A 72,089-nucleotide genomic window follows, 5' to 3' on the forward strand; every position below is an offset into this window, starting at 1 on the left:
CCAGCAATGGCTGCTTCCTAGGGGAGGAAGAGGGAGAGAGGAGAGCCGGCTAGCCCTGGGAACCTGTTCCCGGAGAAACTGGCGACTGTTTCGCAGTGAGATGGCAGACATTAAAACCGCAGGCAAAAGGCTAGAAACTGATAAGGCAACATAAATGGGTACACCAGGTCTCGGTAATATATCATTATTATTACTAGATTAATAGCACACTGTTCCACTCTATCAAAACCTTTTGTACTAAAGGATCATATAAAAGGATCAATAAAACAACTCCTTAAAACAATAAAGCAAACATATTCCACATGTTTTAGAGGAAATGAAGAAAAAATTAGCTAAGATTTAAGCTTGTTTAGGTCTCTTTTGCCAGGTTAGATTAGTAAAAACTCAAAACAGAAGTAAACATTATTTTTCTAAAGGCTGGGAATTTAAAATCAAAGAAGGAGCTCAGGCAGTATGTACTGAAGATGGGGCAACTTTCTGGTTAATTTGTTTAATATGGAGAGCCTCCAAATTGTTTTCTTTTTTAACTTGTACTGTTAAAATTATCTTTGTCTAACATTAAGAATACACTGCCAAGTTTCCTCTTTGTGCTTTATGAATAACATAAGCATAGATATATAATTTAAGATTTTTCAGCAACATCTGTACCAATAAATTATGAAATATTGTACAAATATATATTAAATTCTGTATATACAAATAAGAGAAAAAAACTTAAAAATCTAAATCCTTTACATATACATATACATACATATAGGTAAGTTTTTATATATATACTTTATATATATATTTTTATATGTATAATTATCTATTGTTTACAAAAATCCCATACGGTAAATTTTATTATCATCCCTATCTGACAAGTAAGGACACAAAAGCCCCAAGATGAGAGTGAATTGCTCAAGATCACAGAGCCAGCAGCTTTGATTTGAATCTAAGCTGTCTGATGTTCCTGGTCTCTTAAGACTACATTGTGCAAAAAAAAAACCCAAAAAAGAAACCAAAAAAAACCCCACAAAAAACAAAAACAAAAAAAACACTGCTATGCAGCCATTAAACAAATGAGGAGGTCGACACACTTAGGAAATCACTGTCAAAAATATGAAAAGCTTGGCGTGAGAGCGAAGGCAGGCTTATCTCAGCGGACGGCGGGAGGAGGGCAGACCGAGGAAAGCCTTGCTTCCAAGATGAGCAGGGACCCTCTCAGGTGGGAAGACGGAGAGCGCTCTCTCGCAGAGATACAAACGCACGCGTGAGAGGGCAGCCTGCGTGTGGGGAGGGGAGGGTGACAAAAAGTTCATCCTCCCAAGTCCACGAAACTGGAGGATGTATATTCACTAGTTTATGTTTGCAAATCCACTGTAGACAAAATGACTTTTCAAGAAGCCAAATTTATCCTTTTTAATCTGAAGCCAAATCATGTATCCCCTTTGGCTGAAGTAGACTTTCATATTCACGTAGAGAGATTATATTGGTGGTACGCAGCAGGTATAAAATCGAGACAGCTAGAGTGACTAGCTGATCATTTTAAATCCCACACATCGTGACTTGACCAAAAAGCAAAATAGACAAAGTATTTGATTCAATTTAGTGGTCAGTCTAAACTGTATGGAGACAGAACATTAAAAAAATCAGGGTTTTGTGTTTTTTTTTTACATCCCATCTGTGAAATCCAGCTTCCCTGCCGAACACAGGTCTTTTTGTTTCCATTAAGCAGGTCTGTTTTTATAATCTGTTTTTAAATTATTTGAGCATTTTTAAAAAGAGCACAACACAGTCTATTTTCTAACAGAATCTTCCATGAAATAAGACGAGAAATGTCGGCGTCCATGCAATGAAGTAACTCCGTGTTACACAGGCAGGCTGGACTGCACAGCTCCCTGGGGGTCCCTCCCACCGGAAGGTGATTAGGGTCTCTTGTCTTCACTTGCAGATGTTGGATCGTATTCTCCCTGAAACAGGTTTCTTGAATGCTTTAAAACTTTCTCTAAGAAAAGAGTTAATGTTCAGTGTTCTGCTGCGTAACGGGTGTCCCAGATAAGCAGCAGTGGACGACCAGGTTTGAGGAGCCCCCGTCTGCCCCGCGCTGCCCGCGCACCCCAGCACCCCAGCACCCCACCCCGCAGGCTGCCCGCGGGACTTCTTTGACAGGCCCCTGAAGCGCCCGTGGGCCTTGGCCGCGGAACCCCGACCGCGCCTCTGGTTTCCTGCCCCCGCTCCCACCCCAGCGCCCTCAGCCCTTTGCCAGCCGTGATTTACTCACGGCTTCCTAGCGGATAGCACCCAGCACGGCCTTGTCAAGAACCGAAGCCCCTTGAAGAGCCAGCCGCTGCTCTTCCTCACGCCCACTGATAAGTTCGCAGGTATGGGCGCCAGGCAAGCCAGGGTCTCAATCGGGCTCCCCGGAGAGCCGGCAGCTTCTGCCACACTACACGTTCAGTCCCCCAACGTCCAAATGTTGGTTCCACAAGGCCCTCAGCTGACACGCTCTGTAGCGGAACACACAGTGATGATGAGAAAAACACAACAGCCTGCTTGATCTCCGGGGAAGACTGGGTTCTGGGGGTCCCCTCCTCCACTCTTCAGAGCGGCCCACAGGATTCAAGTGTCTCCCTACCTCCCCAGAACACCCCTGCCCCAGGCCGGCAGCAGCCACCGAGGGACTCCGGGACAGCCATCTTTCCAATGGGAGGGGACTCAATCAGAGCAAGGAACTGCCTATACAACTGACGGCAGGGCCCTAAGTTGCCACCATCCCCAAAGGGACCCTTCGATATTGCCTTTCCCAAGAAAAAAGAAGTCAGAAGGTTTGGTCCCTTCTAGACACCTGGAGAGCCTGAAAATAATCAACACCATGACAACTATGTTTTTAAACAGGGTGAGTGTTTCCGTGCATATACTCCAGTATAAAGCAGTACCATAGCTGGATGGTATTTTTTTTAGAATTATCTTGTATTTATTTCTGACCCTAAAGTCCAGGTTTCCCCTTCAGCCTCTTCTCTTGCATCAACTAGGGCCCCTCGTGTTTTTAGCATTGCCGTTAGAACATAAGTAAGAAGCTACAGCGCCCTCTCTTCGTTATACATTTATGTTTGCATAATACTCTTTAGTGAAATTAGACACACTCATGGGAGGACCCCACAAGGCCGATGACAAGAACAAAATCTAACAAATCCGATTTTCCCTTTCACTCATAGGACAATTAATTTTAAAAAATCAGATTATCTTGAAGAATTTCAAACAGAGGGCAATTTCCACCTCCTTTGAGAGGGAGAAATGATTACCTTGTGGCACATGCTACATTACATGAGCATTAACTGCAGGAATTTGTGTCGTTTCTGCACATGGGTAATAGACTCTTCCCCACTTTGTAAGAGTCACTTTACAAAGAAATCCGATGAAATTGCTTTAAGCTGTGCAATAAGGAATACCATACCTCTGAGTTTATGATAATTTAGCATGGGCTAAGTTATAGCCTTGTATGTTCTGTCAGAGCATACTCCATGTCTGTTTTATTTATTTTTCAAAATTTGCCTGGTCCCTAAACACCCAGGGACAGTGCCTTACACAACACTAAATACTGATGAATGAGTTAAAATAATTCATGTCCTTGAAAGGATTTGAGCTCAGTATGTTATATAACTTTGACTTCACCATTTCACAATTTATCTTCTTTGTAATTAGTCCAAATTCCCTGGAGTTTTTAACATATTTATATTTGAATTCTGTCTAACTATGGCATCATTAGCTGAGATAGAGTTCATTACTTGGGATTAATACCAGGAAATAGATTGGTAAATTCACTGTAATATGTTACTTTTATTTATGAATATCATCACACACAAAAAAATGTAAGTTTAAAGCAATTGAGAAAAACATATTGAAAAAAGGATAAACTGGAACAGACTCACCAGAAAATGTTAAACTATTTTGGTGGATTTTGGTTTTGTTAAATTCTTAAATATGTTTGGCCTAACACATTTCCCTTTAATTCCCTTAATATACTCTGTGGATTTCCACAGAAATGTGAACCGTATGTTTCTGATTCATTTATACTTAACTCATCAACATGTTTGGTAAAAACGATTTGAAGCACAGAGCCTTGTGAACAGCCTTTGTGGGCTCTTTTATTTTCGTTAGTAAACAACTGGAACCCGAACCCCGAAATCTTGGGGCTTCATTTAATACTCAAATTCCATAAAGAATGAGAGAGCTCTTAACTGGATCAGGCACACTCTGCCTTTGACTGCGCCTCGCTCCAAATCTCACAGCTGGGAGGAATTATTTGATAGTCCACTCTATTTCTTGTCACTTTTATTTTAGAGAATATAAGCCTTTGATGGCACAAAACATGCTGGAGACAGGACTCAGATGACAGCCCATCCGCTCTATCTGTTTACGCAGACCTCAGCAGGTGCGCCAACGGCCCCGTGGGTCCCGGGAGGCTGCCCGCCCAGGCATTTGGAGAGTAGGGCTTTCCCCTCCAGGAGGAAGTGAAGAAGATCCAGCACCCTCATTCCAGCGTCTCTCATGACCCGCCCACCCACTACACTTTGTTTATTTACAGAGAGAGAAATTTTTACCTGACTCTCTCCAGCATGTGAGTGGATGGACAAGTATAAAATTATCTATTTAATGACTATTTTCATCAACGTAATTATTCCTCGGTTTTCTGGTCTAACCCGGGCATCTGTCATGAAGCCCGGGGACAGATCATTCCCTTTCTCTCCCAACTGGGGAAAACAGACATTAAGGTTTGTTCCTGAGTAGGTAATGAAAGGCCTTTAGTCCCAACATAATGGCTAGTTTGCTCCCTGCCATTAGTTGATCATCCCGTGGGGTTTTATTGTTCTCATTAAAATGGCTGACATCTTGTCTTTTTGGAAATCGGCAACCACACCTCCCGTTCCTGCTCCTCCTTCAAGGGCATTCCTCCAACAGCCCTCAGATGCCGGGCTTCCCTGCGGTTTGCATTTATAAAGACCCCGAACACTCCGTAAAACGCTGGAGATAATCTGTTTATGCTGGTGCCTGCTTCTCCCTCCGCCACCCCCACCACGCGGAGCCCACGCCTTCCCTGGTACTTCCAAGGGCTCCTTTGGAAACCAGATCTTCGCTCTGCAGGCATTCCTTTCCTTCTGCTACTCACTGCAAATTAGAAATAAAAGCCCTCTGGCTTTCAGATATATGTAATTTCTGCAGAAGAAACTCGAAAACAGAGGATTAGCACACCGAAGTAAGAATAATCCAAAGGAAATTCCTAAAGAGAAAAACAGCTCTCTTTCATCAACTCTCTGTGGAATCAAAGAGAGATGAAACAGATATGTGTGGTATTTGTGGGGGAAAAGGGGTGCTTTTCAATACAGAGCATAAGGTCCACCTTCTGAGTTTCATAAACACAGGTCCTGCTTTTTCTTTTCTCAAACGAGAGTGGCGAAACTCATCAGAATAAAAAAGATTCAGTGAAAGAAATCTGCTGAAATGGGTCATGAGCCACTCACTTAATAAGTATCCCTGGACCAAGGTGTTGTGAAAAATAAGGCCTTAGGAATGGGAGTATGTTGCCTCTTATTTCTAATCATTAAGGACTTTCTATTTCCCTGTTTACATAAATCATTCCACCCTATTAAGATAAAAGTCTCACTGCAAAGTGGGGAGAGGAAAAAATTCCTAGGACTTCCATGTAGTATTTATTTTTAACCTCATCCTTTAATTTTTTTTTCTTTGTAGAAACAGACTGTATAATGTGAACGATACACCAGTGCCGTACATGCATACATCTGACAAATAAATACACAGATATTGGAAGAACAGACTCAAAACGCCCTTGGTGTTGCTTTGCTGTGTTTTACTAATATGGATGCACAATCCAAAGGGTGTTGGGAGCCCAGGGACCTATAAGCCGAACTCCGAGCTGATAATTCTGGATCTGAGGCCTGGTCGCTGGCCAGCTGCCGCTCAGCCGCTTGCCTCTGGATAACTCACTGAGGTCCCTGAATCTCCACTTCCAGTTCCAGCATTAAATTGAACACTGCCTGAGGTCTCTGTTCACAAAACGCCGGCTGTGTCTTGCACACATGCTTTTTAAAACCAGTAACTTGAAATTCAAGGGACTTGCCAGTGAACAGCCTAAGGGTGAGCAAGGGGGTCATCAAAGAGCGAGGACCCCAGTCCTAGCCTGCTGAATCCCTCATAGGTTAGTAAGCTCACTGAGAGATTCCAGGCATGCGAAGACTGGGAACCACTGACTAAGAGAAATACCAATGCCCCTCCTGGCTTAGTTTCCATTGAATAGCAGGAACACGAAGGATGGCTTCTGTTCTGAAATTCCTTAAGACCTAAAGATTCCCTTTGCTTCCAAGTTTGTTTTGTTTAGAATGCCATCTGAACCCCCAAGGCTGCCTATGGGCGGTAGTAAGGGTCACAGTATAGAGGTGCAGGGTTTGGGGGGAATTGAAAGTAGTCGCTAAAAATGGCTGTAATGTATTAAGTACTTAGGGCATGTTTTACATAGATTAATTTATTTCGCCTTCCTATTCACTCCTACGTATTAGGTTCTGTTATCAGGTCCATTTTGAAGACAAGAAAACTGAGGAACAGAAAAGGATACCTAACTTGCCCATGGCCGCTCCGTTGGTCAATGGTAGAGCCTGGGTCCGAGCCCAGGCAATGTGGGTCTAGAGACCACGCCCTTAGCCACTAGGCAGAGCTGTGAAGGACAAAGCTCTAAGGAATTCAGGGAAGAAGGAAGCCACAGCGCTGCGATCAAAAGAAGCCTTCTGAGAAGAAAACCAATGATGCGCTTGTGTCTGGGACTTATTAAAAGCCACTGTGATGATAGTGTTGGATAGTCTTTTCCTGAACAACAGTTGCTTAGTTGCTTTCAGACCTTCTACACCCTAGTCACAAATGTCATTCTTGGAGTTGGTGGCTTCGGTTGATCTTAGTGTGAGTTGTCATCAAGGGGACTTGGATTCTCAGTGTGTGGGGGCGGGTGGGGGGAGTCTAAGAGTTACGGGGAAGCCTAGACAAGGGAACAGATACCTAAGTGGCACTGAAGGTTCCAAATAGAGCGCAAATAAAAATGTAATTTCATGGGAACATAAGTTAATATAGTCTTCACTCTGAACATACTAGAAAACGGGCGCAAGGAACTGATTTCCCCTGATGCTGGCCCAGGCTATGTGAGACTTCTCAAAATGGAAACAGTATGGAAATACAGACACCAGACCAACGCACGCTCACCATCCTGAAGAGTGGTGGAGAATGCAGTTTCCAGGTGGTTGGGGAAAGTCACCCCCTTAGATGCAGGGTGACTGACCAGCTGGAGTGGGTGCTGGCAGGTCCTTAACGCTTTAGCTGTCTCTGAACGGGAAAGGCTAAGATGCAGACACTCATTTCTCCGATGAAGGCAGGCCAAGCCGGGCTGCCACACCCAACTGTCGCAGACAAGAGGGCTATGCTATCAACTATGCCTCCTGAGGCAGCTTCCTGAGGCGCTGATGGCTCTCGATAGCATACGAGGGCCTGGGAGCTCGGTCGTCAGGGGACAGGGCAGTTGAGAAGGGGTCGAAGGTAAGGATGACCCTGTGTCATGGAGCTGAACAAACACTTGGAGTCATCAAGCGTCCTCTGAGTGTCTGCCATATTCCAGGCACAAGGCCAGTCTCCAGTGGGAGGGGGTCCTGCAAGTCACATGGAAAAATATCTAACAGGGCAACAAGTAATGGCAATAAGGCAGATTCCCGTCACTGTAGCTGGTCAACAAACACAGAAAAGAACATCGAGTAGATCGTTCTTCCGAGGGATGGCCTTGAACACTGATTAACATCCCATGGTGAGATTTATTTTTTTAATAAATAAATAAAAGGAGTTTCTTGCCCTCAACAAGGTAGAGTGGTTTTTTTTTAAAGCAAATCCTCAACATAAAATTGACAGAGGGAAAAGGTCTTCCAAAAAAACTGCAGCAAAAAGTACCTCTCAGCATTTAAAGTTCAATATAACTTCCCACGTGTTTAAAATGAAATGGGAATTATTCGTTATCAAGAAAGTCCAAAGCCCTTCAACTGAATTTGTTTGACCTGTTTGGCAGCAAAATAAATCGGCTGGGTGGTCTGATTCAGGCACCTGTGCAAGTCCAGTCATATCACATTTTCATAGTATCAACATGTAAAGGCCTCATACCTGTCGCATCTATAACAGCACATGGGACTATCTCCTGAACACAAGGCAACCAAAACATTACACAAACAAGTTTGCCCATGAGCCAGACCCTGCAGTGTCCCAGCAAATGCAGACTCAGCAAACGCAGACTCAGCAAACGCAGAAGGGATTTGCATGTTACAACCCAGAGCTCTACCAGTTGAAATACATCACGCGAACTTGAGGAGTGAGGATTCATCTCATCAATAGCCAGTATACTTTGCAGAAGCTTGGACATCATTTTCCCAGCCCAAATGGCAAAGAGCCTAAAGTGCAAGTTTTCTTTTTTTATTTTCAAATTATAAGAGAAAGTTTAGTTAGAAAGTCGCAGAAGTGCAAGAAGTGAGCCCACTGGGCTGCACAGGCTCAGAAGACAAGTTACAGGAGCAAGAGGAGGGCCCTTGGGAGCTTAGCAGACGGAAGGGCGCAGGTAACACGCCCGGGGCAGGGGGAGCGGGGCAGGGGGCAGGGGGGGTGGAGAGCGGGCTAAAAATGCAAGTTTTCTGCCTTTTCAACCAGTATATTTTGAATTACACAGGATGCTTCTCAGTTCAGTTTTCCATATCCCTGAAGCCTGAATATCCACCAATTTCTTTTCTCTCTCCTTTAATACCTATGGTGTGGCCTACACATGAGACAACCCAGACTTGAGTGCACTAGTCTGCCTGCTACCTGTTAGCTCAACAAGCCGCCCAACTTCTCTCCAGTGCCTTTGTCTAGACTATAACTCTACTGGCTATAGTGACGGGCCTTAAAAATGGCTGTAGGAAGTCTTACAAATTATGAGTACCATGCAGTATTAATAACCATCATTGTCTTCCCGAGGTTAAGGATTATGTGCACACCAGTTCAACTCAAGTACCCTCTGTATAACAGTAATAATAACTGAACATTATTAAATGCAATGTGTCAGGCACGGTTCTAAATACTTGTGTAGATTGCTTTAATCTTTACCACAGGTCTTTGAGGAGTCGCTATTATCATGCTCGTTCTACATAGGAAACATTCGAGGCTCAAGGAAATAACGGAGTAACTGAGATTCCAGTCCCAGAAGCCACACTTCGTGACCCCTAAGGCGTCAGGCATGTGATATAATTAACAGCACTGGACCAGGGGCCAGCAAATCTTCGCTCTCTTTCCGGCTTAGGGACCTGCTGGCCAGGGCCTCCATCTCACGAAACACTTCCGGAGCCTACAACGGATTATCGTGTTCTCTCACCAGTCTCTGCATCCGGCCTCACCCACCTCCCTCCCTGATGCTGAGGCCCAATGAGAAAACGGCGGTGACGGGCAGCCTCTGTGAAGACAAAAATGACAGCCTTGAATAGGGAGCTGATCTGGTTTGCCGCGCTCTAGTCTAGTATGTGGTGAATTAGGCTTGTAGAACTTGCTGACTATGTTCCCATGGACAGAAGAACCAGGAGATTTCGGAAGCCGCCTGCAAGGCCAAGGGTCTCGCTGCGAGTTCATCCAATACATGTCCCGTGGAACATGCAGGTCCCCAGGGACGGCTCCAGTGCCAGATCACACGCCCTGTGCTGGGGCCTGAGGCTCCACGGTTTTGGCCGCGCCTCCCAGCAGGCCTGGCGGACAACGTTTAGGCCGGGAGATAATGCAAGTGTGCGGCATTCTCATTACCACTTGCAGTGGGTTGAATATTGTGCCCACCCCCTCCCCTCAAACTCAAGAACTTCAGAATGTTACTTTATTTCTAAATAGGGTCTTTGCAGATGTCATTAGCTAAGGATTTTTAGAGAAAATCATCCTGGATTTAGGGTGGGTAAATCCCATGGTTGGGGTCCTTACGAGAGAAAAGAGAGGGAAATTCGGGCACGGAGATACCCAGGCACTGAAGAGACAGGACATACAGGAAAGAACATCATGTGAAGACAGAGGCTGAGACTGGAGTGATACAGTACAAACCAAGAAAGACCAAGGATTGCCAGGAACCACCAAAAGCTGGAAGAATCAAGGAGGAATAGCTGCCTAGCAGCTCAGGACAGAGGGTGGCCCCGCCGACATTGTGCTTTCGGGCTTCAGCCCTTCAGAACTGGGAGAGAGTCCCCTGTGTCTCTTTCAGCAACCCAGCTTGTGCTCATTTATTACGCGGCCCTAGGGAGCCAGCACCCCACTCCTACTCCCCATTCTACGAAGAGTTAGAAAGAGCATTTCAATGACTGTAGAATTCACCGGAGAATCAGAGGTTCTAAATATAGAACTAAATTAAAAGTTCTGTAAATCACACTCGAGGTGGGGAAAAAATTCTGTTAATCACACTTCACATGGAGAAAACGCAAGTCATTACTGGCAATCTTTAGTTTCATTTTTGATGGTCTCATAATGAGAACAAAATCTACTTATAGTCGAGAGACTTTTTTGCCTCGCGTACATAGCATACTTCCACATAATTATAAAACAACATGCTCTTAAAAGACATGTTCCATAAAAATCAACTTAAAGGAAATATTTTAAAATAAAATGAATTCCAAAAAATATAATAAAATTCTGTCATATTTCTGCCATCGAACGACCATTTCGAGAAATATTTTTATTACTCTTCGTTACTACTGATCTAGCCCCGTTTTAAACCTATTACACAGTAAAGTTCATTTAAAATATTCACTAATCCACATTTTTCCACAACCTAAATAACTAGGGACCATCAAAATCATTTTTAAAAAACCTATTTTAGCTGGGCCCATGTATGCACTTTCGACTGTTTTGTCATGGATTACTGCCCAAAGGAAACTTAGAAGAGACCCCAAATTTTAACTTATTAGAGGGGGGGAAAAAAAGCTTGTAAAAATTTTATGCTTTGCAATCAAAGGGAGGGCTCCCAGCATGGGGCCTGCTACCCTTGTGCAGCTGTGACTGAAAAAAATCAAGGTGTGATTAAACGGCCTTTTTCATATTATCCTCCCTTCTAGGTTTTGTAATTGGAACGCGGCCATCATTAACAGAGCCTGCTCACCAGAGGCCTCTGCTCCGAGGGACGAAAGGAGCCACCCAACTTCTCTCTCTCTCTTTTTTTTAGGTTTAAAAAAAAATTATTGAATTTATTGGAGTGACATTGGTTAATAAAATTATACAGGTTTCAGGTGCACTTCTTCACACCAGGCTGATGCCTGCTGCTGACACTTCTCAATGGTGTGCTGCTCGGTCGCCTGCCCGTCTTCATGAGGAAAACGACAAGACAATAACTTGCTTCATGAGCTTTGGACATCCTGGGCTTCATAAGAAATGTTGTTTTGTTTTTTTTTTTCACAGCACAAACAAGAAGCCTGTGGCACATCTTCCTTTGACACTAGCCACCCTTATACGCTCTCTCTGTGCAGCGTCCACACATCCCCCAGGAGTAGGATGGTTTTCTGGTGTCCTGTTCCTTCTCTCTGTTTCCTGCATCCTATTTGTCATCACATGTTTTTGTCACCTCTTCACGGACGCTGTCTCCCTCGCAGCATTCCTCCAGCTCTGAGACCTGTCATCTCCTGTTGCCTCCTGTTGACACCCTGGGGCATCGACTCCTCCCTCCCAAGTCCTTTCCACATCTCCGCCCAGCGAGACGTGCCTCATCCCTGACTTTCTTCAAGGCACTCACCTGCTCCACGTTTTGTCACGGTTCCCCAGGAGTCCACCAGATCAGTGCCCTAATCCTGGCATGGCTTTTCAAACCCTTCTATGATGCAGGAGGCTTTCAAAACCCATTTAGAGTGTAGGAGTTTGACAGTGCAAACTCAGTTTATCTGTCTGTCTTCTCGTGAACTCCAGCACAACTTCTGTTCCAGACATATCAGCGTCCAGCAGGGCCCTCCACCCCCACCCCAGCTTCCTGATGGTTCTTGCAGCCTGTGTCCCCAGGGCCGCCTTCTTTTTTTTTTTTTTTTTTTTTTTTTTTTTTTAACTTTGGGCATAGACCGTCTTCCTTCCTCCCCACTATTAAAACTCAACCAATTCTTAAAGATCTTGCTCAATCCTATCTCCTCAAGAAGTCTTCTCACACTGCCGAACTCTACGTGAAAATATTCCAGTTTCACCAGGGGAAATACTTAACTCACTTTCAATGTCCTTTGTAATATGTAACTTCCTGTCCTTCATCTCTCTCACTCCTTGGTTCTCATTAACTCGGCTCAGAGACCCTAAGGGAGCCCGGCAAAGGGAGCCTTTGTCCTCTCTCTGCTTTCCCACTCTACCTGTCCTTCCCTGGCTTCATCCTTTCCCCACCTGGCCTGACAGCACTGCCTTCCCGTCAGTCTGTTCCCCACTGCCACCTCACTGTCACCTTCTGCCTTGCTGGTAAGATCCAAAAATGGTTTCTTTCTTCTTTTTCTATTCAGGAGCTACCAGTACAAACTTCACGACAATGTAGATGAGCTCTTTTAAATTTTCAATAGGCATTTATCGCTGCTTAGCAATTCTTTCCGTTTTTACTCTGCTTCCTTTCCCTCTGTAAATCCTTACCCTTTTCTTCTATTTCTGTCCTCCTTAGTTTCACTATTCTCACATTCGGATTTGCCCACATTTCTTTGTGGCCTTGGAGGAAGTGTGTCCCTATCATCCAAGGCTCTGGATCCCTCTCCCTTCTATCTGTTTACAGCTCTTGGTCAAGCTGTTGTTCCAAGTTCCCTCTCTTTTGGCTTCTCGTCAGTTGAGATTATGCTTCATCACCCCCCATATTTAAAAATACCCCTTTTTTTCAGGCCTGTCTCCTTCTTGGCTTTATCAGTAAACTTTTTAGAGGAACAGGCTGCGCTTGCTGTGTATACTTTTGTTCTCCAGATTCCCATCCTGTGCCACTGCAGTCTGACTCCCAGCGCTGCTGCTCAACTGAAACGGGTCTCACAAACATACACACGCAGTGGAATACTATTCAGCCACAAAAAAGGAAATCGCGCCACTTCCGACAATATGGATAGACCTAGAGGGCATCATGCCAACTGCAATGTCAGACAAAGACAAACAGTGTACAATCTCACTTATATGTGGAATCCAAAAACAAAGTCATAGAAAAGGAGATCAGATCTGTAATTATGGGGGCGAGGACTGAATGAAAGCAGTCCAGATGTACAAACTACCAGGTATTAGATAAATCAATATTGGGGATAGAAATACCCCATCAGGACTACAGTTAACACTCTTACGGGATATATTTGAAAGTTGCTAAGAGATCACATCCTAAGTTAAAAAATATTTTTTACATCGATATAGGATGATGGATGTTACCTAAACTTATTGTGGTAATCGTTTTGTAATATATGGAAGTCAAATCTTAACACTGTTCAGGGGTGTCAAACCTTTTGGCGTCTCTGGGCCACACTGGAAGAAGAGGAGTTGTCTTGGGCCACACATTAAATACATTGCAACATGTGATCACACCAAAAAAATCTCGTAATGTTTTAAGTAAATGTATGATTTTGTGTTGGGCCACATTCATAGCCGTCCTGGGCCACACGCAGCCCACAGGCCATGGACTGGACACCGCTGTGCTTTAAACATACACAGCGCGGTATGGCAATGATACTGCAATAGAACTGCCACCTCCCTCCCGCCTTCCAGAGCCACCTGCCTCGCATGGCACCCCACAGTTGTTTCCCTACATCTCAAAACAACTGTCTCCATGGCTTTCACAACAGTCCTCATCCTTCCTTTGACCTTTTTGATGTCTTCTGAGAGTTTTTTCTTCTTTGGCTTGGCCTTGAAATACGGGGCTTCCAAAAATTATTCCTGGGTTCTCTTTCCTCCTCCTCCTCCTCCTCATTTTCTCTCAAAATGTGCCTTCAATTCTTATGGTTTGATTGGATTCCTAGATGCTGATGACTCCCCAAATTTATTTCCATCCACAGCCTGACTTTTATAGGGGAAACAGACCCCTATATCCATCAGTCACCAAACTTCTGCTGACACCTCCCGTAACCTACGCAAGGCTGAACTCACTGTCTTCACGCTACACCTGCTTGCCCCTCTGGGTTCTTGAACTGTGTTAATAGTGTCCCCAGAACGCTTGGAGGCAGTCATTTTAGACTACTTCCTATACCTGGCCTCCCAGTCCTAAGCCCGTCCCCCTTCCCAATTTGCCTTCACCTCTCTCCCGCAAACTCCTGCCTGAACTCGTGTACTTCTTGTTTCTCCCTAGTCTAAAAAAGACATCTAATGTGTCCTTCCTTACAGACTCATTCAATCTTCCCAATATATTGTCCCTGAAGTTATTTCTGGGCTAGCTTGTTACATACACAATCAGGTCACTCTCCTATTTACAAAAAAAAAAAAAAAAAAAATCAACTCTAATCTGAGATATGTTTCTAAAAGCTAGTGTGTCACTGGAGTCTTCCCAAGTTAAAACAGGGCGCATACAGAAAAGCTGGTCAAGGAGGCCAGTGCCTCACTTTTGCCCACGTGGTTTTTTGAGAGACAGGTCCCCTTTTCCTCCATTGCTCCCAGTCCCATGTGATCCCTATGGAACCATTTCTTCCTCCCTCCCAATGCTCCAGACTGGGTCCCTCCACGTCAGCAGTGACCCAGGTGCCATCTGCTGCTTGGACCTCACAGCAATGCTTGAAAGATGGAACCTGGGCTTCAGTATGGTCTCCTAAAGACGCCGCACCTACTTCTACAGAAGGGCCTCCTCACTTGGCATCCAAGCGGATGCCCCATTTTAAAATGCCTGCTGACTTGTCCAGGGTCCTGGCTGTCTGCCTGGAACAAGAGGATGAGTAAAAGGTTTAAAAAAGTCCGTTAAGGATGGCCCTGGATTTCCAGGACTTGAGAAGATTTACAATGGTTACTTTGCATCTGACATGTGCAAACAAAGCCATGAGGCCAACGAAAGCTGCTTCCAGTTTGCTCGCTGGCAGGGCCGGCTTGGGCATTATGCAAGTCTTGATGCACGGATCTAGCTGGAAGAACTGGAGCATATTTTTCAAGCCTTGTTCGGGATTTGTAAAGGCTCTTCTTCCCTGCTACCTTCCAATGTAAAGCATTACTTAGAAGAAGGCTAAAAGCCTGATTTTGTGTTGATGGTTAAGCCTTTCACACAATGTAAACATAAAGAGCTTTATGTGAATTTACGTGTACTGTCTTATTCACGATGCATCTTAAAAAAATGCTTTAAGAATCTCTCCTTTGCTGGTCACATGTTAGGGTGTGTGAGAAAGGACAAATGCAGACGCCAACGATTAAGTTTGTTGATCTTAAAATTTTTAACTTGCAGCCAATCACTTCATTTGAATGCGCTACATCATGCTACTGTAATTGTTTTAACCATTTCTTCCCGGCCTTACCAAAGCTCCTGGGAAACCAGTTCAATTCTGCCTCTTTGAAACGGCTTTCCAGAAAACAAGGAAAATAAAGATTTGAAGCCAAAAGATGAATAATTACACCAAAACCCAACTATTAAGGTAGAGTTTGAGCTGTTATTTTTCTCTAATAGCTCACAGTTTTGAGCATATTTGCCATGCAAGGCACTGAACTATATATAATTTGCAGAAAATAAAAACCCTTAGATTAAATGGGTCAATCAGTTCATTAACTAATTAATTCAGTAACTGCCTGTTTCATTTTCCTCTATTACATAGCTGTTAATATTTGTTTAGGAGAGCCAAATATGATATACTGATCATCATTCCCATAACGCATTATTTCCTGTTATAGAAATTTTATGATGCAAAATCACACAATTATAATGTCCTTGAATAAGAAAAAACAAACCTTCCCCCACCCAAAAGAAAAGGTATAAATTTAAGTTAATATAAACTTGTCAGAGTTCTCCCTCTCGATTTCACACCAGGGTGTGGTGCTGCACAGCTGGGGAGCTGAGCTAATAAGTGTTGAAAAATGAAAAATGCTGCTTTATGGCATCACATAAACTGGCAAAACGAATACTTTTACCTCCACCCCATTTTGACAAACAAATGCCAAAATGTAGATGCTGTAAGAATGAACGTTTATGGTACTGGGCCCATGGGGCAAACAGAATGGTCGTGTAGGGTTTTCTTTTTATTGAATGCTATATGCAACGAGGAGCGGCATAAATTTATAAAATCTAATCGCCTTTTTGTTCCTTTTTGAACCTCAGAGGGGTCATTTTTAGGAAAGCTGTTGGAAACACTGCATAATGATCTATTTATCCAGTACTGAAACGGGATTATCCCTTTTACAAGGAGACTGAGCTTTCCCTAACAACCTGAATGCTCTAATATGAATGCACAAATTGAGGATTTTGAGGAACACTTCGTTCAGCAGCTATTTATTGAATAACTATAATCGCGTTCAGAGAGGGGGGCACAGTGTTCCGTGTGACTTGCGCTGAATGATAATACTGGGACCCAGCTGTCCCCCCGGGGCTGGCTGGTTTCCTAGCCAGCGGCCATTTGCTCGCGCTCTCTCCCTCCCGAACCACTCCTCCTCTGCCCCGTCAGACGACATCTACGGCAAGCCCGCCATGTCCCAGTCGCACAGGCTCGCGAGACCATGCAACCTGCACCATTAGAGCAGGCTGGCACCCACTTATCACAAGAAGAAATCCCTTCATCGGGGGCTAGACATCAACTGGACGGAGCCAGAACAATGTAAGCAGGAAGCAAGAGGCAGGAGGGTGCATTGTCAGGTACGTCCCTGCCCCGAAAAGAGGGGACACACAGCTGCCCGAGGCCTGTCCTAAGGCTCCCAAGTGTCCTTAGAATCCAGCGGCTGGGAATTTCTGATTCTAGTAGTCAGAGAACTGTGATGTTCTATTCCACATCATATGTGCCCCCTGGTCTTCCAAAGCTAGAAATATATTCTCTCTCCTCTGAGCTTGGTAAAATTTTATCTATAACCTTCTTAGAGAAGTTAATAGTATTTACCTTACAGGATACCTGTGCATGCCTCTCGTCTCCCTGCTAAATGTAAACTCCTCAAGGGCAGGACCAAAGTCTGATACATCTTTTATTCGCCAACACTCTTTAACAGAATGCGTTATGAATATTCTATATCATTTGGTCAAACAAACGACTTCAATGAACTCAGCCACTAGAGAATAAAATACTCATAGTATCAGGTAATATTTATTGTCACAGTAACTAAAGACAAAAATACACAAATACTAATTGAGAAAACTAAAAAGCAAGCCTAACATATGGGAAAAGTACCATCTGGGTAGTCTAAAATCACCTGCCAATTAATAAATAATAGGATGATCTGAGGGAATTCTGACCACAGCTTTTTCAAGGGGCAATTACATTTCAAAATGCCATTTAAAAAAGGTTATTGTGAAAAGTAACCTTCTTCAAATTCCTCAAAGTATTTGAATATATTTTATTGGACACAATTAAAGGTGACAGTTATGTACGCTGAGTTATAGTACCATTTTTATCTTCCATAACGTAATAAAATGCATCACTGAAGTATTTTCCTCATAAACAAATGCAAATTCTGCAATGGCAGATGATTTCTAGGAACAAATCCATTCGCCTGTCCCTGTTAGTACTCTCGGTGTTACTACTACTGAGTTAGTACTCAATGTGCCACTACATAGTCCAAAATGGTGGAAACGAGAAGGATTTTGGTTAGCTGTAGTAGGTTCTAACTCCTAAGCAGATAGCTTTAAGATGTATCTGTTTTTCTCGTGGCCCTGATACTATACTCCCACCTACAGAAAGAAACGTAAATTCCTTAAGACTGTCAGTTACCCTGGTTCTAGTGCTCAGGATACAGATGGTAAGCTGCCAGTGCTAGTAACATTTTAACTAACTTGGTTAAGTCTAAAGAGAAGTGTCTATTCCCAATCCTCAGGTGACAGGGACTAAGTGTTGGGATCCAGCTGACATCCTAGGATGACTCACAGCATCAAGGCAGTTTACCACATGTCCACGTCCTCTCTAGGAAGCTACCACTGTTTCCTCTTCTCACTTGGGAATGGAGCGTTACTGTCATTTTTTTTTTTTTTTTAAGACTCAGACATTTGGGAAGCAGTGAATACTGGACAAATTATGTGGACAGGTGACATCCAGATATGTGAGAAGTCACTGAGTTTGTTATCCCTTACCATGAGATTTGTTTTTCACCCACTTGAATGCAAATGATGGCCGTCGCAATACGGCTACACAAATTTGGGGGCCTGGGCACAAAATGCCCCAAAAGCTGCAGGGAGCTTCCGGGAACGGCCTGCCAACTGCGCGCCCGAGAGCAGCACTTAGGGAAGGCAGTAAAGCACTTCTTCAAACAGTGTGGGAGGTGGGCGAGAACTTCAGCAGAACATCTTGGAATGTACTAATGTGGAATGTGGCTACATCTTTTGAGGAAAGGATTTAGCCAACCACAGGTCAAAAAAACGCAGTAATTATAAACAATGACAAATCTCTGGGAACAACAGTCACAGCCGCAAATTACAGTTCTCTCTTCAAAGGGCTTCATTTTAAGCTTCAGATCCCTAAATAATTGCCATGATTAGCATAATCTTTGAATATAAAGAACAAGCTTTCCTCCACTCCCTTCAACGTGTGATAGAAACCATTATTTTAAAACACATATATTTGGTTTTTTACAAGTATTTATGTGCCATTTTTAAAAGTTCGTATGAATCTTTTCAGTGAAATCCCTATAGAAGCTTCTTGGACTGAGCCACTTGGAAATGCCTGGGAGATTTGGGGAACACGGTTAAGAGGTGGTTGCTGTTGTTACGTACAAAGAGAACGGCTGCACTTTTAATATCACACTCTGTATTTTTCTTCCTTGGTCAGAAATGAACAAGTCCCTGTAATGATGTTATGAGGGAAACACGGTGCTTTACACAAAGTCCAACTTGTAGGGGGAAAAAAATGCATTCGCCTTGTGTTTATGGCCAGGGCCATGGGTCAGAATGAAAACCATGTCCTGTGTGAACTGAAATAATCAAGAGGTTTCATTGGTAGTGCATTTTTATGTTTTCTGGAAGTCTGTTTTAAGACAAAGAACATGTTTATTAATAGTTCAGTCTTTTCACCAGACTCACTAGTGGCCTAAAGACAATGATGAGATTTGAGTCTGCGTGTGTATATCAAAGGTACATGGGATTTGCCTTCTCTATGTCCACGCTAATATGTCTTCCCTGAATAAGCAACAAGTTGGTGGTAGCTATTACTCCTAGTGGCTTCCAGATGTTAACCATGTGACTGAACAGAACTATTCTCTGACGAGAGTGGCAAGAGAGAGAAATTGTTAGTGTATTCAATGATTTTAATAACCATGAAACACGCTTTTTCGTCTACTGAGTCCACCTGCACAATGTAAAAAGTCCACATAAATAGAGTATTTTTATGGGGAAGAGGAAGATTTAAATCTATAGAGCGTATGTGAATCTACTCTTTAATAAAAAAGAAATAACTAACGTACTAAAGCTGATTACTATTTATCTTTGAATGCTTTAATTTTTTAGATTTTAAATTTTATGTCTATGCTGGATAGAAAAGGATATACATTTTCAGAGTCTATGTTAAGATATTACAAGGCCTTTTGATGTTTTACATAGTTTAGGTAAAAACTGCCATTAACATGTTTTCAGCCTAAGTTGAATATTGATGCATTTTACATTTTTTCCTTAAGAAAAATAAATAATTCATACTTTTGCAAGTAAAATATGTACTTTTTCTGGCTTTCTTGAAATTGTATTTCAAGTGCCAACAGACTTCATGGGTGGCATTCTCACTGAGAAGCAAGACATGAACCAATATTTTTATTACAGTCAACCCACGTGTCTTCATAAACAAAATATTGTTAATGTTTTTCCATTTAGACTTCAATGTTAGTAAGAAGAATATACAAATTGTTAGAAGAGAGAAATAAATTACACAGATAAATAGCTTTTCAAAGACCATCATTGGTGCAAATTGAAACAAGAAGTTGAGATTGTCAACCATGGTTCCAAAAGCTGATGTTTAGTGTGTTTTTTAAAAATGTAAATTATTCAGTAGATGGCTTGTTCATCTCTTGTACTTTTCCTATTGACACAGCTGTAGTTAGTGACATTTCTGAATGCTCTTTGTCTATTATGCATTCTATAATGACCACAAAAATATAAACTAGTGGCGAACATGGGCAAAAAATTAAGTGAATATTCCCTTTACACACACAGACACCCACAGTCCTCCTTCAAGTACGAGGGTATTTCCAGAGGCCTTAGCACAGCGGCATTCAATTAAAGCTCTTTATTTTTGTCGATTGTTTTTAGGCGCTCAGGATGAGAGTGGGCCATGGGAAAAACAGCAGAGTAAACGGTCAGCTGTGCAAATGATGTGTGCAGTGTGGCTGTACTTGCTGCAGAGCAGGCCGGCACTTGAGCCCCAAACCAGAGAAAGTTTAACATCCCTCGAGCTGAGGCAACGGCTAGGTTTAAGTTTATAATCTCACATAACAATTCCTTTCTAAAGAGCTTATTTCAGTTTTATTAGAATTCAGGACTGTTAAGTTTTTTTCTAGTTATTTTTTCATAAGTGGATAAGGGGGATGTATAAAGAAACTTGCATTGTTAGTTTATAAAAATTTAAAAATTACCTAATGCTGAGACATTCTACCCAATGTGTTTGTATTATTTATGGACATGTGTTTCTCTGTCTCTTTGGATAATGTAACAGATAAAAACCAACCAAGGGAGAGGATATAATCTGATGCTCAAAAATAAGTAAAACAACAAATGTATAACTGTGCGATATCTGCCTAACCTGACTTCATTTAATGTAACCATTTGAAAAATAATTAATATACTATTTTAAATGGCTAATCTTCCAATCTTTTTTTTAAATTCACAAGTATATCCTAAAGGATTTCTAAACCCAGAGTGGAACAACAAACTTAACTCTGACCTCTGACCCTGACATTTCTATATTTAGATAGCAATAGATATTGAAACCCTGCAAAAAGAGATTTTTTTTCTTTGTTGTCTTTATTGTTTACTTGATTCTTTTAGTTTAGACACTGAAGTTACCAAAAAGGAGTGTATCCATAATGGGCATACAGACTGGCTGAAAGCAAAGGAGTAACAACAAAAATTAAAATATATACAAAGAATAAAAGAATGTACTAATAAAAATCTTTTAGGGATAATTTTCCCCCAAGTTCAATAGGGCAAAAGATCCACCATAAAAGAAGCAAACGACCATCCTGAAACTTAATTACATTTCAAAGTAATGCAGTCACATGAAAGGAACAAAACATTTTTGTTCAATAGTTTGCCTACCAGATGGCATTTCTAAATATAGTCATCTAAAACCTTCTGTTTGTTCTATAAATAAAGATGAAAGGAATAGCAACAATAGCTAAGCATTTAAATCACTGGAAATAAAAGAGCACTTTGATTAGGTTTGGAAGAATCTGGCTGATTCTAATAATGATCCCAAATCTGGGAAGGCTCAAGTTCTAGGTGAACTCGGACTCCCCGCCTTCAGGTGCTGCTCACGCTGGTGCTCATTTTGGTGGAGAAAACCAGCACAAGAAACGACACCCAGAGAATCGGCGACAGCTGCCAAAACACGGGAACCCCTAATCAATAGGAATTCTGAAGAGCTACAGTCCAAATCCAGGAAGTTTTGTTCTGTTTTTAAACAAAACATTTGGGACGTGTCTCATCTTATTTTTGTGAGCTCATGTGTAAATGTTGGTAACAATTAAGGACCCAAACTCCGGTGACGGATAGGCCCTACATATCAATCCAGACCCTACAAATGACTGGCAGGATGGCCGGGAGCCAAGTTCTTTACCTCACTGAGCCTCACTTGCAAAAACAGATAATAATAGTACAGAGTTGTATGGGAATTTACTTAAGACAGTACGTGGCACGTAGAAAGTCCAATGACTCAGTTGCTTATTATTATTGTTGTTGTTATTATTAGTGATAATAATAATCACAACTGTTAGAGCATTGCTTCTGATTTTCTGCTGTCTCGGAAGCATGCAGTCACGACAGCAATGTTTTCCAGCAGCAAATAGAGTTCTAAGAGTAGAACTGAGAGCCTTACCTGGTCTATCTCCGCGAGGCCTGTCCTAGGAGGACACTGCACTCTTCTCACCTGGCTCTTGAACGGTCTCGAGATTCACGTGGGGAAGGCAGGTCTAAAGGCAGAAGTATTTGAGAATTGATCATCAGAGCGCAACCTAACCCCAGCTAGTCCTCCTAATGACTTCACTCTCAGTACTCTCAGCAAAGAGGTTTTAGCGAGAGGACGCCAAGCTCCTTTTTGATCTGCTTAACTCGTGGCATGTGGGACCATTCCCAGCCACGGCACTGGGCTGCTCTTGGCAACCGACCCATAGGATAGGCAGTTTAGTCACTTGTGAGTAGGGCGATTACCTTTAACAAGAAAGATAAGTTGGAATTGCTTAAACATGATGCAGACTATAAATGAATGGAAGTCAGGTGTTTAAAGTTCTACCGGGTTGTTTCTGAATTTTACAGGAGGAAAGAGCTACCTACTAGGGCTACAACACTGCATTAAAAGATGTCTGTGGTTAGATCCTTATACAGAAAATAGTTCCATTTTGGGAGGAGAGCGGTTTTTGTTTTTCTTTTTTTAATTATGAAAATATATACTTAATGTAAAATGAGCCATTTGGATCATTTTTAAGTATATAGTTCAGTGATTATGGCCATTAAAGAGTGCCCCCCATTCTTCCCTCCCCTCAGCCCTTGGTAACAGCTTCCCTACTTTCGGTCTTTTATACAAATTTGCCTACGCTAGGTACCTCGTATAAGTGGAATCATACCACATTTGTCCTTTCGCGACTGGCTTCCTTCATGTAGTGTAATGTTTTCAAGGTTCATCTATGTTGTAGCATGTAGAAAAATTTCATTCCTTTTTAAGGCTGAATAATATTCCATCGTATGTCTATAGTACATTGTTTTCCTTTAATCTGGGGAGGAACATTTGGATTGGCTTTTGTGACTAATATTGCTATCAACAATGGTGTACAAGTACCTGTTTGAGTCCTTGGTTTTGTTTTTTTGCATTTACATCTAGAAACAGCATAATTAGATCATATGGTAACTCTGTTGAACATTTTAAGGAACTGCCAAATTACTCCCATAGCTGCTGCACCATTCCACAGTCCCATCAACAATGCACAGGGTTCCCAGTCTCCCCCACCATGGCCTACATTTATTTTCCATTTTTTCAGTAATAGTCATCTCAATGGGTATGAAATAGTACCTCTTTAAATTAGATTTGCTCTCTAAACTAGCTTTAAAAACTATTCATGGCGACGGTATCCCAAATATAAAAAGTTACATCTTGTTCCAGCCCCAAAGTATAAGTTAATATATGATAATATCCCTTAAATTTTAACATATTGACACCAATATTTTTCCAAACAAAAAAATAATCCTGAGTTTAGGATTGCAGTTAAAAATCCTATAACAAAAATACATAAATAAATAAATTCCTTGCCCTAACCGAAACTGCCACCTGCGTAACACCATTTTTACCAAAAACTAACTCGCAGCAGCATCCACTGACCTGCTGGCTTGAAACTTGACCCAAAGGCAGGAGGGCGTGCCCCTCTGCGCGTGCGCGTTTCCAGGCGCGCCCCCGCGCCCCGCGTGCGTACGTGCGCGGGCACGCAGGGCGGCGCGGGGCGGGGCCCGCAAAACTCGGGGCGTGGCGGCAGCTGTGGTAGCAGCCATGGCGGCCGTGTCGAGGCCGCTTCGCCTGCAGCGGTACGTGGTGTCGCCGGCTGGGAGGCACAGCGCCTCCCTGATTTTCCTGCACGGCTCAGGTGGATCACAGTTTTACGTCCTTGTTTTCTGCAGCTTGAGAAACACCCTCCCTGCGGTCCCCCGAGAGCTGCCCCCCTGCAGGAGTCTCCGGGCCCCTAACCCCAGTAGGGCCCGGGGCGGGGGGCAGGTGGCTCGGAGAGGGTGGCAGTCCTGTCCCCTCGCTAGCCCCGCGGCTGTGGACACACGGGCAGCGTGGTTACCTGTCCCCAGCGGCCCCCCTTTGCCTGCCTTCCGTCTTGCGATCACTGGCCCACCACCCTCGCTGCCGGCCCACGTGTCCAGCCCTCCATCCACAATAGTGTCTCCGTGCCACCCTTACTATCCCCCCGTTCCCCTCCCCCAAGTGTAAACAGAGCAAGTTAGTAAGGTAAGTCCTCTACTAGAGACAAATACGTTACTTCTCAGGGTCAGCTGTTAGTGATTTGAGTTTTCAGCTGCATTGGATTACTCACCATTTCTCTCTCCAGTCTCCCGTAGTGATGGAGGCAATTGAGATTCACAGTTAAATTATTTTTATTATCTCTTCCCTGCTCCTCCTTCCTTTTCCCCCCTCTTTCCCCCTCCTGTCACTAGGCACCTCAAGGTATAGCGCAAAGTCAAGTCCACCTGCCTTTGGTAACGTGTGCTTAATTCAGTACAGCGTTTCCGAAACTGATCTGTAATTTCTTACGTCTGTCTGCCCCGCTGGATCTTGAGCTCCTCAGGAGTAAGGCCCCTTGTTTTATTAATCTTTGCTTGGCCCAGGGTGAGTTCTTGGGAAGTGGTTTCTTTTTTTCTTTTTCTTTTTTTCTTTTTTTACAAATGAGATGCAGCCAGTGTCCTCGGGGCCTACCTAAAGTTAAAAACAATTCAATTAGTTTGAGTCAGCAGTGGAGGGGAGATCACAAGACGGTGCGTGATGCTTCCAAGGGGATTGTGAGGGGAAAGCGGTGGTTAGGGTTTGTTAAGGCATTTGGAAGATGAAGAGCTGGTCATAGTTGACGGGGCAAGTAGTCCTGGAGCTGAGACTGACATAGGCTTTAAGAGAATGACGATTGGGCAGCGGAGAGGATTAGAGAGGTCCGGCGTGGAGACCTGGAAATGGGCAGGCGTGCGAGGTGTTGTCATTTTGGAAGTGAGTCCTGATAGGATGAACAGCTTGCCCAAGGTCACTTGGCTATTACTTTTAAGGAGTGATGGGACAGGGACATGAACTCAGAGCTTTCTGGGTCCCAAATCAGTGCTCTGGCCAGGGTGAGGTGAAAAACAAAACAAAAACTGAACTAGGATGTATCGTTTTGGAAATTGAAAGGGACCAACAGTGTTTAAAGGGAAAGACCTAACTGATGATGTATATTTAGAAGGGGAGGTGTCTTAGGATAACCGCAAAGCTTTACACTAGGTGACGACTACTAATACTATTCAGGGCTCCAAGTGTTCACTTGCAAGCACCCAGAAGTTCCCCAGCACCATACTCCTTTTAACAAATAAGGTAATTATTTTACAATATCTTTAGGAAATATCCGAGACATTTTTTTTCTGGACCACTTTGCTTAAATTATTCTTACTTTTTTCAATTTCCAATTATGACATTTTAAAAACCTGTAACTGTATATCTCTGAAACTGAGTTGTCCATTATATATATTTTTTTCCTCTTGTACTTTGAACATTTATCCAGAGTTCTGCCAGTTATGCAAGTATAATGTGATTTCTGTATATTTAGAGCTCCATTTTAGTAAATAAAACTCTTATTAGGAGTATGACTTTCCATTAGGCTTGAATATATATGGTTATGTTACAGATGTTTGGCTTCTGGTTAATCCAAATGTGGGTAAACCAATTTTAATAGTTTTACCATATTCTTGGAATAATGTGCTGGCTTTTTAAAGGGAGACTTTGTGACTGGATGGATGGATATTGTTTTGTAGCGTTCAGCTTTGCTTTTCAAGGTTGAAAAGAGTATGTAGAGGCAGATTTAGTTTTTTTGTTTGTTTTTAATCTTAAAAGCCTTAAGTTTCTCCTCTAGGTTATGAACGGCAGCCAGAGAAGAACAATTGGGCATGTAAGTTATATATAGTCAACCTCCTGTGAGCCTTTCCTACAACTGAAACACCCAAGAACTGCCTTTTCTCAGGATGATAAAAACAAATGATAGTTTAATTAGCTTTGTTCAGCTTCCCAGAGTAGAGTAATTCATTCTGTTATATATATATTTCCTTAGGACACTATGATGTTCATCATATTTATAATTACCTAATTTAATATCTGTCCCACACTAAGCTGTAAGGGTCACACAGGCACAAACTGTGGACATCTTGCTTTCTGCAGATCCTGCCACATTACGTTACTGACACACCGGGTTCTTGCGATCTCGCAGGAGAGAGGTCACCCGAGCCTGGCGCACTGGCTGGGAACTGAACCCAGGCCTCCAAGATGGCAGAGGAGGATCCTACTGAACCACCCTGGGTTCTTGCGATCTCCCAGGGTAGAAATCAGTAGATCACCAGAAACTGATTCAGAGCCTGGTGCGCTGGCCGGGAGGCAAACCTGGCTCCCCCAGACGGCAGGGGAGAACCCTGTCACCGAGCCACTCTGAGTTCCTGGGATCTCCTAGGACATAAATCAAAAGAGGTCACCAGAAACCAATACAGAGAAAGGTCCACTTGGGAGCCAGAACCACAAAGGGAACGGAAGCGGGCTGCTCCCTGCACAAAGGCTGGGGAGAGTCTTAAAGGGGCTTGTATGGGAAAAGTGGTGTCTAAGGACGCGGAGGTGGGGCTGTTCAGCACTTGCGCAGTGTACTCTGTGGGACTTCAGGTGGCACTTGTCTCATTAGCATGTGCTGTCTCCACTCAGGCATGTACTTTGTTAGCAGTTAATTGAGGGAAGGTTGCTGAAAGGATAGTCTTTTTTAATAGCGCGTGTGAAACAAAGGAAAAAGAAACTTAAGTACCCCTCCCACCAAAAAAGTAAATCTTATAGACAGCAATGAGCCTCAGTCTAGACGCTGATCGGCTGTAACGAGAGGGGAAGGTCGTGGCTTGCTGCCCTTTGGGACCAGAGAGTGGCTTGTCTATCTCAGTAAGTCTTGGCCAACTGATTGTGTTGGCTCTTACAGTTACCAGTGTTAATAAGTAATGGACTCTTTCCAGTCTTCCTCTTACTTGAATTGTCAGCACCATTCAGCTTTCTCTAAACACTTCTGATTCTTTCTACCTTTGTTTGCTGCTGCTGGTTTATTTTGCAGACTCATCCTCCTCTGTCTGTCCATTAATGTGGAGATTCCTCAATATTTGGTCCCAGGACCTCTTCTCATCCTCCATTTTTCTCCCTGGGCTAAACGCCACGTAAGCCCACAGATTCTATTTTTGCCTAATTACAGGAAACACAAATGTGTGTTTCTGTTTTGGGTCTCGGTTGAGCTCAAAACATGTTTATCCAACAGCCTAGGAATCACTCATTCATTAATCCATTAATTCAAGGAATGCCTGTCACATGCCCTCTCTGGGCAAGGCACTGTTCTAGGCTCTGGGCATACAGCAGTGAACGGAACAAACAAAAATACTTGCTCTCCTGGAGTTTCTTTCTAGTGGAGGAAATATCACATAGCAGGGGATAGTAAGTTCTACGGGGGAAAAAAGGAAGTGGGATAAGGAGTAGCTGCTTTATGGGTTTCCTGTCACCATGCCAAGTGCAAACCACTGTTGGTCACAAGCGGTCCCGGCCAAAACCTCACCCCCATCCTTGAAACCTTTCACCACTGACCCCCTCCTAACAAGCCTGCTGCCGATTTCTGTTCCGTTTAGCGCTAATCATCACTCATACCTATTTCTGTATGATCCCCTGCTGTCTCCCTCGTATAAGGATTGTCACCTGATCTCCCACATCTACTTTTGTCCTTCAGTTCTGTCTTCACACAGTCTCCAGAGTGACCCTCACAAGCAGGCCACCTTCCTGCCACAAAAATATATGCAGCTTCTCCGCACCCTCGGGATTTGTCAGCTCCCTACAGTTTCTCTAGCCTCGTTTTTTCCTTATAATGACCGTTTTATTATGGCATAAGGATACAAATGAGAACCAGCCAAAAGATGAGACACAGGGAAAAGCCTGGGAGGGTTCTAAACCTGAATCTTCTGTCATCTTCAGTAACCAAGGACTTCCCAGCATGGAAGTATGACAGGGCTCAGAAGGACATTGTCACCAAAGGAATTTCACCTGAGCTTTTAATGCAGAGTTTTATTTGGGTTTTATTACATAGACAGGACTGATTTGCGGTTGAACTCATTGCCAGCCTCCTCTCTTCCCCGGAGGGTGGGCTGATACCATGTGGTTCAAAGCCCCAAACTTCTAACCATGTGATTGGTCTTCCTGTTGGCGGCTCCCACCCCAAGCCATCTTCTTAGTACTCAGTCTCCTGAGGTTTCAGGGCCTGTCCATGAATAACAAAGACACTCTGCTCACTCAGGGAATTCTAAGGGTTGGGAGGTCACCTCTTTCTTAGTGTCTGGGGACAAAGGCTGGCCACGCTCCTTATTACAGTTCCTTTTAAAAGAGCGTCTAACCTCATCTTGCACCCGCTGCTCTTCCTCCTCACTTCCTGCTTTTCAGTTCTTAGAGGCCACACTGCCCCTTCCTAGGAAGGGTCCCGGCGTTTGCCTTATGCTGTGTCTGAGATGCCTTCCTTCTGAACCCCACTGTCACCGTCCCGTAGATTTGAGTGCCAGCCTTTCAGCAGCTACCTGCTGGATGCCCAGGCATCAAAAGAACAGGTACCTCAAAGGATGAAACACACAACGAACCTTTCCTTGCAGAGCTTGTATTCTGGTGAAGTTATCCCTGAACCCGACTGGGTCCCTTCTGAATACAGTGGACCCTGGCATCTTTGCACTGGTTACACTTGTCTTTCACATACGTGCCTGTGGTTCACTGTTTCCCTCACCAAACCGCGTACTCTGGCGGGGCAGGGGTCCCTTCTGCCCCTCTCCCCGTCACCGCCCGGCCGGCAGTGCGCACGGTGCCGGACACAGCCACACGTTTTCAGCAGATATATTTGGAATTGACTGATCAAAAAATTATAGTTGTTCCCTTTAAATTTTCCTCTTCAGGACAACATATGACAGACCTATATTTCCTTCCATTTTTTATGGAAATACACAAATTCTTGCAGGAATTTTGGTGGTTTTTTAGCCTTGGAATGTATAATCATTATTTGAGGTCATGTAAATATGTAATGGAAATTAAATTCTAATTTCTTTAGGTTAAAAAAGCATGCCAAATACTCCTTTTTGAAGGATTTTGTTATTTTAACCAAGAAAATTGTTTTAGGTTGTTCCAACTACAAAAGTTCATAAGCACTTGAGGAATTGACTATTTTTTAGGAATACAGATAAGAAAGAACAGTGTTTAAGAATAAAATGGGATTTTTATTTAGAAAAACTGATTTATTTGTTCCTTTAAACAAATGAGGAAACTTACAACTCAAGCTTAAAGTGATCAGTGGTGAAGTGAGGAGTAAAATAATCAAAATTATTACTACCTATTGATGCCTGATCAGTTTATATTGATAAGCCAGAGCCTGTGCAGTTATTTTTAAGTATGGAGATTCTTTTTTATTCCGTGTTCCATCCTCCGTACGCCATGAAAATTATAGACTGCACTTAAATACATTGCATTGTCGAAACGTTTTATCTTAATCTAATTTTGTGATTCATCAGGTGATTCTGGACAAGGATTGAGAAGGTGGATCAAGCAGGTTTTAAATCAGGATTTAACATTCCAACACATAAAAATCATTTATCCAACAGCTCCTCCCAGGTAAGTTGTAAGTGATCTCGATGCTCAGCATAGCTCTTTGACATAAAGTGTATAAAGACAGATGTACCAGCTAGATGTTCTTTAAGCTTAATCCTGTATTTAAAATATTTTAAATTGGGGAACTTTTTACCCCAGATTTTTTTTGCAATCACACTATTGGGCTGAGTTTTGCCAGGCGAGGAACTTACTTCCTTGTTGTAAAACATGCCCTGGAACTGGTCACTTACCCTCTGTCCCCCGTGTGGCCTGTGGGACTTCCTCCCCCGGCCCTGCAGGCGGCTCACCTTTCAGACTCCCTTTTCCCCGCACGCACCCCAAGAAGAAATTCATGGCTTTAAAGGGCATAACCTTTCTAATGATTTAGTTAAGCCAGAGTTCTAATCTCTGGAAAAGGGTTTGGTGGCATCCCTTCAACACTTAAATAGTTTAAAAAATAATGGTAAGAGGCTTTTTGAATCAGCAAACCAGAATAGGAATATGGAATTGGCCAGTTAATAACTATTTTGATTATACAACCTGTAGATGTATTTAACAAAATGCCCAATCATGAGATTAGTATAGTTTCAAAGTCAAACTGCTTTTTAAAATTGTTAAGTTAGCACCTGCAGAGTCTCTTTTATTCTGAACACACGCCCTAAACCAGGGCTTACAGAGAGAGAGAGAGAAAGAGAGAGAGAGAGAGAGAGTGTGTGTGTGTAAGCAAGATAATGTGTGCGGAGCTGTGCAGCCCACCCGGATTTTCCATTATCTGTTCTTGATTTATTATTATAAGCACATTATATGCTTATGCAAATGCTTTGCTTTATTTTTTATTAACATTATTAAAGAGAAGTAGATCTTCAAGGATCTTTTTATGTGCACTATTAAGATTTTACTTACCTCATTTGATTGAACTTGAAAGAGGTAGAACAATAAAAGGATACTTATATTGTGAGATTTAAGGTTCAAAAAAGTTATTATTTTAATATAATTTCAGAGCAGTGTGGTAGTTGGATTGTATGGATGGAAGACCAAAGGGCCAATGAGTTATTTTCGTGCTGTACGTTGACTGACTGTGAAAATGTCAGAGGAGCTTGTTCTTTGCTGTTGGTTTTTAGGGCAATGAAGTTGGGAAGGAGAAAGACCATGGGGATGGGAAAGACACGTCCATTTAAGCCTGAATATAAATGTAATTGTAGGATGACACTGAATGGAAGGTCATTGGAAATATGATTCTAGGGACTAAGGTTTTTTAGCTGAAGAATTTTATGCTATCACCAATGCAAAAGGAACTCCAGACCAGTGCGTCTGGAACTGGAGGCCAGAGATGCTTACACAAGCTGAGAATTCTGCATGCATACCACATACAGCATTATTTGTGGGTGCTGTTGTGACTCAGTAAAATAAATCACTGAAATATTTCATGGGACCAATAGTGGTTACTAATATTTCACAGTAACTCTTTGATATTATATATTTTCCTAGTCAACAGTTCTTTGGACAGATCATCAAACATTTTAGACCATGCTAACCAATGAAATGTAATATGAGTTACATAAGCAAATTTAAATTTTCTTGACACCACATTAAAAAGAGGAAAATGAAACAGGTAACATTTATTTGGATAATATATTTTATTTAACCCATTAAATCCAAAATATTATCATTTCAAAGTGTAATCAATATAAACTTATTAAAGGGATATTTTACATTCTTTTGTTCTATAAAGATCTTTGAAATCTGATGTGTATTTTATATATACAACACACGTGAATTTGTATGCTAATTGATTAATACATTGAAAGTGTAGTTCTTCAGTTGCACTAGCTACATTTTTTTATTTCTCTATAGGTGTATGTGGCTAGGGCCAGGATAGTTTTAAACCTTAAAGAGGAGTTCCCTTTATAGTATGTTCGGGGCCCCTGTTCTAGATCATATGATTTTTACCTAAATTTTTCATGACTGACAGTTCTTGAACTTTTTTTTTTTTTTAAATGAAATGATCTAAATCATTTATTCTCAAGCAGAGATGATGGTCCCCGGGGAACGGTTGGCCGGGTTGGGAGACATTTTTCGTTGTCCCCGCCGGGAGGAAGGGCAGAGCAGAGGCTGCTGGCACGTAGTGAGTAGAGGCCAAGGATGCTGCTCAACATCCCGCATTTCACGGGGCAGCCCCTCCGCAGACAGCTGTCCAGCCCCGGGTCTCAGTGGTGCCCAGCCTGGGACCCCTGCTTTAAAGTGCACCTTTCTCCCACCCGTACTGTAGTAGTAGCGTCTTGTTTCTCCTTCAGGGGAAAAAAAAATGTTGCAGTGTGGTCAGCTGTTTATATTTTCGAAAAACAAATATCTGAGGTAATTAACGTATGAATGGCATTATTGTGTTTGAATCAATACAAAAAGAAGTCGGATTGCACCTAAGAACAGGTCTTTATGTACTAGGCTTCCTTTATTTTTAGACTTAATTACTCTAGGTCAGAAACATTAAAAACAAAATTCCACTTCCCTTCAAAAGAGGTTTTAGTCTGAAATTCAATCTTGTGAGCATGGAGCTGTAAAGTTTTGCTTTCCTGTTTTCACTGGTTCTAAGATTCCTAAAATGAAGACATAAAGACCTCACAATTCAGTATAATTTGTAATTTCCTATTCTGGAACTCAAGAGTTTTTTAAAAATATTCAGGAAGAGTGTATATGTGTTTTTACTATAAATAGGATCTATATTGTGTAATGTTACATTTCAGGCCTCTATCCTTGATCAGGCCCCATCGAATAAAATATGTAGATAAGGATAATAATGCCAGCTAGTTTGATACTAACATAGAAATTAAGTAAGTTTGTAAAATAAGCTTACTGCTTTTAATAGAAACACCAGAACCCTGAGCTGACCTAGCAAAGTTCTTTTGTGTGAAATATTCAGCAACTTGTACCTTCTGTGGAGCTGCTGTGTTTCCCTGGGCCTCTTCCATATTGGAAACCAAATGCCGTTGATCAAAGACTGCCAACGGCTGCCAAACCTTTGACTTAGGGTTTTCTAAACGTCGGAAGGGATTTTATAATAAAAAGTTGGTTTAATAATTGATCAGTTAGAAAGTGTATTTCAGCATTACAATGAAATTATGGTTCTTTAGTTTTATGAGAAGGGCAGACATCGCCACGCTTGAATTCCAGATGTCTCAGACTCTCCCAGTAATTACAAACTTCACGTAATATGTCACTGAAAATTAAAAGATGTAAACTTTTAATTTTTAAATACGAACCACATCTCTATGGACTGAAGATTCTGTAGTCTTAGCTCATCTTACCGCTCATCGTTGTCAGAGAAAATATTGCGTACACTTTCAGCCTTTTGATACTGTCACATGCACTATGGTCTCGTGCATGGTCTCCTCCGGTACCTGTATCATGTGCATTCTGGGGTATAGAATTCTATACATGCCAATAGTTGAAGAAGGTTATACTATTCCTCAAATTTTATATTTGCATAGTCATTTTTTTAATAAGTTGCTCGATGAGGTCTTGAAGAATGAGTATTAAAATCTCTGTGATTGCAGATTAGCCTGTTTCTTCCCTTAGTTCTGCCAGTTTTCTCTGCATGTGTTTTTAAATGATATTAGGTGCACGCCTGGGTGGGATTATTGGTCTTCCTCATTAATGGCTACTTCTTTCTTATAAAGTGGTCATCATTATCTCTAGTAATACCTGGACATGTGTTTAATAATATCACAGTATACGTCTGCTTTCCTGTGTTTACTCTTTATATAGCATATCTTTTTTCATCCTTTTGCTTTCCTTTGATGAGCATTATTACTTAGTATGCATTTTTCTATCTTTTTACTTTTAATCTATTTATATCATTTAAAATGGGATTCTTACAGACAACATATATTTGGGCTTTTTTTCTTTAACCAGTCTAAATAGTCCCTTTCTTTTAAGTGATTTGTTTAGACCATTTGCATTTAATGTAACTTATATGTTTGAATTTGTCTATTTTTTTGCCTCTTTTTTCTCTTTCCATTTTTTTTGGATTATTTGAATTTTTTAATACTACATTTTTTATTTATCTATTCCTATTTTATTCCTGATTGCTTTAGGGGTTACTAGAGAGAGAGAGAGAGAGATCTCAAACTTTTTACCTAGTTTTTTTTTGTTGTTTCTTTGTTTACCACCTTACACAAAATGTAGAAACCCTACAGCCATACAGGATCCTTCCTCCTCCCCTTTTTATGTTATACTTTTCATATATGTTTTATCTACAAGCATTACAAATGCAAACAAGGTTATGATTTTTGCTTGTAAGTCATACATATTTGAAAGAGTTTAAAAGGAGGACAATAGTCTATTATATTTACCCAGTTGTGGCCTATTACAGCACATCAGTATGTTTTGATTAAATTGTAAATTGCCATTTTGGCTATAAGGTATTCCTTTACCTCAACCTTATTTAATAGATATTTTTAATCAGCTCAGTTAGGGGCATATTAAGTAAAAGTCAGCAATTAGTTTGCTGTGTTGATTTAAATGGAAAATATTGCTTCATTTTTTTTCATTATGTTAATTTGGTCTCTTTTTAAATGAAGTGCTCAATAAATGGTTTCATTTATAATGACATACTTTAATTGTATTTGTAATTAGAAGTTTTCTTGGTTTGGGTTTACTATTAGAATTTCCATTTTAAAAACAGCACAATTTTTTAACAAGCCATTAATAATTTATATGATAATATATAGTTTCTCGGTGTTTTGAAACATTCTAAAAGTAATAAGATTTGCATAGTGCCTCTGCTTTTTGATCGACCATTTTTTCACATGAAGTGCGTGTTTATATTTTTCATTAAGCATGTTTTCCAAAACAGGGTCAGACACTTAGATTTCGGTGTACTGAGCGATGAATTCCTGTTCAGTCTACCCCGCACGGTTTCTGTCCGGGGCGCAGCTCCGGGGGCGTGTTTCCGCCCGCCGGCAGGTCTGCACGGCAAGGGCACTCACTGCTAACAACAGCCACGTTGTAGAAATCGTCTTACTTGTTTGGTAAGCGTTTTAAGTAGCATATTTAAATACCTATTAGTACATAAAAACTTGTTTTCTTAGAAATGTTCTTTTTTAAAAAGGCAACAAAAGAGAAATTTGGCCTTTTCCTAGAAATCGCAATATGAATTTTAGAAGAATCAAAGTCTAAATAAAGCAATTCTAGGTGTGTTCTCATTTTAGGCTGACACAGATGATCCAAGTGACGTACGTGATGATTGGCATTCATATTCAGCAAATACTTGTTCTTGGCCCTGGGGGTATGCTTGTAGGAGAGGAAGTCCACACTCTCATACAGAAATGGGGGGGGGGGGGGGGGAATGAAATATATTAATTTGAAATAGTGATAAATTCTGTACAGTTAAGTAGGATAATGGGATAGGGAGACTATATGTGTGCATGACAGGGTGGGAGGGAGGGAGGCTTTAAATTGCAGCATCAAGGAAGTGTCCCCTGGGGAAGTGACAGTTGAGCTGAGGTGGCAGGGGTCCATGCAGGACTGTGGCCGGCAGCAGGGGGCCGGGGGCGGCGGGGGGGGGGGGCCTCCAGGCTGGGATCAGGTGCAGAGCCCCTGGATCAGTAAGGTGGTGGGTGTCCTGTTGGAAGGGAAGCGGGAGGCACGTGAGCATGGGGCGGGGGCGGGCGGGGGGAGAGTACCAAATGAGGTCACAGGGGAAGACAGCCAGGTGATATTATCTTAAAGGTACTGTGTGACCTTCGATCTTATGACCACAGGGAACACCGATCAAAACAGAACTTGGTATCAGGCTGAATGTCAACTCTCTTTTTTTTAACCTTGGGCATTTCATTTCAGCTTAATACTTTACCAACGTGCAATGGTTTGATTGATTGATTTAGGAGCCACACAGAGGTTCTATGCCTGACATATTTATTTATTGTGGTCATGTCTGAACTCTTTTATACCAGCTAATAAAGTGATTTATTTGAGAAAGAAGGTAAATGAGTATAACATATGTACCAGTTTGTTAGCTTTTTTAAAAAACAATCTTACTTTTACGCTTTTTATTTAAAGGTTATTCTAATATCTTAAGAGAATTATGCATTCTTGATTATGTTTTCATAACATAAAAGTTCTAAAGTATTCCTTCTGTCATTAAATTTTCCCAATTATCTTTTTTGAACAGAATTAATTTTCTCGGATAATAGAACCAAAACCAATTCTATTAGTAAAGCTTTACACTGGGATTTCACCTCAATGGAGCATCTATCTCTAATTGAGGAAGGCACTGTCAGAGACGAAAAGTAAAATGAATGTCATTTTTTTCAATTAATGGCTGAGTTCCCAGAATGATTCATATCTTAGCCTATGATATCATCCTTATTTAAGTGCTTAGACAGACAAATAAACACTTAGAGAAAGAGCAGAATAATATGATGGGAAGTAGAAATAATTCAAGAGAGTAACTGTCGAATTCAGCTTTAAAGTGAGTGGTATGTTCAGTTTTCATTCAGAAGATCACTGTGGTTTTGTGACAAATTGAATCCGGTTTGGAATTTCATTTTGTCTGGCGGGGGCATTAACACTCGGCGGAAGGTACCTGCTTTCCTGTTCCGAGCATCCGAAGGAAGGTGACCTGCGAAAGGGGTTCCGGGGTGTGGGAGGCCTGACATGCTGTCTTCTCTCTCCTTCTGATTCCAGTTGATTTACCTCTTGAGCAAGGCGGCTTCTGAGGTCAGAAGGCCTAGAGGAGCGAGGATTTAGGCTCCCCAGGGTCCCAGTGTGGAGCCGGTGCAGGACTCGGTTCTCTGAGCGCCGCGGAGAACAGGGCAGGTGGGGGTCAGAATGTGGCGGGTCGTGGGGGGAGCTGTGTGGCACATCCACACCCCTCTCAGATCTCTGTCGTCGAAGGTCAATTCCCAGACAATCATGCATGTTAGTTAAAATCCCACAAGGACTTTTCAGGGCAATTACTTGAAATTATTTTAACATACACTAAATATCTGATAATTTCTTGGATAAGTAAACAGGACTGGATTCCTGAGAACAGGCAGGACCAGGCCGAAGAGGAGCCTGGAAGAGTCTGGCAGGGAGAGGGATCAGCGTTACCCAACTTGGAACACATGCTACAACCACTGTAATGCCGCCAGCATGGCCCTAACACAGAGTTGGGAGGTAGATCAGTAGAAGAACGAAACTAAAGCCTTCTCATGTTCTTCACCTGAATCCCAAAACACAGGAAATGATTTGAGTGATTATTTTCTTGATTTTCCAAAGGATGGAATAGAACTAGCACTATTCTAGATGTATTGGAGAGAAGTCCATTGATTATACATACGAAGGGGAACACCCAGAAATCTCTCCTGGAGGGTGGGCCCCTTGCAGTACAGGCTTCCCCCGCTAGATGAATGTTCTAGGAACTCATCTGTATCAGTGTGCCAGCTGGTATTGTTGTGAGAGGCTGCATTTGGCTTCAGTGAATTGTTTTTGAAGACTCAACACGTTTGCCCATTTCATGAGGGGCGACTTACAAGCACACCTGCCCACACCGCACTGAGTGTTCTACACCGATTGGTTTTAGATCTGTGGGGAAAAGGATATGCTTGCTCTTTTCTTGTTGCAAGTTAATTTGTATAGCCTTTATGGAAGTGACCTTTCAACACAGCAGTCCAATTTTTGGACTCTATCCTAGGCGTGAAAGTTCCAGTATGTAAAAACACACACCAGTGTGTGGAATACAGCGTTCCCAGTGGCTGGCACCTGGGGGCCACAGCAGTGCCCTTTAGGACGGGGGGGCGGCCTTAGCCTGGACCATCTTCGTCCTGAGGTATTAAATAGGCATTCAAAGCATGGGCCAGGACTTCATCAGATGGAAGGGTTTCCAGGAGGCATCATTAACAGCGCAAAGGTGCATAAGAAAAGCAAATGGGCTATTTTCATTTTTGAAAAGCAATAGCACTCAAAAAATAACCTGTAAAGATGCATGTTCTAATGTATGTACAAGACAAACACTCAAAGATCTATTTTAGATCATAAAAATGGTGTGACAGGTAAGATGCAGGGGACTGAGAGTGGGCAGGAGGAATGGTGCAAAAATAAATAAGATTCCTATGAAAGACCCCAAAACAACACGCACACATATATAAAATATGTATCTTCATAAACTAGGAGAAATGTTCGGTTTTTATGAACTGCCTTCTAGGGATATTCAAAATACACATTCAAATTTTAGAAAAGCCTGTTGCAAAGTAACGTTTGTAACATGGTTCTGTTTTAGTAAATAAACAGAAGATCCTGTGTAGATGAGTTCTCGTTTACAGATTTCTTTCAGTCTGCCTGAGAAAGTTTCCAAATATCTCCCTCTTGATTTCCTGGCTGCTAGGCTGGACGCAGAAAGACCGTAGTGTAGGTAGCTCTCTTGCTCGCTTCTGCCCCACCCATCCATCCCAAAGGCAGCACTCTTCCCAAAGGGCAGGTCTGCAGACTGGAGGTCCTTTTGGTGGAGCAGATAAGAGAGTAAGAATTGAGTATTTCCAGCTCTTTGGGTTGGCTGAGGCTCCCTCGGATTTTCCGCGGCAGGCCTCAGCTTGGGTCTTCCGGCCCTCCGGCTTTTGTTCTAGCGCAGCGCCCCTTATATTTCACGGACTGCGGAGGGTGAGAGTGTACAGCTAGGTCTGAAGCGGGGCCACGTCGTGGGTCAAGGAGGGGCTCTGCCGCTGTGCTCCTCACGGGTGTACAGGCCTTTCCATCCATGATGGGTACCCCTTGCACTCGGACAGCGCATTCCAGAGTACGCATAGGCGGGGAGTGGGGCAAGATCCACTAACACCGTGACCGCCCCACCCCTACGTAAATGTAAAGCGTCTCAGAACATTAACCTTGTCCAACAAAACATCCGATTCAGAGCATCTTATCACATAAAATGTCTTCTAAGTCCAACGAAGCACCCAATTTGAGACCCACGTGATGCAAACAACACAGAACATCTGTATGAGTGCTTCCATGATTACTTGTACCCCATTACACTCATTCCAAGGTTCCTGAGTAGATCAAAAATAGTTTCAACTCTTGCTCTTAAAAAAAAAAAAAAAAGAATTGAACCAGTCCCATCCTAAAGATGATCTGTCTGAATGCCCTTAAATTTTAGCTCACCTTTCATACTTGAGTGCTACAAATTAATTTTTAAAAGCACATTGGTGAACTATTTTTTCACTCTTGAGATATTGAATTTTTTGCGTGTACAATTAGCTGTGAATACTAAAAAATTGATTCTTACATTAAAGGACAAAAGAACAAAAGGAATTTTTAGAAAGTAGTAGACATGAGTAATTTGTTAAACATTGAGCAGAAAAAATATAGACACACAGCATACATAATATATATAATTCCATTCTTGTGAGGATTTTTGGAGAATTTATGAATCTTAAAAGATGGAAAGAATAAAGATGGACTGGCATTTGTAAATGTTAATGGAATCAATATACGTATAGGTGAGTTACTGCTGCACAGGGATGCCCTTAATGGTTTTTTTAATTCACAAGACTTGGAGGAAATTGAAATTATTCATTCAAAACACTAGTGTTTTGGAGATTAAAACATCTATTTTAATATTATTTTCTTTTTTTTAACAGACCATATACTCCTATGAAAGGAGGAATCTCCAACGTATGGTTTGACAGATATAAAATATCGAACGACTGCCCAGAGCACCTTGAGTCAATTGACATAATGTGTCAGATGCTTACAGATTTGATTAATGATGAAGTAAGAAGTGGCATTCAGAAGAATAGGATATTATTGGGTAAGACCTTTAAATATTGTAATCTAAACTTTTTTTTACTTTATTTAATTCTGAGTGTTGAACTTTATTTGGAATGTTAGTTAGAAGCACTTGTATATCATTTGACCTGTTCATAGTTTCAAATAAACTTTACATATTAAGGGTTTCAAAGGTTTTAGAATCATAAACAATAGCTCATGAAATTTTAATTCACTTTCATCTTAATAATAACAATTTGAGGACCCCATGTTTAATTTTCAATTAAGAGATTATTCACTTCAACTTCTAAAATAATTTATTTTAATTAGCCTAAGTTTTATAAATATGTTTAAACTACTGTTGCCATGATGAAGATAAAGTATGCCATCAAAATATAACATTTAATTTATGAACAGTAAACTCTTCAGAGTTAATGTCATAGGAATAATGTATTTATAAACTTTCATTAAATGACTTTAGCAATCTCTGTTTCCAAGGGGATATAATGTGCCTTTATGTAAGTTTTTTATTCTATTTAATATCCGTTTTTTCTGTAGTCATCAAATACATAAACTAGAATATCTCTTTCTATAACACCTACAAAAATGAGATTGGATATTCAGAATGTGTATGGCATAGAACATTTATTTTGGTGAAGAAATTTTATCTTCAAATATGACTAATTTATAATGAGTTGTATTAATAAGGAAAATATAAAACAAATTAAGAATCCCCTCTCCCTCCATGAAGAATATCAGACATAAGAAGTTTATTTATTTAATTTTATATATTTATGCCAAACATGATTCTACAGAGTGTATGATAAAGGGGGTAGCACAGGCAATAAAATAATGACTTTTAAATTAGTTTCTCAACATTGGCAATATAGTTACAAATAAAAACTGGGTTCAAGTCCTGTATTCTGAGATTATTAATATTGCATTATCCTGTCGTCTTGTGGTTTGATTAACTTGGTGAGAGTGTCCAGTGTGCAGAATGTAAGAACTTTCTTAGTACAGCCGGCCTCTCTGTTAATGTCTGTATTGAAACTCTGCCTTTCCTTCTGGTATGATTCTGTATAATGTGAAAAATTTAAAGTAGAAAAGGTATATAACATTTTTCTTGTGTGTACTGTTGTGCTTAGAAAGTATATATGGTAGTCATACTACTAAAATAGTTGACATTTACATTACATTTGACAGGCTTTAAGTTGCCATTAAATATCATGTTTCATATCTAGACAGTACTTAAGTTATACAGGTTGTTTTCATATGATATCTCTTGATCCTTGTTACAGATAAAACTGGAACTTATCCTTATTTCAGTTATGATGAAACTAAAAATCAAAGAGATTGTTGGCTAATGTAAAACCAAGTTGGGACTAGAACCCAGATCCATTGACTCAGTCAAGAACTTTGTACAGAATGAGGTTCCCTTTTCGGCCACTAGGTGGTGATAATTTGTTGTTAAGAGACGATCAATATAATTTAGGTCTAACTTTGATCTGGAATGTATAGAACCTGACAAATAACATGGCCAGATTATAAGAATTTTGATAATGTAAGCATACTATCAGAATTTGGAATCAGGGAGAAGCAAGTGCTTCTGGAGTTATACCTGTGTAATTTAAGTGGATGCTCTAAATATCCATCGTGAAGAAAATGGTTGAGGAAATTATGGTCTGTTAATATGAATGAATATAATGTAATCATTAAATACTGTATAGATTCTACACATAGAAGACATTTAGTAAGTACATGTCCAATGAATAAAAATGTAATTATGGAGTTTTGTGATCTTTTGAAAGACTTTCAAATCAGTATTACATGAAAAAGTAATTTTTAAAAACATCAAAATATGTATAAATAGTGAGATTTCAGATGACTCATTTTATTTATTCTGTTTGTATGGTGGAAACACTTTACATCTAGGGTATATACTCATATATTAATCTTTTTCAAAAATTAAAATGAAAGGATAGATGGAAGTACCAAGAGGAAGCCCACCATCAGGCGTTCTTGGGTCCCTTGTCCTGACCTTATACAGATTTCTTCTGCAGCTCTTTCCTGGAGCTAAATCTTAAGAATGATAGCATTCTACTTTCTTTTAATTTATATATATATTAATTAAACAGCTTGTTTCTTCAATAATGACCAGAACTTTACAGAATAGACCTGCTCTTCTAACAGCTTTGCACAGATGATAAATATTTTGATTATCCTATAAATTTTAATGTGAGAGAAAATATACAAATAAATATCCATTCCCAAATCTTTTGAGACTTTATCACAGTTCAGCCTGAAGGATAATTATATAAATTAAATGGAAGAATTGTTGAAATTTGGAGAGAGGGCAGATTTTATTACATTTTAAAAATCCTATTCAATTGAGAGTAAACTTGAATTGTAAGTATTTTTCCTCTGGATTTTGTTTCAGATAGATTAACTTATTTTTTTCCCAGTATAGTTTTTTTATATATTGTTTCTATTTTATTTTATTTAAGGAGTTCATAAAAGCTGGGTTTATTATTTTTTAACATGTTTTATTCAGCTCGTTAATCTTAAATGTATGTTGAAATGTTAACTCTTGACATTTTAATACCTTGCCAGCAACTATAAATATACATTATAACCATTACCTACAATGAGTTTACTATTTGGTATTTACTTATTGAACAGTATATTTTATATTGCATTTTAGACATGTAGATGGAAACTGAATTCAGATAACTAGTCCTTTGTGTTAAATTTTTCTATTAGAAAAAAAATACACAAAGTCCCTTTTCACAGTAGTGTCCTACACTAAAGGCGATTGCATTGTCGAAGATAGCTGGTGAGAAATTGCAGATTACCTCCCGAGAGTATGAAGGGGTAAGGGACTGGCATTAAATGTTTAAGTAGTAAGATTTCAGTGAGTACATTTTTCTTCCTTGTAAATTATGAGAATTGAACGTGAGGTTAAATGCTTGCAGGATGCATTTATGTTTGTCCACAATGATATTTCCTATGTGGGAAAATGTTTTCTTTGTTCTTATTAGGCTGATGATATAAATTTGTCTCCCTGCAGAAATATTCTTATGGAACTGCAGTTGACCTTTGTTCGCTTATTCATAAATATTTATTAAGCACCTACTATGTACCAGGCACTGTTCTAGACAAAAAAAAAAAAAAAATTTCCTGCTCACATGAACCTGATAGTCTGGTGAATGTTGTCTTTATGTCCTGACCTTTTATAAAAGAATCAATGGCAGAAGAGTCTGTACATAAAGTGTCTGATTTTGACTTGTATGTTTAATAAAGATCTACTTGATAAATGGAACCCAGGAATTCAGGGCTAAGAAAAGTTTCCAGTGCGGGCTGCTGTGATTCCTTCTGTTAAAGAACGCTGCCTTGGAAGGGAGGCAGCTCCGCGTCCCATTGCAGCTTAATGATGCCGCCCCAGACAGGTGCCTGTGCCTCTTTCTCTGCTGTTCTTCTTGGCCTCCTGTCCTTTCCCCAGCCCCTCCTCTCCTTCCTTCACCTTCCCCCCATGTTAGAGGTGTGATTTTATTGTTAACAGCGTGCTTGATAAGTTACCTTGAATTCATTTTGTCAGTAAATGGTGAAAAGAGGTGAGATTGGAAGAAATGAAGGAAGTAGAAATGAGCATTTGTGAAGATCAATTTTGTGAACTTGAAGGAAAACTAAAGGTCTGTTCTGAAAGATACAGAGTCTTATCCCCAAACTGAAAGTAGACTTCTGTAGTTTAATAACTGAAAATGTTGAAGTCCTTGCTATGTTAACTTTTACAAGTGATTATTAAGCATTAAAGAATAGGTGTTAAAATTTGATGGAAATCCCAAAGATCTGCTTGTTCAGCTCTCTGATTTTACTGGAAATGAAATAATCTTGTCTACAGTAAGCTCTTCATATTCTCCCAGGACTCATCAAGTTCATTAACGCAGAGATCCACAGATAATGATGCCCGTGGCTTCTAACCTTGTTGACACTGATGCACATATGCAAAGTTTACGTCCCATTTTAAGATGTTTAAGCTCCCTACTCCCCTTGCCACACTTACCCATGAACCCCTAATTAGATGTATCCGCATCTGGGAGTGGTTTGGGGCTTGTTCAGACACAGCCTTCCAACTTGTTCTGGTCCGTGGGGAGCTGCTGCTACTAGCAAAACCCTCTTATTTCCTTCTAATATGCTGAGAACCACACATGTAATATTTATCGTACACCATAATTATTCACATATTATGTCCTTTTTTAAAGTCTAAACTTCCCAAGGCTGGCCATCTTTTACTCATACATTTGTATCTTGGGTCCAAAATAATATGACCAGCCTGCCTGAGATAAAGTAGTTCTGTTTTAATAAGTATCAGCAGATAGTAGAGAGCGCGTCAAACTCTGTTGAAAGCAACCTGGATTTCCAAAGCCCTGGCTTTACTGCTGAAATTAGGGGTGCAGCCTTACGCAGGTCATCTAATTTCCTGGGCCTTAGGTTCCCTTCATCCGTTAATTCAAATTTATGGTCTCTAAGGGCTCGGCCTTATACTTTGTTAATCGAAATAAAGCAGGAAGCTGGAAATTCAAAGCTCAGAATTCTACAGCAAAGTCTGCTTTCCTGTTTCCACAAGTGGGTGGTTATGTGATTTACTTTCTGTATTTCTCATGGAGTATAAATGAGAATAGATGTCTTTTCACTCACCCAAGACGGAGTATCACGCCACGTGCCGAGCCTGAAGTCGGGCCACCTTCTCTGCAGCGCCCCACATTCTGTGGCGTCTGTTTCCCCCCGAACACGAGGGTCCGTGTGTCCTCATCTGCGTATCTTCCATGTCTGGCCCAGTGCTCGGCACAGAAAAGACAGTAAGGTTTGTCAAATGAGTAAGTGGTTTTTTTAAAATGCTTTTAAAAGTTCCTACAGGTATATATGCTTTAATTGTACCATCATTAGGTCAGTTTCCAAAATAATATTGTAATCCAAAAAAATGGTTTAACTAGCTCGCCAAGCTTCCGCCAGCGATGACATAGAAGGGTGTTATTTACTCATAGCTGGTCTTTTTCTGGGAGACCTAAAGGAGACAGAATTAGCTCTATATCGCTTTAAAGGTCTTCGAATATTTTAAACAATATTTATGGAAGACTGGCATGGATATATCCTGTTCTCAATCATTGTTGTGTGCATTTTCTTCTGAGAAGTGAATTTTTGCTCCTTTTAGGAGGATTTTCTATGGGAGGCTGCATGGCGATGCATTTAGCGTATAGAAAGCACCGGGATGTGGCCGGCGTCTTTGCGCTTTCTAGTTTTCTGAATAAAGAATCTGCTGTTTACCAGGTAAGTTCAAGCTTTAACACACACACACACACACACACACACACACACACACACACACACCAGAAATATTCACACACTGACCCTAAAACAAAATTGATAATTAAGCAATAACCATTCACGACCAAATTAGTCATATAGTTTATTCCAGCTTGTCATTAATATTCAGGAAGTGTCCTGTGCAAAGATAATAAGCAAGGTGCCAAAAGGGAAAGGATGAAAGCGTAGTGTGCAGCGTAGCTGTGTCCTTTGTATGTCTTAAGTGTATACATGACTGTGGCTAAGTCTGCTTATGTCGTGCACAGGATCACACGATCGATCGACTGCAGTGCTCACAGCTGGTTCACAGCAATGTTGTCATTCGTGAACGTGACGTTGCGGCGTCGCAGCTTCCTTACTGACAGTACAAAAGCAGGTGCAGAAATGAGAACGAGGGTGTAATTTTTCCCTCGACTGTCCCTCGTTCTGGTTCCTCCCTCCTTCCACTCTGGGCTAGAGACAGAGTTTCTTCAGGAGATGCTGGACTGCTTTGCACAGAGTCCACTGTGGAGTCAGTGCAAGTCGCGCCCAGGGGGGCCCCAGGGCCAGCAAGGCGCTGCGCCCGGGCCAGGCCCACCACTTTGTCCCTGGAGCAGCGCCCCCGCCTCTTTTCCTTTTAATGGGGAAGGTTGGTGAAAGTGGGCTTTGCGGTTCTCCCTGCCGCCCGGGAAGGCCATTCTCAAACGTCCCGCTTGCGTGTCCTCTCCTCCAGGCTCTGCGGACGCAGGAGGGCGAGCTCCCCGAGCTGTTCCAGTGCCATGGGACTGCCGACGAGCTGGTCCTCCACGCCTGGGCGGCGGAGACGAGCGCCACGCTGCGGGCCCTGGGGGTGCGCGCGGACCTGCACAGCTTCCCCGGGCTCTACCACGAGCTCAGCCCTGGGGAGCTGGAGAGGCTGCGGGCCTGGGTCCTCACCAAGCTCCCGGCAGGAACGGGAGGACACGCAAGTGAAGCGGGGGACGTGCGCGCGCATGGCGTGTCTTTCTGAGGAGCGACTTTGACTGCCAAAGTATCATCTGATCAGTGACTATTAAAATACTATGAAATATCAACGGTTCACTGGCTTCTTTGTTACTGTAATTCTTAGCACCATAAACGGTAGTGGCATGTTGTTAAGGTAAACATTAGACCGACATCTGTATATCATTTTCACATTTTTGTAAAGAGTTGTAGACCTCTTAAGTAATGTTACAGTGTTAAGAAATAGTTCAAAATAGTTTAAATAAGGACAATAAGAAAACACGACTATTTCCTCTGTCCTACCACTTTCTGTACATCACCTGTCCAAAGACACTAGTGTTTATGCGGTTTCTGACAGCGGAACGTGAATACTCAAGGTTCACCAATTTCCCGCGCCCTCGCGTGACAATCACCAGAGCCCGATAACCAAATAGCCCGAGTAGCTGCTACTGGTACTTGATGGCAGGGTAGAGGATGGAAGGCCTCCCCGAGGCCTGGTGAGCCGACCGGGGTCCAGGGCTTGCGGTCCTGGGGAGCGCCCCTTCCCTTAGCCCCGACCCCACTCTGCCCACGTCCCAGAGCCTCGCCCGCGTGCCACGCGCCCGTCTCTCCACCTTTGCCCATTCTGGCCGGCGTGGCCCACCCTGTGTTTTCCTAACGACTAGTGATATTGTGCAGTTTTATATCCCTATTTGTGACCTGTATAAGTTCTTCAACTATATTATACATCTAATCCTTTTGCCCATTTTTATTAGGCTGTTTGTCTTATTGCACTATGAGAGTTTTTAATGTTTGCTATTCTTCCTTGGGAAAGTACTCCTTTGTTAGATTTTTTGCACATTTCTTTTAGTCTGTGGCTTGCATTTTTTTTCATGCCAGCGTAATTCAAAGAGCAAAAGGTTTTCATATGACAAAGTTCAGGTTATTAATTTTCTATTCATATTGTATGCTTTTAATGTCATATTTAAGAAATCTTAAGAATGCCAGGGTCACAGATTTTTCTTCTATCTTTCCTACTGGAAGTTTTATCACTTTAGATCTTCTATTTAGTCTGTGATCAAATTCCAGTAAACGTCTGTATATGGTAACAATATGTATCAGGGTTCATGTTGTGCACATCCGGTTATCCCAGCGCCGTTTGTTGAAAAGACTCTCCTTTCTCCGCTGCCCTGCCCTGGCGCTGCTGTTGACAGCTCAGCTGCTCATGCCTGTGCGCGCTGCGCTGTTCCACGGGGGTGTTCTCGGTCTTCACTACGAGACCACACGGACTCTATCACCGCAGCATTGCAGTAAGTCTTCAGATCAGATTGTTGACGACCTGTAATGCTGTTCCTCTTTTTTAAAGCCCTTCTCAAGTCTTTTATATTTACCCATATATTTATTTATCTTTCCCACTGTCCTGCATCCCTTAATATCGTTTTGGATCTCCCTGTGGCGCCATTTTCCTTCTGCCTGAAATAGTCTCAACATTTACAACAGCATAGGGCTCTGCCGCTGTTCAGTATGTTCAGCTTTTGCATGTCTGCAGAAGTATTTTTTTCCCTTCATCTTTGAACGCTGTCTGTGCAGAATTCTAGGCTGACGAGGGGTTTTTCCTCCCGTTACTCTAAGGGCCTCACACGGCCGTCCTCTGAGGCGGCCCCGACGCAGCGTTTGCCGCAGGCCTGGCCCTGCCGCGCCGGTGGGCCGCCCGCCTTTGAGGACTGTGGTCGCTGGAGTGTGAGGGTTCACGCCCTGGCTGACAGGCGCACACGTTCCTAAGCCGCCTGTGTCCCCGGTGACTGTCCTGCTGCTCCTCTGGTGGCTCAGGCTTTCCTCACTCGCACCTGATGGGTGGCCCTTTGCTGCGGTCGGAGGGGCCCCCGCAGGCTCTGGCGGTCCCCGGGCAGCTCCCTCGCACTCTGTGCCGTGAACTCTGCTCCTTGGCCTCCCTGGGCTCCCGGCTCTGTCCCCTCAGGGGCTCCATGTGGGCCCCCTCGCTGTGCTGACAAACCGGCCTCACAGTCAGCTGGGCCTTCGCCGGGCTCACCTCATTAGTTTCCCCTCCGTGAGGGATCACTGTCCCGAGCTGCCAGCACCGGACATCTGAAAACACAGGTGTGGCCTGGCTTCTTAGTTGTTTCAGGTCGAAGAGTAAATCTGGTCCCTGTGACTCCATCTTGGTCCTAAGGAGGAACCCCTTCATTCCTCTTTGATCTAAAGTTATAAACTTTAGAGAGAGGGAGGGACGAAGAGAGAAATGAGAATTTAACTAATAAACTTCAGTTTGTGGAGTGTTTTAGTTGTCTTAAGCTTTTAAGGACCTTCAAACTTCTTGGCATTTTAAATGCACTGGATTGCATATACGTGGACCACTCGCGTTTAAAACCCTTAGGGCCGCAATTCGGCCTAACAATAACATGTGCACGTGTCACAGATAAGGCCGTCGGCCCTCTAAGTGTTGAGTGTGTACACACCAAATACAGTACAAGGGAAAGGAATCCATATTTTAACGAATACTTGTCCTGTCACTTAATGATCATGCATCTGGGATAAATCTCAACCTCTGATACAGTGTGCTCTTGGGTGACATTCTTGTATGAGGATCAAGTTAGAAAGCGTATGTAAAAGCTTTTAATAAAATGGAAAGGTAAACAAATTTAAGGTATTACTAATATAGTTTTGTCAGAGATAGAGGGGTATGTGCGTGTAATAGCTACAAATCTTTCTCCGCAAGCTACTCTGTGTATAGAATATGTATCTTAAGTGTTTTATACAGATAATCTTCCATCCAACTCTAGTCCGCTACCCACTGGGCCGATGGCGATGCCTTCTCCGTGATCACGAGCTGCCTGCCTCTTTCCAAGCCAGCGTGGCCTGGGCCCCCTTGCACAAGACCGCATGTTCAGGGGAGGCCCTCCCGCCCCGTGTCCAGCTCTCGCTCCCTCATCCCGAGTCACCGCCTGCCGCCTGCGTGTGCTCTCTGTAAGCCTGAAAACTCCTCGCTAAGGTTGGGAACACCAGGTTCAAGGTTTGCTCCTCCCGGCGAACTGCTCGGCCATCGTCCCCCTGCCCCACCCCAGACCGTTCGTGGCTTTACCCACGTGCTTTCCTAACACAAGGGAGCTGGGGTCGCCGCGGTGCTTTCTTACGTGGGAGGCGAAATGGCAACAAGGAGGAAGCATAAATCCACACATTATGTATGGTCACATGCTGGGGACACTGGAATTTTGCAAGAGAGGAGAGAGAGCACGGAGACTTTTTTTAACTCTCTATTTCTTCTGTTTGAATGTTTATAATGAGCTTGATTACCTTTGTAATCTTTAAAATGAAGTAAAACATTTACTGATAGCATTTTTTTTTCCTCCACTAAAGAATAAGAATTATCATCATCAGCGGTAAGGAAATTAAATGTATTCTTTATAGGAAGTTGAGTATCCAATTGACGTATAACAGAGTGAAAGGAGAACAAAATAGAGTGAACTGGCCCCTGGGCTGCTGAGGATTTACAGCCCTTTGGTATGTAAAAGAAAATATCCAGATAGTGTTCAGCCAGCATGTATTTAAACAAAAAGCCTTTATCATAGAAAAGGGATTTCTTGATCTACGATAAGAGAACAGATTTACCAAAGCCATACAAACATTTCAAGAAAATATCAAAAGCATGCAAACATTTCAAGAGAATTCAGATATGATATACACAGAGACAGCTGGTCCAGCAGCTTTAACTCTGAGTAATTCTAACGTGAAGAGAGAAATGCATTTGCAGAGAACTAACGTGCTGTGTGTACAGACACGCAGACTCTCCTGGGGAGAAGGCATGGCCTTCACGTATTCCTGCGCTGAGGGTAGACGCAGGCCATGCATGTGTTCTCTCTGTCGCTCTGGCGAACCCCTGCCGTGTAGCTGCAACCAGGTCAGCTCGGTGAGTTTGACAAGCATTGAAGTAAGACGACTGCAAACAGGACCCCAAGCCCCAGAAAGACACCCCTGCACCTCGGGCCGCAGCTGTGCCCCACAAGGTCCCGGTCCCCCGAGCATGTACCTTAGGAGGCAGCTGTCCTTCTCAAGTGTCTGCACTGACCTTCCGCTTGGTCCCAGCATTAATCCGAGCAGGATGTCTGAGCACTTACACAGACTTCGCCTCGGCCTGCGAGGATACAGGGCAGCGTGATGCAGCCTCCACAATAGCCATGACCTTGACATGGCCCTGGACGCTTCCAGGGACAGACGGGCACCCCTGATCATTTCAGCCACAGAGGGGCACAGATTCCACCCCAGCCTTCCTAATCGGGTGATTCCCATCGTGGGCCCTGGGCCCTGAGGCTGCCCACAAATAAAAACTGGTTATCATCTCCCCAGAAAGCTATGCCAACACACCTAGCGTAGCTTCCTTCTGGGCGGGTGTCCACAGCCATTCCAGAGTTGGTGAGCTGTTTGTGGTTCTCTGAAAACACTTGAAAGTCTCTTAGAAAGGATGAAAGTCTCTGTGTTTTCCAGGGAGGTGCACAAACACCTCCTTGGCCACTGTGAGGCCCCCCTCACCAAACGGGGCCACAGCCGTTCAAGGCACAGGTGACACGGGCTGCAGTGTGGCCTCCCTGCCATCCCCTAAGCCTTCCAGTTTCCCGGTTCAGTTTAACAGTGGAGTCCAGTCCTTGTTTCTCGCAGAGGAAGCCCAGGGAACTCACCCGGGCCTGTGCCCTTGGCCCGCACCCAGGAGGAGCAAGTGACAGCTATGGGAGAAGGCGTGGGCACCAGCTGGGGAGGGTGTGCTGGTGGCTGGTGTGCGTTGGTGTGAGGAGGGGTTTGGTACAGAGGCTGGGGCCATCCTTTGCTGCTGCCACAGACTTCTGAGTAAAGATAAGAAGACAGGCAGCCACCCTGACCGGCGTGGCTCCGTTGGCTGCGCATCGTCCCACAGAGAGAGAGGCGCCGGTGTGATTCCCAGGGTCCCTGGTTCCCGGCGTGTGCGAGGGGCAATGATCGGTGTTTCCATCACACGTCAGTGTCTCTCCTTCTTTCTCCCTCCCTTCTCCTCTCTCTAAAAATAAATAAAATCTTTAAAAAAAAAAAAAAAAAAGAACAGCAATCAAGTTTTACGTCCCCTCTTAGAAGGACGACGCCATCAGGCAGGAAGGCGAATCTGGGGGCTGGGGACAGTTTGGGGAAACCACAGCAGGGTGTTCCCCATCTTGAGGAAGCCTCCGGGGAGAGTTCTGAAAGCTGGTCTTCAGGGAGGTCTCTGTCTTCCCCGTCGGCTCCCGGAGACGAAGGGGTCCTCTCGTCAGCTTCTGTAATTGTTGCTTTTCCTCTGCTGACCAGTAATGTATGTCCTCTTCCGGTCGGGGTAACTCCGCCTTTTTTCCAGTTGCCTCCTACTCGCACCTTTTCATCCAGGAGGGCTAGGGACAGCGGGGACGAGGGTATTTTTATAAAGCAAAATGCCCCCGCGTTTGGCCCCCGGGGGCCGCTGTAGGGGGACATCCAGTCGTCTCCCTAATTTCCCCTCATGACGGGGAAGTGAGAAAACCGCCTAGTCCCCAGCTGGCCATGCAGCCAGCCGCGCGCTCCCCCCCATTCCCTCCCCCCCATTCCCTGTGCCCTTCCCTCAGGCTCCGTTACCCACCCTGCAAGGCCTTCATGCTTTCCCGTTAGAACGTGAGGGTGAGACCTCTCCTGAGATGGTGAGTAGACTTTTACGAAACTGTAAGATATAATTTTAAAGCATATTTTTGTGCTCCCCTCTAGTTGTTACGTGCACTACCTTTGTGCTCTTATTCAGGCCTTTTATTGGGGGTGGGTTGTGAAGGCCATACAGGATTTTTATCTTGGGAATGGAGTCAATGGTTCTATGATGAATAGTGGACATCCTGTTTTGAAGAAATCATATTTTGGGCAAAATGCCCATTAGTGACTTATGTTTTTGCCAATAGTTTAGTTCAGAGCCTCTGGGATCTCTCTCTTCTCTCTTTTAAAAAAAGTGATGAAGTTTGATGCTTTGCATTCTATTTTAAATTCATTTTACCAGTGATTTCAAAGTAGCTTGTTACTTGAGTTTTTGTGATTGTAACTAATTCATAATTGTTTCTTTGTTTTGTTTTATTGTGTCACTACCTAGTCTTAAGGGCTTCTAACTACTTTTAAAAGCACTGTTTTTATTTTGTTTCCCTTTCTCCCCATCCCATTTTTTTTTTCTCTAAATCATTTGTTGGCTTGTCCACTTGAAACTGGGGATACATTTGACATATTAGTTACTTGACATATTAATTTGGGCCAGTTCTGGTATGCTCTCTTTTGCCAATGAAATTATTGTAATTGAAAAATTGGGTGGGGGCTTCCTTGAGAGACAGAAGTCTTTCCCTTGGGCATGAACTGCTAAGCCAGTTTCTCTATCACATAACGAGAGAGAAGTGTTAAAACTGAAGTTCACGGGGAACTGGCAGAAGAAGCAAATAAACGGTTCTCTTCAAAAATTTGACTTCAACAGCAATAAATCTCTACAAGTCTAAAAACAGGATTTTTAAATGGCAAATGAAAAATATATCGATTTCAAATAGTAGCTCAAATGTATTTTTTTTAAGGTTTCTTAATTATCCTGTGAAATGTCAAGCGAGATTTAGGGCAGCTGGTTAACATTATCTTAGTTCAGCTATAGAATAAAAAAAATTATTTTAAATTTATTTTTATGTATTTATTTTTAAAGAGGGATGGAGGGAGAAAGAGAGGTAGAGAAACACCGATGTGAGAGGGAAACATCGATCTGTTGCCTCTTGGACACACCCCCACGACAGGGGACCAAACCCGCAACACAACCATGGGTCCTGGCCAGGAATCCAGCTGACGACCCTTCACTTTGGGGGATGATGCCCAAGCAACTGAGCCACACGGGTCAGGGCAGAATCAATATTTTGTTGTTGCTGCTGGAGGAAACTCAGAGATCACCACTTCACGCGCGTGGAAACGGAGAGGCAGGGCAGTGAAGCGCCTGCGCAGCGCTCTTCGGGGCGGGGCGGGGCGGGGCTGACAGTTCCCGCGCCCCACGCCCCACGCCCCTGCCACACGCGGGCCTTCCGAAAGGAAGGCTGAAACTCCAGGGACCTGCAGGCGTTTTCTACCGCTTCTAGGTAGTAATAGAAGGCCTCATTTTTAAGTCACAGGATGGATTTCCGAGTTTTAAAACATTATTCATCATTTCCATCGGTTTTAATTTCTGCATCTCATAGCCTGCAGATAAGATCAGTCCTCATCTGACTTGACATTTTTACAGGATTTGACACTTTGCTGAAACCCCTGATTCTGGACACTGGAGCCTTGCAGTCCAGTGTCTCTCGGCTCCCTGGGCGGTGGTTGCTCTGTCCCTTTCAATGGCTCCTTCGCTGTTGGTCCCGTAATGTGGAGGCTCCTTCCTGTTTTGTTTTGTTTTGTTTTAATTCTCTGTCCTGGTGACCTTCCACTGCTGTGGTCCCGATCGCTGGCCCCACGCTGTCACTGCGGGCCCACACGCGTTCACGCTTGCGGCTGGGTCTCTCCGCCTGGTTGTCAGGCAGCCACGGGACGCGTCACCTACTCAAAACAGGGCACACTCTTCGTGCTTCACAAATGCGTGATTTAGGTTCAAAACCCATATACTCTCTCCAAGCTTCTGTTCCCTCGCCGGTGAAGTGGGCATGTTATGAAATCAGATGGGAAGGGCCCAGCACAGCAGCTGAGAATCACTGCTTCTGTTTCCCACTCCTGAACCTGCTTCTCCGTGGAGGGAAAGTGGGCAACTTTCCTTCCCTCCGCGTAATAATGTCTGTGTGTCCTGCTCTACTCTGCCCCCTTCTCATCTTCCTATCAGGCCAGCGAAACGCATCTTTGTGCTGTTCGGTCCAAGAAGCGTGTCTCCCTCCTGCCCTCTAGGCCAGGCCTGAGGGGTGGTCTCCCCGTGCCTTCGGGTGGGCCTCCCTGCCTCGGGTCTCTCCCGCCTGCTCATCCCCCCGCAGGCCTGCGGGGCAACGGGCCTCTGCACTTCCTAACCATCCCCTGCTGGCTCCTCACCGTCTTCAGAAGAAACTAAAAATTCCGCAACGAGGGAGTAAATCCCTTCAAAATCTAGTCGCTGCCTTTGATTTCAGCTCCACCCCCGCCCTCTTTTCCTCCCTCTCACTGCACAAGAGCAGACCCCGCACGCCAGCTCTCGGTGCTTTGGCCACACCAAAACCCCTAGCCAGGCCCAACTTCCTCACAGCTTTGATTCTGTCACATTATTCCCTCCACGTGGAAGGCTCTCTCCTCCTCCTCCAGCTCACAAACTCCTAACATTCAAGACACAGGTTCTGAGTGACCCAGTGCCTTGCCCCATTGCATCTGTGTTTCTGTCTTTTCCTTTATATGTTGAGCCTCCACCCGCTCTATATTCTCAAGGACAAGGGTGTGTGTGTGTGTGTGTGTGTGTGTGTGTGCGCGCGCACTATACCTCAGTGCCTAGTACAGTGATGGCACACAATAGAAACGTTATAATTGGATGATACCATAATTATCATTTTCTGCCGTCTCCTTTAACTGTTAGGTTTCATTGGGTGTTCTTTTGATTTTATTTTATAAGAATCCAGGGATGTGGTCCTTTTTTTCACCATAGTTCCCCCTGAGTTTTTAATTTTTACTAAGACAACACTTTGCAGTCAGCATGTTGGCAAATAACAGCAAAGGAAGCCACCAACAAAACAAAACGGCAACCAACCAAATGGGAGAAGTTATTGCAAAAAATACCTTCAGTGGGTGGCTAATGTCCAAAATATATAAAGAACTTGTACAACGTAACAACAAGAAAACAAACAATCCTATTAAAAAATAGGCAGAGGACCTAAACAAATACTTTTACCAAGACACAAAAATGGCCAACAGACATATGCAAAGATGCTCAACTTCAGTAGCTGTAAGGAAAATGCAAATCAAAGCTACAATGAAACATCACCTCACACGTCCAAACATCACCTCACACATCCTAGAATGGCTACTATCATCAAGACAAGAAGTAACAAGTGTCGGGGAGGATGTGGAGAAAAAGGAGCCCTTATTCACTGCCAGTGGGACTGTATACTGGTACAGCCACTATGGAAAACAGTATGGAGTTTTCTCAAAACATTAAGAATGGCGTTACCATATGCTCTGGCAATCCCTCTCCTGGGGATGTACCCAAAACACTCAAAAACACTTATTCATAAACATATATGTACCTCTATGTTTGTTGCGGTGTTACAGCTGAAACGTGGAAACAACCTACACGTCCTGCAGTGGGTGTCTGGACAAAGATGCGGTACACGTATACGATGGAACACCACTCAGCCACAAGACGATGAAATACTGCCGTTCGCAACAACAGAGGTGGATCTTGAGAATGTAGTGCCAGGCAGAGTAAGTCAGATGGAAAAGGACAGAACCATCTGATTTCACTCATGTGTGGAATATAAAACAGAAAGCAACAAACAGGCTCATCATACACACAGAACAGAAGGGGGGGTACCAAAGGAGATGGGGGGAGGTGAAGATGCTAAAGGAGGTCAAATACACGGTGAAGGAGGAGACTAGATTTTGGGTGGTGAACACGCAATGCAATCGATAGCTGGTGTATTACAGAACTGAGCACTTGAAATTTATATACAGTTATTAACTACTCTCACCCAATACATTTAATTTTAAAAAAACTTTTACAAAATGTTCGTGAGTGTCCAGTCAAGGTGGCAGAGCAGGTAAATGCTGTACTCACCCCTGCCCGGGACCACGTCAATCACAGCTCAACCACAGAGCCACTGCCATCGAGGGCGGCTAAAGTCTAGCTGAACAGAAGTCCTGTCACCAAGGGTTTACAACAGCCAAGTCCAGAACGGTTGGAGGGGCAGAGGCTCAGGACAGGCAGGTCCCTGTCCACATGTGGTGGTTAAAAACTGGGAGGGATCTTTCAGCTGCAGAGAGGTCCCCCTGAGCAGCAAGGGGCCCCAGCCCCACACCGGGCCCCCAGCCTGGGGCTCCAGTGCCAGGAAGAGAAGTCTCTGTGGCTTCTGGCTGTGAAAACCAGCGGAGGTTGTGGCTGAGTGAGAGAAGGGCACTGGAGTCCCAGGCGCTCCTCCTGAAGTGCCCGCAGACCTACCTGCTAAGGACTCGCTCGCTCTGAGCTCCAGCTCGAAAGGCGCCAGGCACATACAAGGAGGAACGGAATCATCCAGCGAGAGCTTGGGGGCAGCTTTCTCCCACACGGAAGTGCTGTCAGAAGCCATTATTCCTTTGCTGAGCCCTCCCCCTGCAGACTCCAGTGTGAGCTACACCTGGACCTCCACCCACCTGCCTCCGGCTGGCTGTTCACCCCGCCCTATGATTCCCTGAGACCCCACCCACCCCCCTCCCGGTGGCTTTTCCATACAAACAGCCTGTCTTGAGTCGTGCTGTGGGCTTTCCTAAAACCTCTCAGAAGTTCACACAGCCCAGAGAAGCAGCATCTAGCCTGAGCATGCCCCGAACCTCCGGCCAAGCAGCCCCAAGCCCAGCACTAGCGGCAGCCAGGCTCGCTTTGCAACCTGGCCCCTCCCAGGCACCTTGAGGCCCAGCACAAGTGGAAACCATCTGCAGATCATTTTGTAGCTCATACCAGGTGGCCGCAGGCAGGGCGAAGGTGGCGGCTGACCTTGGCCTGCACCTCTCAAGAGGCTCCCAAACCAACACACTCAGTGGCCAGCCTCAGACCAGGCCAGAGCACCACCCAACCACCTTCACAAATGACACACTCCAAGGGGCAGGCTCGGCGGGCAGCAGAGCCCTGAGAAATAGGGATTGAAACCCTATTTGAAACCCAATCCTGCTCCATTGGGTCAGATCCTGAACAGCAGCTTCTCCACGCAGCCACGGCCAGTCCTCACAGCCAATCAACTCCTCCCACCGAAGTGCCAACAGCAATGGAGATTCCGCTGAACAGGAGGGCACGCACACCCCTCAGAAGGGGCACTCCCAGTGCGCGAGGCTCAGGTGACCGCGGAGGCTGCGTCATTGGGCCCCGCAGGACAGCCACACTATAGGGCCCCTTTCCCAAGACCAGGAGATGTAGCATTCCTGCCTGATACATAGAGGCTAACGCAGGGAGGCTGACAAATGAAGGGAGAAAGAAACATGGCCCAAATGAAAGAAGAGAACTAGACTCCAGAGAAAGAACTAAACAAAATGGAGACAAGCAACCTACCAGATGCAGAGCTCAAAACACTGGTCATAAGGACGCTCAAGGAACTCAGAGGAAGAGTAAAGGAACTTAGTAAGAACTTCAACAAAGAGGTAGAAAACATAAAAACAGAAAACAAAAAAGAATAAGTCAAAAATGAAGAATATAGTAGTTAAAATGAAGAATATATTACAGGGAATCAATAGTAGCATAGATGAAGCAGAGGGTCAAATCAGCAACACAGAAGTAAAGGAAGCAGAAAACACCCAATCAGAACAGCAAAAAGAAAAAAATCCCCCCCCCCAAAAAACGATAATATAAGGGGTCTCATGGCCAACATTCGCATCTTGGGGGTGCCAGAAGGAGAAGAGAGAGAGCAAGGGATTGAAACCCTATTTGAAGACTATGGCAGCATGTAATTCCTCATCAAAGTTTTAACTTGTTTTTTCACTTATACCAGAATCGACTCATGGCTTGCTATTCAGCGGGTTGTATTATGATGTTGTCACTTTTTTTTTTTTTCTGTTTTGGACACTGAAGTCATCCCAGAACTGGCCAGTTGAGAGCCGAGCTGGCCTGGTGTCCTTTTCTCGTGTTCCTTTCATTCTCTGAACATTGCGTTATTTTACAGCCCAGAAGGACGGACTGGGCTCATCTTGTACTTTTCTAGCCCCAGCCACTGCATCAGTCATTTCTCCGAGGCCTCCTGGTTCCAATTTAATGGAACGTGAAATTTAGAAACAAAGACCTGGATGTTAAGTAGACACATTCTACTGGGGTATAGCTGTCCCCAACCCTCAGGGGAAAGAACTGGGGATAAATGTATGTATATATATACACACATTTACAGATGTATTATGTACATGCATGTATATTTGCTCTATATAGTCTACGTTATATATACATTCATACACATACAACATATGTGCATATATGTAATGAGATTATGCCTTGCACCTCCAATTTCAATAGTAGTGATGATTCTACTTCTGGATTGTTTCGAGCCCACTTTTACTGGCTCCCAACTGTAATGTTTTCAGAAATCTCACAAGCCGATGGCTTGAAATTGGCCACGGTGGGAGTCTTTCCACCACGGAAATTGTCACACACTCCCCGCTATGTGTCTGAGTCACATAATTGCAACTGAAACGCATCTTGACTCTGAACACCAGGCCCAGTTTTCCCTGCGGCTGTGTCTTCTCATCGATATTGTCCCACGAGCACCAGTCCCGGGGAGGACAGCCTGACCGTCTTTTCCCCCGATCCTGCTTCTGTTCCTGACGCTCCTCCTCCCAGAGCTCAGGGTGCAGCTTTGCTGCCAGCCCCGCAAACAAGGAATAATAGAATTATTGTTACTTACCCCCTGCTAACCTTCCCGCATCTAGTCCCCGAGTTCTGCTTGAGTCCATCTCTGATATGTTTCTTGTGTATCTATCCCTCTTTTATACATCCCTGCTGTCCTTAGCACAGCCTTATACTAGCCTTTTTCTCTCTTCTTGCCTGGCCAACTGAATTTGTAGATTTCTTACCTTGAATGAAAGACAATATATCATCATAGAATGCCTTCTGACTCTTCTGAAACACACTAAGAACTAAAACGGTCAGTATAAAGTGATCTGGGCTACAGAAATGCTGGTCAACTATGACGTCCATAGCACACGCAGTTACTAGTCGCCCAGAGAACAATCGAGAAGCTCGGGTGTGGCAGAGACAACCGAAGCTGCCGTTAAGGACGGGCCTTTTCTGTCCATTCTTTCTGCCATGCCCCACATACTGGCCTTCTTCCTGACAGTTGTCATCCTGTGGTCACCGCATGGCAGCCAGAGGATGGAACAACGCGTTCTCATGCCCTGGAACCCAGTGCAAGAAGAGAGAGGAGGCGTGACAGGAGGAAGGTCTCCCCGCTTGTCCTTTTCCGGGCAACGGAGCCTTTCCCGGAAATCTCCCAGCTGCCTTCCCCTCCCATCCTAGTCCTCAGAACCGTGGTACCTGGCCCCATCTCCCCCAGGATGAAGTCATGCTTCGCCAAAGTTCTCTGACTTTGTTAAAAGCTTATATATATTGTTAGTTTGAGTTGTATGCCAACTCTTCTCTCTTTCTGCTGGGTGAATGATATGCGAAGAAAACCACATTTTTTTTTTCTCTAAATTTGTTCACATCCTTACACTGGGGCAACACTCCATCCAGATTACAGAGTATATATTAATTCAGTGAGCATTCACAGATAAAAATCCCTGCCCCAAAGGAGCCTGTATTCTAGACACATCTGTGCTTCAACAGAGGGAAATAAACCTAATCAGAAAAGATGAAATCTTCTCAGAATGACCTTACTTACTTCCTGGGACGCTGCTTTACTCTTTTAAAAACAGGAGTTGGGTGTTGATTTCTGGTATGTTTTGACTCTGACCTAAATTATATTTTTCCTGGCTAATATTTCTTAGTTTGTGAAACGAACTTGGGTTTCTTCCTACTTCTAAGTACTGACATTTGCAATGCTATTTTTGCACCCTTTGTTCCTTTTGCTCCATTGTGGTGTTGAGCATTTTATAGTCTTGCACATTGCACGGCCACTCTTCCTTAAATGCAGTGTGTCCTATTTCAGAAAACAAAACAAAACAAAACAAAAAAAACCCAAAAAACAAAACCCCTTATACTTTAAATGGAAACTTTTGCTGTACAAATGGCTTTGGAAAAGTGCCACAGGAATGTTTTCAGATTGTATAGGACTTGGCAATGAAAATAATCAGTTGAAGAATGACATTAAAAAATAATCCTTGGATTTTGACACGTTATAGAAGTAAAGGGGAAATGTTATTGTATCACTCTTTCTCCACGATATGGTTTTCTTAAAGTAGAATAGTATATGTTTAAATACTAAATTAGTCCTTAATGTCTATTTTAAAAGGACTTTTTTTTTTTCCCCCCAGTTTCAATGCTTTTGAACCGCGTGAAATAGAAAACACGGGCTCTGGCTTAGGCCCTTTGGGCTGTTACAACAAAATACCACAGGTTGGGTGGAACTTCATTCCTCATAGTCCTGGAGCCTGGAAGTTCCAGACCAAGGCACCAGCACGGTCAAGTTCTAGTGACGATCCTCATCTAGGTTTCGGGCTGAGCCCTCACGTGGTAAAAGGCGGGAGGGGCCTCTCCAGGGCCTCTCCTCTCAAGGGCAGGGATCCCATTCTAAGGGGCGCCGCCCACGTGGCCCAATTACCCGGCCATGACTAATCACCTCGTCATGACGTAATCACCAAAGACCCTCACCTCCTCATAGCCTCACAGGAGGCATTAGGATTTTCACAGACGAATTTGACGAGGGAGGCACAAACATTTCGCCTGCAGCAGACTATTTTTCCTGTTTGTTAATATTTTACTCTGTGTTTCTCCTAACTTTTCTGAGTTTGCTCCTCTGGACTGTCACAAACCATTGTGTATGGAGGCCATTTTGTAAACAAAAATAAAAGACTTGAGTTCCTTTTACTCTCAGCCACTGAGTACCTGCCAAGCAAGTGCTCGCTGCTAGTTGACTGGTTTAGCAATGACAGTCCACCGATCAAAAGAAAATGAGCTTCGCTAGGATTGAATTGTCCTGACTATATGTTTCAATAGTGCCGAAAAGCAAAACACAAGCAAAACAGATACAAAGCTAATCTCTTGTCATTGAAAACCTTAGGCATAATTGTAACTGAAGTTTAGCAAACAGTGTCCAATCCCCAAATGAAATAATCTATCTCCGTGCGTGTCTCCTTTAACCTTCTTCTACTCCCTCAGTTGGTTTTTAATGCCTGAAATGTTATCTCAGTGCTCAGCTGGGATCCACATTTGTTAGGTTTAAATCCCCACGGACTGATGCAAAGAAGCTTCCCAGGGTGCTGGGGGCCCTCCTTTTCACTAGGGGCAGGTCCAGGGGGAGAGCTGGCTTCTGCGGCTAAGCCACACCAGCACCAGCCTCAAGTCCACCTTTGTGCCAGACTCCCAGAGTCCCCCCTGGCCACCCACCCACGAGGACACTGTCCTGAGGCAGCAGTCATTCTTAGAGGCCCTTTTAAAAAAGTACTTGTCGAAATTCAGTTATATAAATCTTAGAAAAAAAAACTAATAAAAACCACTAACAATGACCACGAACTTGTATAGCACATCTCTAAAGAAATATAATTCTATGTTTAAATTAGTCTCTCTTGCCAGGACATTGAAATGCTTGGAATTTTAAGTAAATCATCCTTAAGATCCCTGAACCATTTTGCACAGATGGAGGGCCACGTGGGTGAATATCTTGCATGCATGGGGATGGGATCCAGATGACGAGGATGTAGAAAGGGTCGTTTGAAACACGGTCGCGGAGAACATTGAAAACATCAAACACTGTGATTCTAAGCCACAGAGGTAACTGTCCCAAAGTCCCAAACGATGCTCGAATACAAGAAGTCTGCACCCACGGTGTCTTCACCTAGTCTTTCTCTGGACTGAAAACACTTGTATTTTCTGTCAGGAAGAAATTTGCTTGAAGGTATAAATATATTCACATAAGCATGCATATTAATAAAAACACAATGCATGGAATATATATTACCTAGAGTACATATGTGTATATATGTGTGTATGTATATATATGTATAGAGTATATATGTGTGCAAATATGTGCCTAGTTTTTTAAAGGACAAATGTCACTAGTAAATGATAGAAAATGTTCATGAATATACCTGTATTTCCTAATTTTTTTTTTAACAATACCACCCAAACTAGAAAACATAAAAAGGGTCATCATTTTTTAACCAGATCGGAAAGTACTGTCTGGGGAAGTTCAATCGAGCTGATGTTTTGTCTGCACCAACTTCCTTGCAGACTATCTGGCATTTCTGCACAAGCTTGGCATGCCTCCCTTACGTGCAAACGTCAGTATCTCTTGGCAACTAGATATATGTTCTCATAGGGCTGAGGCTATGCCCAACAACTACCAGCCATGTATATGGAGTTATTTCTATGTGGCAGGTACTAGCTGTCTTATTTTTACTAAATAGGAAGCTCTTTGAGAAATAGAGATTTTTTTTTTACCCTTGTTCCCCATGACACATACATGGAGGATACTTAGTAGAGAATTTTCATGGCACTGTAGACTCTGTCTGCATATATGTAATTGAAATTACATGTTTCCACTGCAGGGTTTTTTTCCATAAAACTGGCCATCTGCTTTTGGGAGACAAGTTTACTCTTGAAATTCTACGTTTTAACTGTAGCTGGCATAAGGTGTTTGTTTCGGTAACAAACATTTTTCCTTGTAAATAAACAAGCATCGCCGTTATCACCTGAAGCCTGCGGGTTTTAGGTGGGTACTTATTACATAGATTTGGAATAATGTGGTATTCTTTACTTCAGATGACTGAAGTCGTCTATAAATCAACAGTAAATGCCCAAGCTCAGATAGCCTCACTACAGTTTATTCACACACACACACACACACACATTTTTTTAAAAGCAGTTTAACACGAAGGTGGACCCTTATATTACACCATATTTAAAAACTAACTCAAACAGATCAAATACCAAAACATAAGCGCTAAACTATAAAGTTCTTAGAAGAAAACATAGGGGGAAAGCTCACTAACATTGGATTTGGCCACAATTTCTTGGATGTGACAGCAAAGACAGAGGCAACAGAAGTAGATATAACTTGGACTTTATCAAAATTAAAAACTTATGTGTATCAAAGGACACGATCAACATAGTGAAAAGCAACCTACACAGAGGGAAAAAATATTTGCAAATCATGTATCTGAGAGGTGGGTTAACATCCAGGCTGTATAAAAAAACAACTCAGCAACAAGAATGAGAAAATTAAAAAAAATGGACAAAATACTGAAGTAGACATTTCCCCAAAGTGGCCAGCAAGCATATGAAAAGATACTGAGTGTCACTAGTCATCAGGGAAATGCAAGTCAAAATCTCACTGAGCAATGGGACCTCACACTGTCAAAAAAAAAAAAAAAAAAAAAAAAAAAGACAAAGAAAGCAAGCAAGTGTTGGTTGGGAAAGATGTAGAGAAATTGGAATCCGTGCACCGCTGGCATAAATGTAAAATGGTGCAGCTGCTATGGAACAAAGTATGAGAGTTCCTCAGGTTCCTCTTCTGGGTATATAACCAAAAATATTGAAAGCAGGGGTTCAAAGAGATATTTGTATATCCATGTTCATAGCAGCATTATTCACAGTAGCAAAAAAAAGAAAAAAAAAAGGTGATGCCTCTCAGGTATCTGTTGATGAATGAATGGATAAACAAAATATGGTATGTATGTCAATGGAATATTATTCAGCTTTGAAAAGGAAGGAAATTGAAATTTTGAAATAGATTTGGTTCCTTTGTGAAACAACATTTGATTACTGACCCGGTATTTTTATCACTTAGGAACAGTCATTGAGTGTGCATCGTGGAGTCTCTAAAAGGAGTGATATCTGCCAACAGGTAACAGATAATGTATAAACAGACTCTAGTTTGGAGGTACAATGAGAGTTATGTCTTTTTTGAAAATACTTAAGATTACTCATTTCTTTATCTTTGTACTTGATGTAAATAAGAATGTGACAAAGATTAAAGTCATTCAAAATGATTTTTATAAAAGATCCATTTTCACCCTGGCTTTCTACATAGTTCTATGTAATACAAGATCTCTCATTTGTGTATATCATAATTTGCTTTGACCAAGATGTCCTGAGGAAAAAGAAAATGTTAATTTAATTAAAATGTTATTGGGGCTTGACTTTGAACATATGGCTGACAAGATACTTTGCAGAAGTTGAAATAACCACACGATTAAATCACACACTAACTGATGTATTTGCGCACAGCTACATCTGTAAGCAAAAATGTAAACATCTGAAACACAAAGGTGACAATCTTGAGACAGAAAACTGCTTTCACTGAGAACATACACATTCTCAAGTTCATACTGAGGCATCTTTGATTACTACCAGACCACGCTGAATGAAAAAAAAAAGAGGTTGTCAAGCCAAGCCTTTGTTTACAGAGCATAATCTAATTATCTAAGGATCGGTGTGGGAAAATAGGCCAGGATCTGACTTGACGTCAGTGCACTTTCAATGTTTCAGATAACCTATTTTACCTTCAGCCTTGGAGCGAGTAACCTGACCCAAAATGGCGGTGCGTAGGAGCCCAAAACTCAAGCTCGCCACTTCCGCTATGTATGTGCACGCGTATGGGGTGTTCAGAAAGTGAAACTGCCCGCTTCCTACCTAGCCTTCTAAGATATGTCCACTCTGTACCTGAGTTTTAAATTCAAACGTAGTCTGGCATTGGGAAGACTTCTTAGCGCCAACTGGAGATTAAGCACGCGGTGCTTGTTTTGTATACGAATTGCCAGTGTTTAATAAAATTCCTGTCTACCTTCAGCACATTTGTGTAAGGAGCCAAAAGAATAGGTTGACATTGTGACGTTTCATGACCAGAGAAAGGACCAAAGGCATAGCTTGAAGGTTCGACATTTATTTGTAGTTCCAACAATATTGTTTTCATTATAGTGAACTTAAATAAGCATTAGCAGCCTTTCTATCAAAGAAATTAGTCCTTGTGTGAATGGCCTATAAATAAAATTGTTATACAGTGGAATAATAGGAGCATGTAATGAAACTTGACTTCCAGCCAAACAAACATATGGACATTAAAAAAAAAATCTTTTTTTAAAAAAGTGAAATGTGCACTATATGGATCCCATGTGGGATGATTTAAGTCATCCACTAACATGTGTGTCTGGATTCTATCCATTTAAGAGCACACGATTCTTTCAGGCAGGGGACTGCTCTTACCGTCTAGGGGTGTTGGATGTGAGAAGATGTGGTTTCCTGCAGGGGTCGGGGGGGAGGGGGGAGGCAAAGTTTTCAACAGTTACCACGGTTTTGTTCAACACATTTGATCAAATAATGGGACACTAAGGCTCATAGCACAGGCAGTCTGAGCAACTAGAGCATTCGCTATTATCTCAAAGCAAGTAAGGATGCCTCTGTTCTGTGTGAAGAGTTATCTTACAAATACCTGCAAAGTTAGAGTTGTGTCCATCTGGCCTCATGTTAATTTCATACATTCACTAATAGTTTCAGACCTTCATTCATTCGAAACCTTCACTGAACACCCATCATTTAGAAAACTTGCGAGTAAACCAAAAAAGCGCCACCTAATATTGTATCTCTACCGAACTGGCCCATTTATCACTGTACTCCCAGTAACAATACTTTTCATACACCTCCAATCTTTCCTAGCCTTCTGTGATAATGTGAAATACCAAAACAATGGACTGAATGATAGTTTGATAATATATTTGAACTTTTAATGAATTTTTCAATCAGTAAAAGATCGGTTGAATATAAAAGACAGTATTTTCCCAGGGTTTTTGTTGTTTTCACTCCTAAAACTAAGTTAAAGAAGATGCTAAGTAGTAATGTGTTAACTGAGTTATTTTGAAAATAGAGGAAATCAACGGCTAAAGCAACATTAAAAGGTCAGCACAAATGCATATGCACACTAGGAAATTCCACACCACACAATGAGGTTGAGAACATTCTGAGTGAGCTACTTTGCTGAATCAACAGAATAAAATACAGATTATATAAGCTGAAAATTTCATTGCTTAAATATTTTACATTTCCCTTTCAGTACAAGAGAAAATGATCATTATTCCCAAGTAACATTGATTTGGGGATCAGATTGACCAAACCATGGCTCTTAACAATGACTCAGCCCCTGTTGTGTGTTGGCAGGAGGGCAGGCAAAAGTGATGGGGAGAAATTTCCAACAGTTACCAAAGAGTCTATCAACACATTCTATTGGATGATGCAACATAGGCAGCGGTGATAATTAGAACACACGGCATTACCTCACAGCAACAATGACGGCTCTATTTTCTATAAAGAATCATGTGAGTTATCTTACTGCTGGGTCTAGTGTGACTATAAACTTTCCACTAGTCCTACCTGTGTCTCCTGTCTTCCCTCTGTCTGGTTTTCATCTTTTCTCAGATTTCGTCTTAGATTTCCCTTGCAGGAAGTTTTCTAGGAGCATGAAGACTGACTTGGGCTCCGTGTTGCACCCTGTACTTATGCTTTCATTTCACTTATATTTCCTAGTATAATATTCTGTCCCCAGCGTCCTCTCCCCAGTGTGCACTTGACGAGGGCAGGCCTGTCTCGTTTACCTCTAAGCATCTAGCATGATCCCTGGAATGTAAATTTGCCCAATATACACCTATTGAATGAATGAAATAGTGAATGAATGAAAAATGAATGAATAAATGAATGAATGCGAATCCATAGGCCTGACTTCTAGGCTTTGCCATTAACTGTTAGGATGGCTTTTGGCAAATCACTCACATCTCTCTGCCTTAGTTTCCTCAAGTTAAAAAAGTGAGATGTGCGCAAGATGATTTCTGAAAACGCTGTAGTGTTTCTGTGTACATGTTCTTTGAGATCTCCATTTTGTTTGCCTGCAGAATGTTTTTCTGAACTTCATAGGCCATCATCCATGAGCAACTTTGTCCCTAAAAACCCAAAATATAAAGCATTTGTTTAACTTTTGAAGTAAGGTCTGGAACTATTGCAGACTTTGTGTGAACTGTCTGCTGTACCATGTTGGGACTATCACAGAAAATTAAGGAGTATATAATAAAATAAAATAGGGCCCTAGTTCACTTCTACCAGCACAGATAAATAACAATATAAATCTTATCTCATATAACAATTTTATGAGCCATTAAAAGATAAACTTAATATTAAATAAGGTGATTGGACAATGAAGAAGGACAATAAGCTGAGCACCACTATTTAGATAAAAATGTTTTGGCCATTGCCTATATGGATCCAACCCGAAATTAATCAGGAAAGAGAAAAAAAGACTGTGGCAGATGTTACCCTGAGTGGATGCCCTTGAGGTGTTCCAGTGTGTGTGGGTTATGTACTGACGCGGCTCTGTCCCAGGAAATTTGTACATCAGGAGAAATTGCTTTAATGCTCTCCTGATTTGTCTGTCCCAATTGGCCTGTCCCTGGCCTCACCAGGGAGACTGTCAGATAATAGTTAGCCTTCACTCACAGTTTACAATGGGTCAGGCGCAGTGACCAGAAATGCGTTATTTCCCGTTTACAGCTTAGAGAATTGTAAAATACACACGAGTACTGAGACTTGGGCAGCACTTGGCTGCCTGCTTGCTCTCATTGTATTTCCAGTGTAGTTCCTGGACACAGTAAACGCACAGTTTGTTTGCTGAATTAACAAATGAGTAAACAGAGCAAAAGATGGGATTCATGAAGTAGACGGGGAGACTGGAAACGCAAAATAGTTCAGGGAGTTGCTTAAGAGGGTAGTGAAATTCTCTTTATGGAAGAAGCACCATCTCGGGATAGAGAGCAAGGCTTTTGAACAGAAGTGTGTTTGTGACTTGCAATGTGTGTGTGTGTTTTCTTGTGTTAGCACATATAATAGTTTGAAAATGATAAGGTCTAAACTCAAAGTGAGATTTAGTATTATATTCCAATTTATAGCCAAACTAAATGTGACAGAATATAAACTCCTGACATGAAAGGATTATAATGGAAATCTTGGCAGTTCCTCAAGTATGCTTCCAGAGTCCGTCACGATATTTTAACTCTTTATATTTTACTTAGCCTGGAGTGAAGTTAAATTACAGCATTTTCCCTACAGGCATTTAATCCAGCCATTGCGATGGAATCTGTTTACTTGTTCCTTTTCTTTGTGGTCATTGGACTTTTCCCTACTCAGAGAGTAATCAATAAATTTACAAAAGGTTCATTCAGGCACAGATTTTTAACAGGGGCACAAAGAAAGGGGGCCACAGTATCTCCCCTACCATTAAACACTCCTTAAAAGATGACTCCAAATGGCAAAAAATGGTATGATGTAGCCGGGAATCTAAGGAGAAGTCCCTGGTAGAGGCAATGAGCGCAACCAGAAAGCCTGCCCGTGAAGACGCAGCATTGACTATTAGGGTGGTCGGGGGGTGGTCGGGTGTTCAGTTATTGTCTGCGCCTTGGAAGGACCCCCCAGTAAGAACTATAAAGGCAAGAAAGCCAGGCAGGACCATGACTGACAGAGCGGGCCTGGGTGAGACGCTGGCCTGGTGGGAGTCTAGCTCCTGGTAGACTCGCCCAGTCCTGCCATCGACACAGCACATGTCATTTCATTCCAAAGCGGAGGCGGGACCCTGCCTTTTGGAGCACATGGTAAAGGGATAAGTCTTCACAACAGGGGCCTGGAACCATCGCCTGCTCTTTCACTGAGAGATGTGCCCAAGAGGCTTCTCCACCTGGAAAAAAGGCCCCTGAGAGTCCGTGTTTCTTGCTCCTACAATCCCATAGGCAGAGGTCAAGGTAGCAACCACGATAAAGGTCGTAAGAGGCCCATGGGCCATGAACTAATCACTCACTCATTCGTTCACTCGCTCATTCATCCATTCATGTTTAGAGCTTTTGACCACCTTCAGTATACATACATGAGCTTCAGAATTACAGGGTCCACAGGGGAAACCAAGGGACACCTGGGAAGCCTTTGAATACACAGGGAGAGGAGACTGGCATCTCAGTATGTTCAGACCGCTCAGCTTCTGGGGTCCTGGCGGAGCGGCATCCCTTCCCACCCGCAGGTGCTGAAGGAGTTGGAACTCTACCCGGGCACTGGAGCGACAGTTTCAGATCTTAATGGTTATTTCACTCTGTTTTAACTTGGAGCAAGGAAATTTTTACTTTAATTATTCCCTGCAGATTTGGTCACGAAAGGGACTCTAATCAAATCAGAGACATCTCTGTGTTTACTCACTATGTGCAACTGAAGGCTCCGTACTGTGTCCATTCATTTTGTGCGTTTGCTCTGGTAATTGAGCTACGTGTCTCATCACTGGAAACGGGAAATAGAGTAAGGAGAGAGTTGGCATCCTAGGGGAGAACGGGGCCTCACATTAATTCAATCAGTATAAAATTGGACCCATTTCCGTGCCTTCTGGTGATAAATCTAAACTGCACACTGTGGACCGAGGTGGATAAACAAGAGGGTCCAGGGCTCATGAGGGCAGGAGGCGGCCTGTCACGAGGGACTCTCCCGGGCGCGAGCAGAGGGAGCAGCTTGGCCTACAGCCAGTCCGTTTGGGGTTCTATGGTTAAGAAAAGAAAGTGCTGGACAATGTTGAGAGAGAACTACTTTCCAGTTTGCCTCTGAGTTCCCCAAAAACTTCCTGCCCGCAGAGCGGCCCTGGCTGTCCACCCCATCCCTTACTTGCTCCCCCAGCAGAACCGAGTGATCTGATTGGTAGATGGTGTCCATGGTCTACATTTCTCAACTGAGTAAAACAGATCCCCTAGAGGCGACCAGCCCCCGATCAACAACGAGAGGCAGGAATCCTCTCCCCTGGCCCTGAAGGTTCCTGGGGGCAGACGGGCCCTGGATCTAGGCTTGAAACGGACAAGCAAGGCCCTGTCATCGGCAGATCCAAAGTCACATTCTCTGATTCTCTTTATCAGCAAGAAAGCTGACATTCTCATCTGCATCTGGGTCTGATTTCTCAAATGGATCTGAATACGAGAGGAGAAGAAAAGGGTATTATTCACGGCTTCCCTGAGCACCAATACTCCACTCTGTGCGCCCTGCGTTGTCGCCTCAGTTTGGAGAACTCCCTCCCCTTTACAGCAAACATATGCCTAAGGTATGAGTAGACTTAATCTGAATTTAGATTTTCCATAAAATGATGAAATTATGTAGTGGAAAAGCCAGACACTTGAGGAGAGTCACACCTGGGCTAGAACTCTGGGTCCATCATGATGTGACTGTGCGCATACACTGCTTTCTCTCCAATTTAACCTTGACTTTGAAACAAGACATTTAAAAAGCATCTAGTATTATGCCTGATACAACAGCTGTTCAAGAATATATTACTCTTGTTAGTAGTGGTCACGCCTTCTCCAGCAAAGGCAAACTTTTGAGGTGATGGGTCACAGTTTTTTAGTACCTTATAGTCAATATATGTTAATTCTTTTTAGTTCAGTCTTTTCCCTTGAAGAATGAGTAATAGAATCCAAACTAAGGAAGGTTTGCTTTATTTGTTAAATAAATAAGTGCAGTTTAAAAATCCTATAAAGAAACATCTGTCAAGTGAAATTCATAAGTTTCTTCGCTCAGGAAAAGTTCTAGTTTGCGCTCTGTTATTTATGGTACAGGGTTAAGATCATGTTGGGTGGGCCGGCTGCTCCTCCCGTGCATCTGGAACGTCGGGCACTGCGTACTTCTTAAGTCCAAAAGAAATAGCTCTTTCCCTTATGATCCTGCTCAAGATGTAGTTAGAGTCAGTTGGACCAAAAGTTGAGTAGAGTCATAAACCAGAGCTAGGCTGCGCTTCTTCCAGTCTGCATGCTTTCTGTGGTTTATAATGTGATCGGTAACCAGGAAAGCTCAATATAACCAGCTCATTGCATCTGGGTTAAAACGCATGCAAAATTATAAACATTGGCAACAGCCTCAGCTGAGGAGAGGCACTGTGTTTATTCAAGAATATGGCATGACAGTAATCCAGCTCCTGGCATAAGATTTATTTCTTAAAGCCCCGAATCAAATGACCCACGTTAGAAGTCTTTTATTAAAGCCTCAAGCATGTGGTACTTATTTGATTTTTAGAAGGAATCAACAAGAAATGTAGATGAGCAAAGGGGAAAAGCGTAGAGAGGGTTAAAAAAACCAACCTCTTGTTAACATGATGAAATCAATTTTAGAGATTTTTTTTTTACCTTTGAAAGAGTGATATTACTGGGACCAAATGATAGTCTCTCTATAAAGAAAACACTATATACCACTTCTCAAAGTATTTCTTAATATGCATCTAAAGTTTCATTGTTCAAGAGTCAAATTTTCCAAATCAGAGAAAAGTATTACTTCATGGCTCCCAAGTTTCCAATCACTTACCATATGAAACATTGAAGTTTAAGAGTCCAGTGCTCCAAGTGCAAAGCATCTGTTTGATGTCGGCAAGGTCTCTGACAAATTCAGTGTTAAAAGACTCTCTGTGCCGCTCTTTGAAAATATATCACTTTGTAATAAATCTCCGGGCTCTGACACACTCGGCGATGAGGTCGGCTTTATGGACTTTTGCAAAAGCATCTGCGCGCTGCACCTGGCCCTGCCCGACGCGAGAGCAGCGGGTTTGAAAATGCAAGGGAGCGTTCAGCTGCAGGTTCGGGGGCTGACCTAGGGACCCTGATTCTCCTTATGCTCACAATGCCCCTCGTCGATCCGCGAACTCTCCTGGCCTAACTTGGTCCTTCTCCTCCATTTCTGGAAAGGAAGGCACGCTGGGAAAAACACAAGGACGTCAAGCTGCTGAACTCTGAATGTGGAGACTTGGTGAGGCTGCGTCATCAACGGTGATGGATTTTGAGAATGTTGGTATAATTATTTCAGCCACTGTGGGCGCTGGTGGAGTCTCACAGAGGATGCTTTTGATATAGAATGCTCTATTACACAGTTGCTTTGGGGCATAAAGACTGTAGCAAAAATGGATACCTGGCTCAATACTGAGGAATATTGAGGCAATGTATGAGACACCTAAAAGTCACACACTTACTTAAGAAAGTTGCACTATGTCTTCACTGTAGAACTTCTAGATACCACAGATAAGCTCAAAGGAAAGGAATTCTGCCATCTAGAAATAACACTCTGGTATACAATGATTTCTCTTATACGCACACACGCACACGCACCAGTATTTATACGTGTATCTTTTTAAAAAATAACATGGACCTCTTCACAAATTATTCAAGAGAGGGGTTTTGGTATGTAACACATGAGGAACAGCATTCAAAATCAATTTCTCTTTCTGTGGTGTGTCTGCATACACACACACACACACACGTTCACATTAATGGCCGCATAATGTTCCAGGACATGGGCACGCATGGCTGCCATCGCTGCAAATAAGAGAGGCCAGACCCACCTTCCCTGGGCCACTTTCAACAGTCAGACTAACAAGCCAGCAACGGGCTCCACAACGCAGGAGACAGGCGAGGCTGGGGGCTGGTGCAGGGCACTTTGGTCTGAGTATCAAAGGAAGACCTTTAAATGAGAATCAAAAAAGAAGCCACCTCCCAGGCAAACAACTAGGAAACTGTTATCAGGAGGTT

General features: G+C 42.8%; 1 protein-coding gene across 2 annotated transcripts; it reads left to right on the forward strand.

The window, feature by feature from the left end:
- The first annotated feature begins 23,775 nt into the window (after nucleotides 1–23,775).
- Nucleotides 23,776–45,837, forward strand: LYPLAL1 (lysophospholipase like 1). 2 transcript variants are annotated; one of them, XM_054576598.1, is made up of 5 exons: nucleotides 23,776–23,916; nucleotides 29,612–29,711; nucleotides 39,302–39,471; nucleotides 44,638–44,753; nucleotides 45,502–45,837. In XM_054576598.1, the coding sequence occupies exons 1-5, from the start codon at nucleotides 23,823–23,825 to the stop codon at nucleotides 45,775–45,777; spliced, it is 756 nt and encodes a 251-aa protein (XP_054432573.1). In that variant the 5' UTR covers nucleotides 23,776–23,822; the 3' UTR covers nucleotides 45,778–45,837. The 2 variants fall into 2 exon arrangements, with proteins under 2 accessions (XP_054432573.1, XP_054432574.1); XM_054576599.1 differs by lacking the exon at nucleotides 29,612–29,711 and having other exon boundaries at nucleotides 23,776–23,857.
- The last annotated feature ends 26,252 nt before the right edge of the window (nucleotides 45,838–72,089 follow it).

This window comes from Pteronotus mesoamericanus, unplaced genomic scaffold (assembly GCF_021234165.1).
Source record: "Pteronotus mesoamericanus isolate MK-2021 breed Mesoamerican mustached bat unplaced genomic scaffold, CSHL_Meso_final contig_347, whole genome shotgun sequence".
NCBI lineage: Eukaryota > Metazoa > Chordata > Mammalia > Chiroptera > Mormoopidae > Pteronotus > Pteronotus mesoamericanus.

Coding starts and splice junctions, on each gene's coding strand:
- LYPLAL1 (XM_054576598.1), top strand. CDS start 23,823: ATGGCGGCCGTGTCGAGGCCGCTTCGCCTGCAGCGGTACGTGGTGTCG. Junction 23,917..29,611: donor GATTTTCCTGCACGGCTCAG/GTGGATCACAGT, acceptor GTGATTCATCAG/GTGATTCTGGACAAGGATTG. Junction 44,754..45,501: donor AAGAATCTGCTGTTTACCAG/GTAAGTTCAAGC, acceptor CCTCTCCTCCAG/GCTCTGCGGACGCAGGAGGG.